At 42.3% G+C, this 72,089-nt stretch overlaps 1 protein-coding gene across 1 annotated transcript; it reads left to right on the top strand.

Annotated features, from left to right (window-relative positions):
• Positions 1–16,225: 16,225 nt before the first annotated feature.
• UCHL3 (ubiquitin C-terminal hydrolase L3) lies at positions 16,226–61,498 on the top strand. Its single transcript, XM_063425932.1, has 7 exons — positions 16,226–16,382; positions 30,493–30,649; positions 31,594–31,679; positions 32,698–32,745; positions 58,936–59,011; positions 59,727–59,785; positions 61,301–61,498. Exons 1-7 carry the CDS (start codon positions 16,308–16,310, stop codon positions 61,382–61,384), a joined length of 585 nt encoding a protein of 194 aa, XP_063282002.1. The 5' UTR covers positions 16,226–16,307; the 3' UTR covers positions 61,385–61,498.
• Positions 61,499–72,089: the final 10,591 nt, after the last annotated feature.

Genomic DNA, 72,089 nt, shown 5'->3' with positions numbered 1-72,089 from the left:
CGCTGTCACCATAACGCAGCACAACTGACGTGATGTTTGTGGTTCGGTGTTCAATAAACTGAAGCTAATGTGAGGCAGAAATCGTGTTTCTGTTGTTGAAGAATGGATCCAGCCAAGCACATCACTCCCTGTCTGCGGAATGGGTCGGTCCATGGGTCAAGTTTAGTAGACGGAAGGCTGAGCGCTGCTGTCAGAGCTGGGGTAGCCAGGGCTCTCATTAGCAGCAGATCTACAGTGAGCCTTGCCAGTTTTCGTTCACCATGCAATCCATGAGATGGCTGCCACTAGAGGCCAATCCAGATGTAAGGGCTGCATGTCACTGTAACTGTCTGTAATGGCTTACTGTACTGGAAATAACTCTTTTTTTTCTTTCTTTTTTTTTCTTCAGGTTATGAATCAGGTGAGTGATTTTTCTCATACATCCTGATGGTTGTCATATAATGTAAAATACAGAAATTGCTGTAAGAACCTTGCGTAATATGTAAGTATTTGGCATGCTTAGTGTGACACTTCTCTAAATACAATTACTGTTGGGTGGGTACCATTGGTGTGCTAATTATTTGTCTATTAGCTGCATTTTCGTTAGTAATGTTCTACATGGTTACAAAGATATTACAAGCGTAAGAGACTCTATTCTCTGTGACTTTGTCACTATCGATGATAACTGGCGTGGACTTAAAACAGTGTCCAAACATAAACATGGACGTTGCGCATACTCATCATACTCTAGCAGCCTAGTCAACCCAAGTTGTATCAGGGACATTCACAGGCCTAGAGAGTTTTTAGAGAACACAGTGGCAGCCAAAACACAAACTATACTTTGCTGGAGTAGTAAAGGCCTGTTACCTCCCTCCTGCAGTAACCTGCCCACTGACTTCCCAGCACACTTCCCGTAGCTGTTAATTAGCACAAGATTGGTACAGTGACGTCGCAATCCACAACTGCTTTTTAATATAGTGGCTCAAGGGAGCAATTGCATCGCTAGTCAGCCCTCCACGGTATTCCATGGTCTTTAGAGATTCTGGGATGATTGCAGAATATAGCATTTGTTTGTAAAGTGGATCTGTCACAATATCTGCATTTCAAAAAGGTACTTTTGAGAAATCAAGTTGACAATGAGCGGAGATAAGGCAGGGTTCATGGTTTATTTGTAAGTTAAATTAACCCACAATCCATCAGTAAAATCAGTCACTTAGGGCAAAAAGAGAGCGAGTATATTCAAGATACATGATAAATGACCCCCTTCAGTCTGGATTCCGCGCTGGTCACTCTGTCGAAACTGCTGTGACCAAAGTATCCAACGACTTAATTGCTGCTAAATCTCTCGGCCATTACTCTATCCTAATCCTCCTTGATATTTCTGCCGCATTTGACACTGTTGATCATCAACAGCTTCTTCACATTCTTCGTAACTTTGGTCTACGGGATACTGCTCTCTCCTGGTGCTCCTCCTACCTCTCCCAGCGCTCTTTCAGTGTTTATTTCTCTGGTTCTGCCTCTTCTCACCAACCCCTCTCTGTCGGCGTCCCCCAAGGATCTGTCCTCGGCCCCCTATTGTTCTCCATCTATACTGCCTCCCTTGGTAAACTCATCAGCTCCTTTGGTTTCCAATATCATTTATATGCAGATGACACGCAAATCTACCTGTCCTCCCCTGATCTCTCTCCACCCACCTTGACTCGTGTTTCTGACTGCCTCTCTGCTATTTCCAACTGGATGGCTGCTCACTTCCTTAACCCCTTAAGGACCAAACTTCTGGAATAAAAGGGAATCATGACATGTCACACACGTCATGTGTCCTTAAGGGGTTAAACTCAACCTGTCCAAAACAGAACTTCTAGTTTTTCCTCCCTCAAGTGCTGCTACTCCTGTTGTCTCCATCCAAGTCAACGGCGCTACTATCACCTCTACCTCGCAGGCTCGCTGCCTAGGGGTTCTTTTCGATTCTGACCTCTCTTTTACTCCCCATGTCCAATCGATAGTCAAATCCTGTCGCTTCCAACTCAAGAACATAGCGCGCATCCGCCCATATCTAACACCAGACGCGGCTAAGATATTGGTTCATGCTGTTGTTCTCTCTCGCCTCGACTACTGCAATCCCCTTCTGACCGGTCTTACATGTTCCCAGCTTGCACCGCTGCAATCTGTAATGAATGCGGCTGCGAGGCTTATTTTCCTGTCCGGTCAGCCCTCCCACGCCTCCACGCTCTGTCAGTCCCTGCATTGGCTTCCAGTTAGATATAGGGCCCAATTCAAAATTCTGGCACTTGCTTACAAATCCCTACATAATGCTGCTCCAACATGCCTATCCTCCCTCATACACAAGTATGTCCCATCGAGACCCCTGCGCTCATCCCAAGACCTACGCCTATCCTCTGCCCGGATCCCCACCTCTGACGCTCGCCTTCAAGACTTCTCTAGGGCTGCACCTATTCTGTGGAACTCCCTTCCCTCCTCAATCAGACTTTCACCCAGCCTCCACTCCTTCAAAAAATCTTTGAAAACTCACTTCTTCGTTAAAGCGTATCAATTAAACTGTCAGCAGGCTTCTCATCCCCCACCCCATGACTCCTTTCCTGCAACTGTCAAAAATGACCTACTAAGCACTCAATAAACCCTTCTCTAACAAACTATTTAATTCCCCTACTTTAACCCGTTTGTGTCACTATACCCCACTCCCTCTAGCATGTAAGCTCATTGAGCAGGGCCCTCAACCCCCTCTGTTCCTGTACGCCCAGTGGTCTGATTATGTGTCTGTTAGTCCACCCATTGTACAGCGCTACGGAATTTGTTGGCGCTATATAAATAATAAAATAATAATAATAATAAATGTTAAAAGGTTACTCCATGCAAAAAAATAGTCTTATAAACACAGTCCCCCCACGTCCCCCATTTGCACAGAATTGACATTAGCCGGTCCCCTGCATTGCTTTCTGCAGGTTGGTGGTTTGTGGTCCATTGGGGGTAAAAGTACCTGGTGGTGTAGTGGGGAGCATTTGATCTGCCTTTCCATTGGGTGCAGACCACAGTAATTGCTTCCTTGTAGTACTTGTGCTCAGTAAATCAGAGTGCATGCTGGGTATCCCAGCTGCTGTGCTCTGACTCAGAGCACTGGACCACGAAGGAGCAATTAACAGTGGTCACACCCACCACAGGTACAGATCACATGCCCCTTCCTCAAACCCATCCTGCCCAGGAGCAATGCTAAAAACTAAAAAATTCCTGCCCTGTGCTAATAACTCTATGCTGCATCCTCTGTGTTTTCCTCCATCTGCCAACAAGTGTTCTGAGAGGCATCCCTCCCTCATTGTCAGGTTTAAGACTATACATTGGGCCATGGTTCTGCAAACTGCAGACCACCAGCTATTGTTGAACTACCACTTCCATGATTCTCTAAATGAAATGGCCAGAGAATCATGGAAGTTGTAGTTCAGCAACACCTGGAAGGCCACAGTTTGATGCTCAAGTCTAAGCATTATGGAACTTGAAGCTCTTAAACATCTAAGGATGTACCTAGGAACCCTTGCTCTAGGTATTAAATAAGGTTGCCTTCAGCATATGATGGTATGGAGGATAGCAAGCCAGTTAATTTCAGTATCCCATATAGTTGCCACTGGTAGTAGTATTGGTGATAGTGTATGAGGGCCATGTCAAGTGTGAAGGAGTTTGTATCTTCACTTCTCCTGGCACTGATGTATTGAACATTTTTTAATCTGCCAAACTTATTTATAAAAAAACAAACAAAACACAACCCAAAACACTAATACGCACATATGTTTCACTTTGTAATTATTCCATGGTAATGTTTACAAGCATAAAATGCTAAAGTACTTTATCATGGTCCATTTTGTATTCGGATAGTAGTGTAGGTTTGGTACATATTTCAGGCAATTTTAAAGGTTATTTGTGATTATGATTGAACACACAGCCGGTTTGTTTTAACAGAATGGACAACATGATCTAATTACTAAATGACAGGGAATTGAACAGTTAGTCTGCCAAGCCCTGGTATAGATCATGGCTCTGCAAATTTGCTTAGAAACTAGAAGCCAGCTATAATAGTTAGCAGCCATTTTTTTTTGTTTTTGTTTTTTTTATATATAAAAGAAAAAAGGCAGGGTTTACATTGCTGTCTAGTAACACCTCTAGTGACAGTCACTCAGTTGGCCACTAGAGGTGCTTCCTAATGCATCAAGATTGATTCTCTCAGCTATCAAGATGGGGCTGGCTGTGGTAAGACCAGCAAGACGTGGGAAAAGAGGTGAGTAAGAAAAACTAGAAAACCACCTTTCCCTTACTATAGGAGGGAGGCTGGTCACCTAAACAGGCACACTCACTGAAACAGACACACACCCACTGATTTGACACATGCAGATTAACAGAAAAAATTAATACACACACATTATTATTTTTTTTTTTTTTTTTTCCTCATGTCCACCCAACCTTGCTACCTTTGAGAGAACTGAAGTGGATTCTTTCCCTGAGGACATTGGAGAGACTTTCCATGGGGTTTAGTGTGGCAGCTGTAATCTTCAAGCTCTTTTCCCTTGCATGCCATTTAGTGATTACATGGTCTAAATTATGTAATTTCAGCTCACAGCATCACGGCAGGGCACACATGGGAGCAGAACTATAAGACTACAGCTCCCTCGCCACCCAACTCCATTCTGCAACCGCTGAGCAGGCTGATAAATACCCAGACGCCAGGACAAAATTGGCACCTTGGATTTGTTGAGCCATAATCTCTACACCAAAACCACTTCATTTGGCGCTTATAGCTTTCCTTTAATTCTGTTTAGAGTGTGAGGAAAGATATCTCTCTCTCTCTATCTCTATATATCTCTATCTATAAATTGCATGGTTCACCTTTCAACATTTTGCTGCAGAACCCCAGTATTTGCAGCTTCTGTTGTGAGTTTTCACCAAACCAAGAAGTGACTTGGCCACAAACCATGCTTTTAAACGGGAAGTTGTGTCACAATAACCAATACATGCCATTATACTTCTGCAGTAGCAATATACATGTCATCCTTATTTTGATATATTGATAGGCAGTGTGTGGCAGAATAATCTCTCAGCCTATCACTTCTGTCCAAATATAAATGCTTTTGATATACTAAACTACATTTGCATTAGCAATCTGCAATTGCTTTGCTGATTTTGGTCAAATCACCTACACAGTTTGACCCAGAACTGGGAAATGGGTCACCACAGCCTGTTGGGCATAGTGACTATTTAAGTCAGAACTATGAAGCGCTATAACCACTACAACAGCATGTGTTTATAGAGATAGATAGATATATATATAAATGCCGCTTTCATCTGATGCACAGCCCAGTGATGCTTAAAGGAACACCTTAGTGTTGGGAATACAAAAGCGGTTCCTCTGCCCCCCTTTTTACTCTCTCCTTATTCCAGAAGTCTCTCTCTGCACTAGCTCTGTCTCCATCCCCTCCAACATTGATTCATTGTTTTCCTATGGGGGATTTGAAGACACTGGATGTCCTCATGCACAGCCTAGAGGACAATTGTTGTGAATCCGAATAATGAACTTTGTTATATTCAGAGGAAGCCCAAATTGTTGTTACAAGTGCACTTGGAGAAGCAAGAATTAGACACCAGACACCTGTTGGTATTCAAAATAAGCCTCTGACGTTTTATTCATCAGCTGGGTTTTATACATTAAAAAGTAAGCGCTTACATGCAAATACTCTTAGAACATTAATAGGAATGTAAGTACAGATAAGACATAGGGATGAACGTCATGTACACATGACAAATAAGTTCCAAGGTAAGAAAGAACAGAATGATTTGAGAAGAGACAGCTCAGGTGGGGGCTGCTCCTGGAACTAGACATATATGGTCTTAAGTGTCGTGTTAAGCATCAAGCATTTCCTGAGTCCAAGTTAGCCAATTTTAATATAGGATATCATTATATGACATCTATAAGCTTGAGCCTTGGAATCAAGATAAATTCTATCACACATCCAGCAGTGTTTTATGGAGTCAAACTCTGTGAAACAGCAGGAAGTGCCATTAGTGACTGTCTGGTGAACAACCACTTGAGGCAGGCTTAACCCTCCATTATAAATGTTTATCTGAAACTGCATGTTTTAGGTTGCAGGGTTAAAGGGACACTCCAGGCACCCAGACCACTTCTGCCCATTGGAGTGCTCTGGGTACCAACTCCCACTACTCTTAACCCTGCAAGTGTAATTGTTGCAGTTTTTTATAAACTGCAATAATTACCTTGCAGGGTTAACTCCTCCTCTAGTGGCTGTCTACTAGAAACCTGTGCTAGAGCGTCGCTGGATGTCCTCACGCTGTGTGAGGACCTCCAGCGTTGCTCAATTCCCCATAGGAAAGCATTGAAAAGCATTTTATATGTTTTCCTATGGGGAGCTCTAATGCGCATGCGCGGCATTGCCGTGCATGCGCATTAGGTCTTACCGGCCGGTGGGCTGTATCAGTCTCGCCCACCGGCTGACTTAATACAGAGGAGGAGCGGCGGCGGAGGAAGAAGCAGCGAAGTGGGACATCATTGAAAAGCATTTTCAATACTTTCCTATGGGGAGCTCTAACGCGCTGCGCATGCGCATTAGGTCTCCCCGGCCGGTGGACAGGATCAGTCTCGCCCACTGGCCGATGTAATACAGAGGAGGAGGAGCGGCGGCGGAGGAAGAAGCAGCGACGTGTGACATCGTCGCTGCCTCTGGTAAGTTACTGAAGGGGTTTTCACCCCTTCAGCAACTGGGGATTGCTGGTTTTCCTGGCACTGGAGTTTCCTTTTAAAGGGGGCAGTGCTCCCAGGCCACTTCAATGAGATGAAGTGGTATGGGTGCCTATAGTGTCTTTTTAATGCTTATTGTTAATTTGCCCAGGTATCCTGGCCTTGCCAGAACAGTGTAGCATTTGATTAGATATTTTTGGAAAAACAGATGACTTTTGGCATATGCAGTTATCACAGAAATGGCATTACCTCTTATGAATAATATGTAATCTGCTATACTTGACAATCAAGTGGCTCCACAATCGGAGTAACTCATTTGTAATTATGTATGCTATACTAGTCCGGATTTCTCAATGCAGAACTTCAATCCCATTTTTTTTGTTTACTGGGCTAAAAAAAATAATGCATTTAAAGGACCACTATAGTGCCAGGTAAACATACTTGTTTTGCTGGCACTATAGGGTCTCTAGGTGTCCCCCCCGGGCTCTAGGGTGAGGAAGGGGTTAAACACTCTCGTTTTCTCCACTGCCGGGCTCCCTCTGCGGTGGGGACTCTCCGCCTCCTTTCCCCGTCATCGGCTGCATGCGCGGCAAGAGCCGCGCGCGCATTCAGCCAGTCCATAGGAAAGCATTCTCAATGCAAATGTTTGCTTTGCGGTAGACACATCCCTGTACACACACAGTTCAGGCAGACTGTTACCGCTTTCCATTAAGGTGGGGGGGAGGAGTTCTATGCCCTGCGGCGTTAAAGCCCGGCTTCTGCAGCACGGCATAGAACGCCCTGTGTCCTTAAGGGTTAAGCTGTAGTTGTTTTGGTGACTATAGTATCACTTTAATAAATCCTATATACAAACACTACAACTATTGACACACACTGTTCATGGATGAAGTGGTATGACCAGGGAGGGGTGTTGTGATCTCCCTGGTGCTGAAACATTTTATATTTAAATTCTACTTGTATATTTGTGGAATATTATTACATAATTATGTGATTAATAATGCAGAGTGTGGAGACTCTGATGGCAGTCAATGTGCAGCACTGCACCAGGAAGCACCTCTAATGGCAGTCTGAGGCGTGGCCATTAGAGGTGTTTCTAGGTTGTAATGTAAACACTGCTTTTTCTCTGTAAAAAACAATGTTTACAGCGAAAAGCCTGCAGGGATGGACTATATTCATCAGAACAACTACATTAAGCTGTAGTTGTTCTGGTGAGTATAGTGTCCCTTTAAGATTGAATTCTTGACAGTTTTCACTTCAGTGAGTAGTGCTATGTATTTTATTTTTTTACATGTATCTAGTCAAAGTAATTTGTTTTGTGTTTGGTTCTATAATCCTATACTGTGAGTGCTTTTTTTTAAATTTATTTTTTTAGTAATTTTATAGTTCACTTTTGCAAACCATTAAGTAAAAGATTACAGAAAAAGGATATGCTTAATATATAATACACTGGAAGAACACACCCCTGAAAAAGTTTACCTCACACACACTATACAAAGTAAACACAAAGACGTGTATATATAAACCCAAAGGTGATATATACAAAATAGAGGGTGGTTAGGAACAATACAACCTGAATATGGCTGGTAATAAACGTGGAATCTACAAAATAGTAAAATACAAAATATGGTGAAGTAAATAGGGCAAACATAAATGTTGCACGTGGTAGAGAACTTACAAGAGAGACATGGTCATCGCGCCTGTCACCCTGTCAGGGGTACTTTCCACACCGAAGATCGGGTATATATGATGAGGACTGGCAATGTCACTTTTTTTTTCTTCAGCTCAGGAATAAAATATCCCTTTTTTCAAGAAATCAGAAGTAAAACAGCATATCTCCATAATGAAGTAGTGGCCAGGTCTCCAGATGAAGGTGGAAAGAGATCCCAGAATGGAGATACACAAAATAATAAAGATAAAAATAAATGGACTATAATGATAACGTACTAATAATTAGCATAAAATGTCCAAGGTAGTATCCAACGCGTTTCGTCACTATGGTGACTTCCTCAGGTATATAGATGTGTTGTAATCTTCATGGTTTATATACCATGCCAAATTTTCAAATTCGCGGGGAAATCTGCAATCACGTGTTACTTCCGGCATTCGGCTTCCTGCGTTCCACCTTGGAACACATAACATCACTTCCGGTTTCTGGTCTACACAGGAATTAAAGAGACATCTGGTTAGACAGTTTCACTCCAGAGATCAATATTCCTCCCATTCATCCCCTAGACCAGATAAGGAACCCTTTTCCTCTTCTTCGGCTTTTTTAGACAAGGGGCTAGACCAAAGGAAAAGATATCCAAACCAATATCCCAATACTTGCAACAGGTTCCAACTTCTAGAATCTCCCAGAAAAAGAGACTATACACAGAACTAGAGGAAGAGGACAATACACCACCCCAAAAGGCGACATACAAATCCCACTAGATCCACATTCAGAGGGTATCTTCAATATTTCGGGGATAACTCTTTCAAAAAAAGAACTATCTTTGCTCCATAAAGGTTTAAAATTTGCCCCAACTATGGGAATAAAACCATTTGATTTATTCCTTGACAATCAGAAATTTTTAAAGAAACTCCGTTAAACGTTTCTTTGAAAAACGAACTCAAGATAGTTCTAATACGATCCATGACCCTAATTCAATAAATAATCTAGACAGAATAAATGAAAACGAAAATGAAAATAATGATTCTGAAGGTATTATACATTCCATATTAAAAAATAAATCCAACTTTTACTACTCCTTTGCAAGAGGAAAGTTTTTAGAGGTTTTTAATGACCTCGTACAAACTGATCTAGATAAAATTAAAACACAAATCACAAACATAATTTGACTATCAAAGAAAGAGAAGTTTTAAAAAATCTAAAGAAAAATCACAATTTAGTGATCAAGGAGGCAGATAAAGGAGGTGGCACCGTAATTATGAGTAAGGAATATTATATGCAAGAGGCGTATCATATTCTAGGAGATAAAGTCACTTATAAAATATTAGAACAAGATCCTAGTAAGATCTTTTTACAAGAACTTAGAATACTATTACAACATGGTTTAGACAATAATATAATTTCAGTAGATGAATTTAAGTTTATGTTTAACCCTTTCTGCAAAACAGCCATCTTTTATTTTCTACCTAAAATCCACAAGTGCCTTACCTCCCCCCCAGGTCAACCCATCATCATTGGGATAAACTCCCTCACTTGTAATCTTTCGGAGTATGCAGACGCCTTCTTAACCATTTGTACCCCTTTGTCCCTCTTATATAAGAGATACAAAGCATCTCTTACAAGATCTACAGACTTTTGAATGGAAGTCTTCCTATTTGTTGGCTACAATTGTCACCTCCCTATATTCAAACATACCCCACTCCAAGGGATTAGAAGTTATCAAAGATACCTTGACCCAACAGAATGGTCTATGTATACAACAAATAGACTTTTTGGTTATGTGTATTCAGTTTGTATTGTCAAAAAACTTTTTTTTTGGTTTGATTCGGTTTTCTTTTTACAGCTATGGGGACGAGGTTCGCCCCAAGTTTTGCTAACCTCACAGATTTTATTAAGGACATCAATCAAAATGATTATAATTTAAAATTTACTTCTTCAATACATCACGAATCAATAGATTTTCTGGATCTAGCTATATATATATCGAGGAAAACACACTAAGAACTAAGACATTTTTTAAAAAGACCGATTGCAACACTGCAATTAAAAACAATAGTTTACATCATCCATTATGGTTGGATAATATTCCCAAGGGACAAATAATCCGCATGAGAAGAAATTGCTCTAATATACATTCTTTTGAAGAGCAATCTCGAATCATACAAAATGGATATGTAGAGAAGGGATATAATAAGAAGCAAATTGATCTGGAGATACAAAATATTAAAACAAAGAATCGATCTGAATTCCTAATAGACAAAGGGGGAATCACAACCAAGGAAAGTTTGAATTTGCATTCACAACAAAATATAACACACATGCAAGAAAGATTGAAAATATTTGTAAAAAACATTGGGCCATCCTTAACCCCTTAACGACGCTAGACGGTTCAGGACCGTCATCGGCATTTTTCCCTTGCCGACCGACGACGGTCCTGAACCGTCCTAAATTTAAGAGGTACTTACCCGATCGCCGTCGTTCCCCCGGCGGCGATCGGCGGTGCTCCCGGTGTGGGGAGACTGCCTGCAGCCCAGACATGGCGGATTAGGACCCCTGTGGCCATGTGATCGCCCAACAGGGCGACCACATGGTCACAATAGGTGTCCATGTGTCTGCCTGCAGGGGGACTGCCTGTGCTGACAGGCAGTCTCCCTGCAAGTGTAAAATAAAAAAAAATTAAAGTTATAGTTAATAAAAAAAAATGATTATTATATATGTGTGTGTGTATATATATATATATATATATATATATATATATATATATATATATATATATATATATATATATATATATATATATATGATATATAGACATATATTATACCTATATAATATATGTCTATATATCATATATATAATGTCATACTAAGTGTATTTTTATATTAATATGTACATATATTAATATAAAAATACACTTATAATTAAATTACACACGTATATATATAATATATATATAATAACTATATATTATATATATATATATATATATATATATATAAATATATTATAAAATACAAATAAAAAGTAATTTAAATTAAATTAAACATGTAAAAATAATAATACAAATTTAAAAAAAATTATATATCTATACGAAATTTTATTCTAACTGTATTTTGATATTAATATATATATTTATATCAAAATACACTTAGAATGAAATTGTATATATATCTATGTATATATAAATAAATAAAAAGAATACGAACTATTCATATGTCCATATACAAAATTACATAAATAATTATATAAATATACACGTAGACTTCAAATATATAAATATGCATATATATTTAAATTCTACGTGCGTATTTATGTAATATTTTTACATAATTAAGTTATTTTATTGATTGCAATTTAAGGGACCTGCCTGCCAACCCAAGCCGAAAGTCCAGAGAATTTAATTTGCTGTCACTGTATTTTACCCTGTAACGTTCTACGACACCCTAAAACCTGTACATGGGGGGTACTGTTTTACTCGGGAGACTTTGCTGAACACAAATATTGGTGATTCAAAACAGTAAAACATATCATAGCGATGATATTGTCAGTGAAAGTGACTTTTTTTGCATTTTTCACACACAAACAGCACTTTTACTGATGATATAATTGTTGTGATACATTTTCCAGTTTTGAAACACTAATATTTGTGTTCAGCAAAGTCTCCTGAGTATAAAAGTACCCCCCATGTACAGGTTTTATAGCGTTTTTGAAAGTTACAGAGTCAAATATATGGGTCAAATATTTTTACATTGAAAATGGCCAGGTTGGTTACGTTGCCTTTGAGAGCGTATGGTAGCCCAGGAATGAGAATTACCCCCATGATGGCATACCATTTGCAAAAGAAGACAACCCAAGGTATTGCAAATGGGGTATGTCCAGTCTTTTTTAGTAGCCACTTAGTCACAAACACTGGCCAAAATTAGCGTTCAATTTAGTTTTTTACTTTTTTCACACACAAACAAATATGAACGTTAACTTTGGCCAGTGTTTGCGACTAAGTGGCTACTAAAAAAGTCTGGACATACCCCATATTGAATACCCTGGGTTGTCTACTTTAAAAAAAATATGTACATGTGGGGTGTTATTCAGCGATTTATGACAGATAATAGTGTTACAATGTCACTATTGATACATTTTAAAAATGTATGTTTTGAAACCGCAATATCCTACTTGTACTTATAGCCCTATAACATGCAAAAAAGTAGCAAAAAGCATGTAAACACTGGGTATTTTTAAACTCAGGACAAAATTTTGAATCTATTTTGCAGTTTTTTTCATTCGCTTTTGTAGATGAGTAAAAGATTTTTCACATAAAAGTCAAAAAAAGTGTATTTTTTTCAATTTTTCATCATATTTTTTCATTTTTTCAAAATTAAATTACATGAGATTATATAAATAATGGTATGTAAAGAAAGTCCCTTTTGTCCTGAAAAAAACAATATATAATTTGTATGGGAACAGTAAATGAGAGAGCGGAAAATTACAGCTAAACACAAACACCACAAAAGTGTAAAAAGATGCCTGGTCGCAAATGTACAACATCGCAAAAACAGTCCGGTCCTTAAGGGGCTAAACAGGACGAAGTGTTAGGCCAGATCTTACCAAACAAACCCCTGGTCATATATAAGAAAGCCGATAACTTAAAATCCCAACTGGCTCCCAGTCTTTTATATACAAACAAACCAAATAAATTTTTTTTGGAATCCTCAAAAACTCCCGGTTTCCATAAATGTGGAAAGTGTTCCACATGTGTGAATTTAGACAAAAGGATTGTCGATTTCAAAGGCACATACACCCAAAAACATATAAAATTAAAAAAATGTTACACTGTACTACCACACATGCCATATATTTGCTTCAATGTGGATGTGGGGCACAATATGTAGGCAGGACTACCCGTAAACTACATATTAGGTTCAGAGAACATTTTCTTAATATAAGAAACAAAAGAACTGATCACAGTGTACCTAGACACTGCAATACATGTAGTTCTTTTGAATGGTCAACTTTTCGTGCCTTTGGAATCGATAGGATAGATGTACACTGGAGGGGAGGTAACAGAATGCAATAGTTAATTAAAAAAGAAGCAGAATGGATATATAATCTAAAAACACTCAAAACCGGTTTAAATCAAGATATTGATCTAACCGGTTTAATATAATGATATACAAATTAATTTAATAATTATTTACCTTCCAAATTTCTTTGATTGCTTTTCCTCTTTTCTATATTCTGCTCTTAGTGATAACCGCTTGGAATGTATCTATATTCACCTATATAAGCTCCATATCTGGATATATTGTATTATATGGATATTAATCCTTATCTCTATCTTATAGATGGATGCTGAACCTATTCCACTTTACATTTGTATATTGTTTAATTGTATTTATTTATTTTATTTGGGAATGTTATATTAATTTTTTTATATATATTTTATAATTGAAATATATATTATCTTTGATGCATGTTTAGTTATTATTATTAAATATTTGTCTATGCTGTTCCCATTATACATTAATTGGGCTAAAATTGCATTGTATATATTTTTATTTTATCATTTTTCAATTTGTATCCTTTTGGTGCTTCATACATACAATAATTATGTATTCTGACATAACAGAATATATACTGTACTATAATTCTCCCTTTCCATTATGTTTACATGTCATGTTTTATACCTGACATACATTAGTCTGGATTATACTATATTCACCCAGTTCATTTTATAGTCCTCCCCTTTTTCATTCTGATAGGTTTTTCACACTCCATTATTCCCATAATATTACAGGGTCATTCAATTACCTTTTTTGTCCCATATTTGTACAATGGGAACCTATTGTAGCTCCAGAGGGGAAGCCTTTTCTGCTGCACCTCTATTAGTGCTAACAGAGGAGGGCTCCCCTCGATCGGATTAGATCTGAAACCGGAAGTGACATCATGAGTTCCAAGGTGGAACGCAAGAAGCCCTCTCAATTGGATTAGACCAGAAACCGGAAGTGACATTATGCGTTCCAAGGTGGAACGCAGGAAGCCGAATGGCCGAAAACCAGAAGTAACACATGATCGCAGATTTCCCCGCAAATTTGAAAATTTGGCATGGTATATAAACCATGGAGATTACAACACATCTATATCCCTGAGGAAGTCACCATAGTGACGAAACGCGTTGGATACTACCTTGGACATTTTATGCTAATTATTAGTACGTTATCATTATAGTCCATTTATTTTTATCTTTATTATTTTGTGTATCTCCATTCTGGGATCTCTTTCCACCTTCATCTGGAGACCTGGCCACTACTTCATTATGGAGATATGCTGTTTTACTTCTGATTTCTTGAAAAAAGGGATATTTTATTCCTGAGCTGAAGAAAGTGACATTGCCAGTCCTCATCATATATACCCGATCTTCGGTGTGGAAAGTACCCCTGACAGGGTGACAGGCGCGATGACTATGTCTCTCTTGTAAGTTCTCTACCACGTGCAACATTTATCTTTGCCCTATTTACTTCATCATATTTTGTATTTTACTATTTTGTAGATTCCATGTTTATTACCAGCCATATTCAGGTTGTATTGTTCCTAACCACCCTCTATTGTGTATATATCACCTTTGGGTTTATATATACGTCTTTGTGTTTTCATTAAGTAAAAGATGTGTATATACTCGAGTATAAGTTGACCCGAATATAAGTCGAGACTCCTAATTTTACCCCAAAAAACAGGGAAAACTTATTGACTCGCGTATAAGACTAGGGTGGGAAATGCAGCAGCTACTGGTAAATTTCTAAATAAAATTAGATCCCCAAAAAATTACATTAATTGAATATTTATTTTGTGTATATAATGAGTGCAGTGTGTATGAATGGAGTGTGTGTGTGTGTGTGTGTGTGTGTGTGATGCAGAGTGTGTAACCTTGGTGGGGGGTGGGCATTTTTATTATTATTATTTTTTTTAATTATTATAATTAATCTAATATTAAATTTTGTTTTAAATATTTTTTTATCTTATAAAATATTTAATAATATTAAAATTGTATTATTTCAATTTTTATATTTTTTTTTTGTCCTCCCCCCCCCCCCCTGCTTGTTAGCTGGCCAGGGGGGGGGGGCTCTCATTCCCTGGTGGTCCAGTGGCATGGGCTGTGTAGGAGGGGGGCTGGCAGAGAGCTGTAACTTACCTTTCCTGCAGCTCCTGTCAGCTCCCTTCTCCTCCACTGCAAGTCTCGCGGTCTGAGTGCCGCGCGGAGCGTTGCCACGGTAACCTGTGGCAACGCTCTGACCCTGCGGCTCTCGCGAGACTTACAGTGGAGGAGAAGGGAGCTGACAGGAGCTGCAGGAAAGGTAAGTTACAGCTCTCTGCCAGCCCCCAACAGGACCGCCGGGCTTGTAATGAGCCCGGCGGTCCTTGTCTGTAATATGGCAATGTAAGTTGCCATAATACAAACATTGACGGGTGGGGGTTTTTCAGCACAAAAAAAGTACTGAAAAACTCGTCTTATACTCGAGTATATACGTTATATAAAACAGAGTGTGTGGTTTAAATTTGCTTTTCTATCCTATTGCGTTGATTCGATTTAATGCCATAGATGCTGTGCTTTTGTTTCAGGCTCACTTCCCCATTAGGAAAAGTAAAATTGTCACAATCTTTACAGACTGCTATAATACATTTTAGACTTTCTACATAGATACCAAATATTCCACCTCATAGGTTACTAGGTGTTAGGGAATGTGTCAATCTTTGCTCTTTATACATTTGGATAAGTTGTCAATGTATCTTTCATAATAGCACATTGCTGTGTATTTTTCCCTCTTTTCATAATATGCTTATTTATGCATTTGTTTATTACAGTTTCTTAAGCAGCTAGGTGTTGGTGCCAGCTGGCAATTTGGTGATGTCTATGGTATGGACCCTGACCTCCTCAGCATAGTCCCCCACCCAGTGTGTGCTGTTTTACTTCTCTTTCCAGTAACAGAAAAGGTAAGCTACAAACTATGAATTACTTGGCATATACTTGCTAAATATTTTTTTTTGTTTTTTTTACACACTCTGACAAAGTACTGAGGTTGTAAATGGTCTGTATTATGGACCCAGAATCCTGCACAGTCACTACCCTGATTTTAAAAAAATAATAAATTCTATTCAGTCACAAGGAGAATTTGGGTTTAACAGCTTCAGATTCAAAGTATCGGTTTATTTAAACAAAATGCAACATACAGGCTCGGTGAACCTCATACAGAATAATAGATTAAGTAGTGAGTGTGCAAAAATAATCCAAAAAGTTTGCAAAAATTCGAGGAAAAAAAAAGGAGGGGGCCAGAGACGTGAAATGTTATGTGGGTTTTACCTACCTTCATGTAGGTATTTGTTGTTGTTTATTTTTTATTTTTTTTTCTTTGCACACTCCTTTCCTGATCTATTATTCTGTATGGGTTACATTGAATGATTTGCATCACTGTAGTTGTCTGTTTATTAAAAGTGGCCATTCTTAATTATGGTACACTAGAACCAGCAACAGGAAGTAAGTGCTTTCCTTTTTATTTATATATATATATATAAAAAAAGTTTGGACCTGTGACATAGTGGTATTATTGTTTCAGAATTGGGTTTAAGCATAGTTTCTTTGTTTACATTTTTGATCTGATGCTGGAGCAGTCTGCACAATAGATATTTATTGTTATATTTTTGAAGATGGCAGCAATTTATGCAGGCAGATACAATCTTGCACATGCACACATGTTATGGCTAGAGTTGAGCGAACCCGGACTGTAAAGTTTGGGTTCGTACCGAACATTAAGTTTTTTTTGGACCCCGAACACTGACATATCACTGTATGTTCGGGTTGGAGTTCGGTGTTTGGCGATTTAATGGCACGTTTTGAAAGGCTGCAGGGCAGCCAATCAACTAGTTTGACTTGTGTGCCCTTAGAAGCCATCACAGCCATGCCTACTAATGGCATGGCTGTGATTGGCCAGTGCAGCATGTGACCTAGCCTCTATATATAAGCTGGAGTCGCGTAGCGCCGCACGCACATGAGGTCTTATTAGTGTAGGGAGAGGATGCTGCATCTGTGAGGGACAGCTTAGGAAAGAATTCTGCAAACTAGTACATTAGCGGGGTGCACTTCATATCTGAGAGTCAAATAGAAGCGTCAAATACTGCTGTCACATTGCAGTTTTAAAACGTAAACATTTTTGGGTGCTAAACTGCTAAATAGTATTTTAGTGGGGTGCACTTCATATCTGAGAGTCAAATAGAAGCATCAAATACTGCGGTTACAGCGCAATTGTAAACATTCTAATTGTTTTGGTGCTAAACTGCTAAATAGTACATTTTGGGCCTGCTCTTCATATCTGAGAGTCAAATAGAAGCGTCAAATGGTGCTCTTACAGCGCAGTTGTAAACATTCTAATTGTTTTGGTGCTAAACTGCTAAATAGTACATTTGCGGCCTGCGGTGCATTTCTTGCAGTTCAATAAACAAACTGTTACAAATCGCTATTTGTAACTGGCCCTTTAAATGAGAAATTGCCCTGCTTCCCTGGATTGTGGAGAAGCATGTTTGCCAGCCTCCTGCCTCATGACTATGGCCCCTGGAAGATTGTGCCCCTGAAAACGTATTAACATTTATTGGGTGTGTATGGCCCTTTAAGAACCGTCTGGGGACATATTGTGACTTTGCTGAACAATGTCCCTTTAAGACTATGTCCCCAGACCTGTAAAATAACTTGCCCCTGGCTTTCTCCCACTTGGTTCAGTAAATAGGGCTTACTGAACCAAGTACCACACAGGCGGACCACCCAGAAGCTAAAGTGTGCAGGCAATTTACCTCCCAGGCTGTGAGGTTACTGCAGGTTAATTGCCAAGCGCTGGGTGGCCGCCATTCGGCAGCCGAACACGTGGCGGCGGCCATTTTAGTCATTCGAATGCGGTCAGCGGTGTATGCTAAAGATTCTGTGGAACTAAAATCGGCTACACATTTTGCCGAACACCGCTGACCCTTACCTTCTCCCATACTGAACTTGCAGCTCCAGAGACTAAGTCCCGTTCGAAATGGGACTTAGTCGTTTTTCCGCATGAAATTGACCGACCGCACAGCCCAAATCTATGGAACTGTTTTGGGCAGGAAATTGTGCTTGCGGTCGGTCATAAAGGGACCTCTTCTGACCCTCAATACGTAGCCTTGTCTCGTTATTGGAGGGAACTGCTATATCACACTGGGGATTGCTATGCTCTGCATATTCCCCTGAGCTTTCAATCATTTAGCTCTTTTAAGAGCTTGTTCCGGATACGCTCTCCTGGAGGAGAGGTCTTCCCCACACGGTCCTGGAGGACAGAAGCCGATCCAGGGTGGAAGGAAGACGGCGCGGCTCCAGTTAAGCTACGGCGGTTGTGGAGCCTGCGGTGGTTGTGGTGTCGTCTGCAGTGCTTGGAGTCCTCTGAGAGCGCTAGGAGCATCCATCAACGGAGGGTACTCGGTCGGAGTACACGGAGCTCCGTTACATTGGTGGCAGCGGTGGGATGGCGTCCTAGTGCGAGGAGAAGCAGCTCAGAGACACTGGTAACGTTTGGAGTTACAAATTGAGGGCAACGCTAGCCATTGGGCAGCGTCCCTACCTACAGCAGCATGGAGCAGGCATGGATAGAGCCCTGCGAAGCGCACCTCAAAATGGTACGTTGCTACGAGGGTGACGATTACATTGAGGCGGTTGGTCTGCTATGGCCCAGACCTTACATACGAGGTGGTCTCCAAAGTAATGCGCCAGTTGAGTGCTGAGAACCGTGCGGCAATGGCATTTGAGCGACTACTGTGGGAGTTGAGGATACCGACACCCAGGCTCAAGCAGTATGTGTTACAGCAAGCTAAAGGTGTTGTCCCTTCCCCCCAGCGGCAGTGTGAACCACAGGGGGCCGAAGGTGTCGTCCTTCCACCCCAGCGGCAGTGTGTACCCCAGGGAGCTGAAGGTGTCATCCTTCCTCCCCAGCGGCAGTATGTACCCCAGGGAGCTGAAGGTGTCGTCCTCCCTCCCCAGCGGCAGTGTGAACCCCAGGGCGCTGAAGGTGTCGTCGTTCCGCCCCAGCAGCAGTGTGAGTTACAGGGGGCCGAAGGTGTCGTCCTTCCCCCCCAGCAGCAGTATGTCCTACAGAGAGCAGAGACAGTTGGTCACTCTCTACAGCAACAGGACAATGGTACGGGAGTGGACACAGGCGGTCTCCCTCTCCAGCGGCAGCCTGTGTTTCAGGGAGAGGAGCACAGCACCCCCTCTCCCCAGCGGCAGCTGATCCTAACAAGGGGAGACACCAATCTCCCAGATGGCGCAGATGGGACCGTGGTCTCTGTGCCTGACCTACAGGGATGCTGGACAGCCTTTCCAGATCCCCAACTACCCTCACCGGGACAACCAGGGGAGGGGGTAAGTACAAATTCCCCTCCCCAGGTAACTCCTAGCGTGGCACCAGGGTTAACAGAGGCGATGTTAACCCCTACTGACGTCCATGTTCCCTTGGCTACTGAGCCGGACTATGTCCCAAGCATCCCAGCAGAAGAGCTGGCAGCTGGGCAGAGTGCAGTCGGCCTCTGCCCTACCTTTGTCCCTGGTCCAGAGCCTGATGTCCCGCAGGCTACCCCAGCAGAAGAGCTGGCAGCTGGGCAGAGGGCAGTCGGCCTCTGCCCTACCTTTGTCCCTGGTCCAGAGCCTGATGTCCTGCAGGCTATCCCAGCAGAAGAGCGGGCAGCAGGGCAGAGTACAGTCGGCCTCTGCCCTCCCGCAAGTCCCCACAGCATGTTACCACATCACCACAGCAAAATACCCAGGTGCGGTAATTGTGTCTTGTGGGTGGGTCACCCTTGTACCTGTTTGTTGTGGGTGGGCTACTCTGGCATTTGGTTATTGTGGGTTGGTGGATCGACTAAGGTCAGGTGCCTGGTTAGTCTTCCCCCCAAAGGGGAGATGTGTTACAAATCGCTATTTGTAACTGGCTCTTTAAATGAGAAATTGCTCTGCTTCCCTGGATTGTGGAGAAGCATGTTTTCCAGCCTCCTGCCTCATGACTATGGCCCCTGGAAGATTGTGCCCCTGAAAACTTATTAACATTTATTGGGTGTGTATGGCCCTTTAAGAACCGTCTGGGGACATATTGTGACTTTGCTGAACAATGTCCCTTTAAGACTATGTCCCCAGACCTGTAAAATAACTTGCCCCTGGCTTTCTCCCACTTGGTTCAGTAAATAGGGCTTACTGAACCAAGTACCACACAGGCGGACCACCCAGAAGCTAAAGTGTGCAGGCAATTTACCTCCCAGGCTGTGAGGTTACTGCAGGTTAATTGCCAAGCGCTGGGTGGCCGCCATTCGGCAGCCGAACACGTGGCGGCGGCCATTTTAGTCATTCGAATGCGGTCAGCGGTGTATGCTAAAGATTCTGTGGAACTAAAATCGGCTACACATTTTGCCGAACACCGCTGACCCTTACCTTCTCCCATACTGAACTTGCAGCTCCAGAGACTAAGTCCCGTTCGAAATGGGACTTAGTCGTTTTTCGGCATGAAATTGACCGGCCGCACAGCCCAAATCTATGGAACTGTTTTGGGCAGGAAATTGTGCTTGCGGTCGGTCATAAAGGGACCTCTTCTGACCCTCAATACGTAGCCTTGTCTCGTTATTGGAGGGAACTGCTATATCACACTGGGGATTGCTATGCTCTGCATATTCCCCTGAGCTTTCAATCACTTAGCTCTTTTAAGAGCTTGTTCCGGATACGCTCTCCTGGAGGAGAGGTCTTCCCCACACGGTCCTGGAGGACAGAAGCCGATCCAGGGTGGAAGGAAGACGGCGCGGCTCCAGTTAAGCTACGGCGGTTGTGGAGCCTGCGGTGGTTGTGGTGTCGTCTGCAGTGCTTGGAGTCCTCTGAGAGCGCTAGGAGCATCCATCAACGGAGGGTACTCGGTCGGAGTACACGGAGCTCCGTTACACAAACAAACAAAAAAATTTTTACATTGTTACATTGTCACCTGACATAAACCATCTGTTTGGTCGGTGAACGCAAAGAATGAGGAGAGCATCAAATAAGGGACTTGGCCCTGGTCGTGGTGCTGCTGGTTTTGGTGGAGCTCCTGTTGCAAGGAGAGGACGTGGTCGATCTGTGCCAGCTACAAGAAGTGGAAGAGATTGAGTGCACTGATGCACAACCACTTATGTGTCAGGATGTGGACATGCAAGGACCACGCAGCACGTTTCTGATGACGAAACACAGGTGCCAACTACTGTGGCTTTCTGCAGTGTGCAGACCGGCAAGGAGGGCAGGGTTGAGAAATGGGTGGAGGATTATGAGGTCCTAGACCCCACATGGAATGAAGGTCATGAGAGTGACATGTGCAGTTTGGAGGAAGAGGCGGTGGTCACACAGAGGCACCAGCACAACATCAGAGGGAGCAGGGTGCAAAAGCGGAGACAGTACGCCTGTTACTGCCCACCGCACCCAGGGACCGAGCACACCAAAGCCAGCTCCAAGGAGTTCCCTGGCATGGCAGTTCTTCAGACAATGTGCTGACGACAAGACGAGTGGTTTGCACGCTGTGCAATCAGAGCCTGAAGCAAGGCATAAACGTGCTAAACCTGAGCACAACCTGCATGACCAGGCATCTACATGCAAAGCACGAACTGCAGTGGAGTAAGCACATCAAAAACCAAGAAAGGTCTCAGTCGTCTTCTTCTGCTGCTGCTGCTGTCTCTGCCTCTTCCTCCACCTCTGGAGTGACAGTGGTGATAAGGGAATCTTTTAAGCAAACCAATAAGTTTGAATGACTATCTGTTCCTGACCAAATTAGAGATGTTTAAATTGCGTATACGCAGAAGTAAATTCACACTGACACACAAGGTTCAGGTTAAATGAAAGAACTTCAGAAAATGTATTGGCATCTGTTAAAAAGCGGGTTTGCAGACCCTTTTAAAGGCAAAATTACATCATTGAAAGTAATCAAGATATCAGCAAATAAACATTGTCAATTGGCTTAGGTGTAAAGTGGTTAGTTAAATGCCCTCCCTGTTGGGTGTTACATCTTTATGTCATAGCTGACGTCATGACGAGCTCCTACAGGTTTCGGCACCATCTTGCTGGCACGAGGGAGCTCTCTCGATGGGAGGGGGCTTTTGGCAGCTGTCCATAATGAGCAACTGGCACATTAGTCGTTCAAGGTTAGTTTCCTCAAGGCCTTTTTTAGCAATTATACATTCTTTCCTGCTGACATGCCATTTCTATGAACAAAGCAATCTTGTAAGATTTAAACTATGAGGCCTGAGAAATGAATATAAGAGTATAGTATTAAAGGGGCCCAGTAAGGGTATATTTTATAAGGGGCATAATAATTCTACAACAGTGGCACCTGCCACCCATTAAACAGAGGATGTGGCAGCAACGCCACCACGTCCGCCACTGTCCCCAAACATCTCCACACTGTCCCATGGAAGCGTTCAGCTGTCCATCTTCCAAACACTGGAGAGAAAGACGAAGTATGCCCCTACCCACCCGTGATCCATGGCCCTGAATGCCAGCATTTCAAAATTCGTGGCCTTTGAAATGCTGTCATACCGTCTGGTGGAGACGGACAGTTTTTTAAAAACCTGATGGTGGTGGCTGTCCCACAGTACGTGGTTCCCAGCCTCCACTACTTTTCCATGCGAGCCATCCCTTCCCTGCACAACCAATTGGCGGACAAAATCAGGTGTGCGCAACTCCATCTGTGACAAGGTCCACATAACCACAGATACGTGGACCAATAAGCACGGGCAGGGACGCTATATCTCCATAACTGCACACTGGGCAAATGTAGTGGCGGCTGGGCCTAAGGCGGATAGCAGTTTGGCGCATGTCCTTCCGCCACCGAGGATTGCAGGGCATTTCTCTTTGCCTCCTGTTGCCTCCTACTCTGCTTCCTCCTCCTCTACCACCACCACATCCAGGCAGCGTAACACCTTCACCACCAACTTCAGCACAGCCAGGGGGAAACGACAGCAGGCTGTTTTAAATCTCCTATGTTTGGGGGGGGGGGAAAACCCCACACCGCGCAGGAGCTGTGGACGGGCATGGAACAACAGACCGATGAGTGGTTGTTGCCACTGAGCCTCAAGCCCGGCCTGGTAGTGTGCGATAATGGGCGAAATTTTGTAGCAGCTCTGGGCCTAGCCGGTTCGACGCACATCCCTTGCCGCATGTGCTGAATTTGGTGGTGCAGAAATTCCTGAAAAACTACCCAGATATATCAGAGCTGCTGCAGAAAGTGCGGGCCGTCTGTGCGCGCTTTCGGCGTTCTCACCCTGCTGCTGCTCGCCTGTCTGTGCTGCAGCGTAACTTCGGCCTTCCCGCTCACCGCCTCATATGCGACGTGCCTACAAGGTGGAACTCCACCTTGCACATGCTGGAGAGACACTGCGAGCAGCAGCAGGTGATAGTGGAGTTTCAGATGCAGCACGCACGAGTCAGTTGCTCTGCGGAACATCAGCACTTCACCAACGAGTGGGCCTCCATGCGAGACCAGTGTGCCGTTTTGCACTGTTTCGAGTACTCCACCAACATGGCCAGTGCCGATGACGCCGTTCTCAGCCTTCCTATCCCACTTCTATGTCTCCTTGAAAAAACGCTGCGGGCGATGATGGAAGAGGATGTGGCACAAGAGGAGGAGGAGGAGGAGGAGGAGGAAGAGATACAGAGGACAGACCATACACCTCCCACAGAGGACAGCTTGTCCTTGCCTCTGGGCAGCCTGGCACACATGAGCGACTACATGCTGGAGTGCCTGCACAACGAATGCCGAGTTGCCCACATTCTAACTCGTGCTGATTACTGGGTGGCCACCTTGCTGGATACCCTTTACAAGGCCAACGTGCTGTGCTTAATTGCCTCACTGGAGCGTGATCGGAAGATGCACGACTACAAGCGCATGCTGGTAGATGCGCTGCTGAGGGCATTCCCAACTGACACCAGGGGCTCAGTGGAAGTACAAGGCGAAGGCAGAGGAGAAGAGAGCGGTCGCCAACGCAGCTGGGGCACCGCCAGCACCTCAGAAGGTTTGTCTACTTTGATGTAAGATTTTTATATTTTTCTACAAATAAATGCTTATTCTTGATTTCTAATTTGTGTGCCTGTTCTACACCATTTACTTTGAGGAACAAGCTTCACACAGAGGAATACCCTTGGGATTACCATCTATAAACACCATCACCCAATACAGATTTTCAGAAATGGGATGTACTGCTGAATTTTACAATATTTGACTTCTGGCTACCATCTGATCCTGTATATATTTGGGGTATATTTGTGTGTTTTTTGATTGGGTATGTACACAACCACAGTGCATGTATTATATTTTACTTTGTGGTATTACTAATTAGCTCTGCACACTATTCCTGTTTGTATTCAAGTTTTTCAGGTAGTTGAACAAACAGCAGGTGCTTCATTCCAAAATTGTGATATTATTTAATACTTCAAAAAAGTCTCATTAATAATGCCAACAAATACAGCATAAGACATATTACATGATAGTTGTAAACAGAAAACTGAATGAAAACCCAACCACCTCTAGCAATCCGGTATTTTGTGAAATATTCAAAGTTGGACTTTAGAAACCTCTCTTATCCAGTACGAGTATTTATAAGCCCATAAAGTAACTTCATAGTGAAAGCAAACCTATTTCAACAGTCTCTCGATCTAGCAATCATTGAGGCAAGGGGTCAGTTTTCACTCACCTTCTTGCAAATAGCAAATCAAAGTTGAACTGGGATAACAGGACTTTTACCCACTGATACTACTGCATATGCAACCTTACTGTTGGAGGGACCCCATTAGGGACTCTGGAAGCTCCAGGACTAGACCCGCTGCCTACAGTAATAAGAGCTGCACATAGCCTCAAACCAGAAACTGGATAGTGAGTAGTGGAAGGGGACAGTAACATTTTATTTGAAAGAGGCAATACCATGTCCGTTGAAACTGGTAGGTTCCAGTTTTGATTAGGCCCTTGAGATTAACAGGGGTCAGTATTCTGAGATCTTTCTACTTGTTTCTGCTTAGGCATCCCAACTAGTGCACTAAAAAGCTATACCAGAGACTTAGACTTTGTATGTAAAGAGTAATTCAGGACATGTGGTACATGTTACACAACAAGCACCAGCACTTTGTAGTGATTTTGGGGTATTACAGGGTAAGGAGTCAAACCATTTGCAAATGGGTGTCATGCAGCATATGACTGGTACGTGGTGGACCCCTGGTAAGTTGTTAAACAGCCAATGGTTTGACTGCTTAAATTGTGCCACTAGATTATTGAAATAATTAAATGAAACAGTCTCTGCATGAAATCAAATGAAAACTGTGAAATTCACATTTAAGCGAGTAGTGTAACTTAATTTTGATATATTAAAAAAAAATAAAAAAAAAATTCTCCATTAAAGGGACGATTCAGTGCCAGGAAAGCAATCTGTTTTCCTGGCACTGCAGGTCCCCTCTCCCTCCCACCCTCCATCCCCAGTCAAACAACAGGTGCTTCATTCCAAAATTCACTTACCTGAGACCCCCGCCGATGTCCCTCGGCGGTGGTTTCTGCTCGCTGCCACTCCTCCTCTTCCTAATGTCAGCCGGTGGGCGAGACTGATCCCGCCCGCCGGCTGAGGAGACCTAATGTGCATGAGCGGCAATGCCGCGCACGCACATTAGAGCTCTCCATAGCAAAGCATTGAAAATGCTTACAATGCTTTCCTATGGGGAATTGAGCGACGCTGGAGGTCCTCACACAGTGTGAGGACATCCAGCGACGCTCTAGCACAGAAAACCTGTGCTATGGAGCAGGAAGTGCCCTCTAGTGGCAGTCTAGTAGACAGCCACTAGAGGTGGAGTTAACCCTGCAAGGTAATTATTGCAGTTTATAAAAAAACTGCAGTAATTACACTTGCAGGGTTAAGGGTAGTGGGAGTTGGCACCCAGACCACTCCAATGGGCAGAAGTGGTCTGGGTGCCTAAGGTGTCCCTTTTAATATGGAGGCAAGTTGTGCTCAAAAGTGTAATCCCCCCCCCCCCCCCCCCTAATCGTGGGCAGCCTGGAATATCTATTTGCTAGTCTACCCGTGATCAAAGGGACACTATAGTCACCACTACAGCTTAATGTAGTGGTTCTGGTGTCTAGAGCATTTCCTTGCAGGCTTAGCACTCTAAACAATGCCTTTTTAGGAAAACATAGTGTCTTGCATTGCTGCATAGTAACACATCTAGTGGCAGTCACTCTAGACCAGTGATGGCGAACCTTTTTGAGCCCGAGTGCCCAAACCGCAATACATGCCAACTTTTTTTTCCTTAAAGTGCCAACACGGCAATTGCGTGTGTGTGTGGGGGGGGGGGTGCGTGCGTGTGTGTGTGGGGTGCGTGTGTGTGTGGGGTGCGTGTGTGTGGGGGGGGTGTGTGTGTGGGGGGGGTGTGTGTGTGGGGGGGGTGTGTGTGGGGGGGGTGTGTGTGTGGGGGGGGTGTGTGTGTGGGGGGGGTGTGTGTGTGGGGGGGGTGTGTGTGTGGGGGGGGTGTGTGTGTGGGGGGGGTGTGTGTGTGTGGGGGGGGTGTGTGTGTGGGGGGGGTGTGTGTGTGGGGGGGGTGTGTGTGTGGGGGGGGTGTGTGTGTGGGGGTGTGTGTGTGTGTGGGTGTGTGTGTGGGGGGGGGGGTGTGTGTGGGGGGGGTGTGTGTGTGGGGGGGGGGTGTGTGTGTGTGGGGGGGGGGTGTGTGTGTGGGGGGGGGGTGTGTGTGTGGGGGGGGTGTGTGTGTGGGGGGGGGTGTGTGTGTGTGGGGGGGGGCTGTGTGTGGGGGGGGGGGTGTGTGTGTGGGGGGGGGGTGTGTGTGTGGGGGGGGGGGGTGTGTGTGTGGGGGGGGGGGTGTGTGGGGGGGTGTGTGTGTGTGGGGGGGGTGTGTGTGTGTGTGTGGGGGGGTGTGTGTGGGGGGGTGTGTGTGTGTGTGGGGGGGTGTGTGTGTGGGGGGGTCTGTGTGTGTGGGGGGGTGTGTGTGTGTGGGGGTGTGTGTGGGGGGGTGTGTGTGTGTGGGGGGGTGTGTGTGTGTGGGGGTGTGTGTGTGGGGGTGTGTGTGTGGGGGGGGGTGTGTGTGTGGGGGGGGGTGTGTGTGTGGGGGTGTGTGTGGGGGTGTGTGTGTGGGGGTGTGTGTGTGTGGGGGGGGTGTAGGTGGGGTGTGTGTGGGGGGGGGGGGTGTGTGTGTGTGGGGGGGTGCATGGGTGTGTGTGGGGGGGGGGTGTGGGTGTGTGTGTGGGGGGGTGCGTGGGTGTGTGGGTGTGGGGGGGTGCATGGGTGTGTGGGTGTGGGGGGGGTGCGTGTGTGGGTTTTGGGGGGGGGGGTGCGTGTGTGGGGGTGTGTGCGTGGGGGTGTGTGTGGGGGGGTGCGTGTGTGGGTGTGGGTGTGGGGGGGGGGTGCGTGTGTGGGTGTGGGGGGGGGGTGTGGGGGGGGGTGCGTGTGGGTGTGTGTGTGGGGGGGTGCGTGTGTGTGGGGGGGGTGCGTGTGTGTGTGTGGGGGGGTGCGTGTGTGTGTGTGGAGGGGGGTGCGTGTGTGTGTGTGGAGGGGGGTGTGGGGGGGTGCGTGTGTGTGGGTGTTGTATGTGTATGAGGGGTGCTGTGTGTGTGTGTGTGTGGGGGGGTGCGTGTGTGTGTGTGGAGGGGGGTGTGGGGGGGTGCGTGTGTGGGTGTTGTATGTGTATGAGGGGTGCTGTGTGTGTGTGTATGAGGGGTGCTGTGTGTGTGTGTGTGTATGAGGGGTGCTGTGTGTGTGTGTGTGTGTGTGTGTGTGGGGGGTGCTGTGTGTGTGTGTGTGTGTGTGTGTGTGTGGGGGGGGTGCTGTGTGTGTGTGTGTGGGGGGTGCTGTGTGTGTGTGTGTGTGGGGGGGGTGCTGTGTGTGTGTGTGGGGGGGGTGCTGTGTGTGTGTGTGGGGGGGGTGCTGTGTGTGTGTGTGTGGGGGGTGCTGTGTGTGTGTGTGTGTGTGTGTGTGTGGGGGGGGTGCTGTGTGTGTGTGAGGGGGTGCTGTGTGTGTGAGACGGGTGCTGCTGGGGGTTAGGGGTACTGCTGCGGGTGGTAGGGGTACTGCTGCGGGTGGTAGGGGTACTGCTGGGGGTGGTAGAGGTACTGTTGTGGGGGAGTAGGAGTACTGCTGGGGTGGTAGGGGTACTGCTGATGGTGGTAGGGGTACTGCTGGGGGTGGTAGGGGTACTGCTGGGGGTGGTAGGGGTACTGCTGAGGGTGGTAGGGGTACTGCTGAGGGTGGTAGGGGTACTGCTGCGGTTGGTAGGGGTACTGCTGGGGGTGGTAGAGGTACTGTTGTGGGGGAGTAGGAGTACTGCTGGGGTGGTAGGGGTACTGCTGAGGGTGGTAGGGGTACTGCTGGGGGGTAGGGGTACTGCTGGGGGTGGTAGAGGTACTGTTGTGGGGGAGTAGGGGTACTTCTGGGGGGGTAGGGTGCTGCTGGGGGGGTGGGGTGGTGCTGTGGGGGGTGGGGTGGTGCTGTGGGGGGTGGGGTGGTGCTGTGGGGGGTGGGGTGGTGCTGTGGGGGGTGGGGTGCTGCTGTGGGGGGTAGGGTGCTGCTGTGGGGGGTAGGGGGCTGCTGTGGGGGGTTGGGTGGTGCTGTGGGGGGTTGGGTGGTGCTGTGGGGGGTTGGGTGGTGCTGTGGGGGGTTGGGTGGTGCTGTGGGGGGTAGGGTGCTGCTGTGGGGGGTGGGGTGCTGCTGGGGAGATAGGGATGGTACTGGGGGGGGTAAGGGTTCTGCTGGGGTGGTGGGGTGGTGCTGGGGGGGAGTAGGGGTGCTGGGGGGGTGGGGTGGTGCTGTGGGGGTAGGGGTGGTGCTGGGGGTTAAGGGTACTTCTGGGGGGGGGGGGTAGGGGGGGCTAGGGGTGCTGTGTGTCAGTATCCCCCCCCTCCTTCTTACCTTTAATGAAGTGTGGTGGTGGTACCGTCATCCCTGGTGGTCCGGTGGTGGTACCGTCATCCCTGGTGGTCCGGTGGTGGTACCGTCATCCCTGGTGGTCCGGCGGTGGCAGGCAGTGTTTCCGTGTCGGGAGGCAGGGGGAGGGATCTGTGAGGCTGATCCCCTGTCCTCCCGCGCGATGCTGTGTGGAGCGTTGCCATGGTAACGCTCGGCAACGCTCCACACAGCATCGCGCGGGAGGACAGGGGATCAGCATCACAGATCCCTCCCCTGCCTCCCGACACGGAAGCAGAGTAGGCGCCTGCCGTTTCGGGCAGGCAGGTGCCTACTCTGCAGTGATGGCGGACCTGTGGCCGCGTGCCCACAGAGAGGGCACGGCGTGCCACAGGTTCGCCATCACTGCTCTAGACAGTCACTAGAGGTGCTTCCTTGCACAGTGTGCAGCACTGGTGTTCAGCATCTCCGTGGAGATGCTAAACATTCCCCTCCCCATAGTGGTGCGTCGATTCAATGCATCTCTATAAGGAGATGCTGCGCATGCAAAATAGCCTTCCAATGCTTTCCAGTGAGAAAACAGTGGATTGACTGAGATCTACAAGATTGACTAGGCAGGGCCATCAGTGGTAAGACCGGCACGTTGTGGGAGAAAAGATGAGTAAATCTCTAAAGTTCTGTATGGATAGCTGACATGCTGATCGCAATTACCGGTTCTGTATGGATAGCTGACACGCTGATAGCAATTACCGGTTCTGTATGGATAGCTGACACGCTGATAGCAATTACCGGTTCTGTATGGATAGCCAACACGCTTATGGCAATTACCCGTTCTGTATGGATAGCTGACACGCTGATGGCAATTACAGGTTCTGTATGGATAGCTGACACGCTGATGGCATTTACCACTTTAATGCATTTATAAACCTCTTATAGTAGTTTATTTGAAGTGCAATCTGACTCAAGATTCTGTGTGTGTGTATTCAGATAATGGCTAAGCCAAACCATAAATGATCATTAAAGTGTTTTAAGAACATTGTGAATCCAATAGCTAAACACCCATTCCTTAGAGAGCCATAGGGTTTTACATTTCTAAGTACCCACAAGTGTTGTGAATCTTATAATGTATATAATCTTTTAATTTTTTTTGTTTTAGTATGAATCATTCAGGACTGAGGAAGAAAAAAAAATTAAAAGTCAAGGTCAAGATGTGAATAATTCGGTTTACTTCATGAAACAAACAATAAGCAATGCATGTGGAACAATTGGCCTTCTTCACGCAGTGGGAAACAACCGGGAAAAGCTGTGTTTTGGTAAAATTACACAATGTGCAGTATCACACGTGGCCTGTAGATGATGCTGTAGTACTGCAATAATTTTTGCTTCCTAGCAAAAAATAGATCCTGCAATTGAAATAAGTAATCTAGTTAATACATTTTATTTGTAACAAAATCTGCTTTTTTTTTTTATTTTATTTTTTTAAATGTATGTATTTTCTGATTTGAAAAAAAGTCAAATTAAAATGATAAACTTCTTGACAGTTTGAAGTAATAAGAAGCAAATGTGATCATAAACAGAAAAGGTACGTCAAATTATTCAGCTCAAAAAGGCTGCTGTTGAGGTGTCATGCTAAGCACCATAACTACCTATGAAAAGAAAATGTTACTTGCGCTTTCTCCTTAATCCCTATGTATACTTAGACAAATGGAGGTCATTTAGTTGCTCCAATGGCCATTGGAGGGAATGCCCGCCTGCCAACGTCAAGGCAGACCCCCCTAAGCGGGTCCTAACACTGACCCTTCACCCTGCTTCCTTGAGCTTCTGGCAAAGATATCTCTAATGAGACAGATAGGGGTATTTTTTATATACACCCCTATACTTATTAACCTTTAATAGGGAACACATGGGATGGGCAGCAGCATTGTAACCAGGCTGTGTGATACAAAGTAAACACAAATTCAAAAAGAGAAGTCCTGCGCTTAGTCCCATTACTACTGGGCCAGCAGCAACGACTACAATACACATCAGCCCCAATATATAGTAAAAACCAAAGAAAAGAAAATGTTACTTACCATAACTACCTATGCTCATGGCTTAGAGTGCAGAGAGTACCATGTTTGAGACTGATAAACAAGAAACTAATGACCAAAATGAGGCCTTAGTTTGCTTTATTTTCCGATGCCTTCTGTAATTAGTTTAAACAATTGCATTAAAGAAGTGGAGTAATGGCAGCTTTTTTTTTTATGTTTTGTTGTAGAAAGCGACTCTGCCTTGAAAAAGTTTCTTGAAGCTTCCCTTTCTCTTAGTCCAGAAGAAAGAGCCAGATTCTTAGAAAGGGACGAGGTCAGTATATATTTTTATAGCGTTCTCGATTTGTGTAAGTACAGTTTAGATATTTAGTAGAAGGACACAATGTAACATTTTAGGGCCACTCCAGGGTCAAATGTGAATATATACTATACTCTCTAGAGAACACAATGTGAATTTGTGAAAAGAAAACCTATAAAACAATCTGTATGTGTCAAAAAGGTTTTATGTAGTTTTCCCCCAGTGTTTTATCTGCCGCTCTGCATTTTGTGTATATATAAATTACAAAGGATGGCTGCACTCACAGGTCTTGATGAATGTGGTTTTAAAGGTTCTCTGTGTTACATTTACAGAAGGATCGACATTTTGACCTATTCAGGTCTTTTTCTTCTTGGGGGAAAAAAAACCTGAATAGGTCAAAACGTTGATCCTTCTGTATGTATGTTTGTGCAAACTCTGACTAAATTAGATAGACTTGCAACAGTAGGTCCTGCGTGGGTCTTACTGTGTCTTTGTCACACAAATGGGTCAAAGTTTCAGTCCTACCATGGGAACTTTTCTCAAGACTTCTCTTGTGGTAGGACCTATTTCATTTGCTGCTTTGTCTGGAGTAAAATAAATTTAGTAATTCTCAAACAAAGGATCCCGCACTCCCATTTAGGAACCCAGGTGCTTATCAGGGCTAGGGTTGGCAAAACCCAGTTTAATAGAAAAAAAAAATTACGTCCAGGCACTCAGGGATTACTGCAGGAAGGCAGGTTTATTGGAACAAAAAGTGCAACGTTTCGGCCTACACAGAGGCCTTTATTAAGCTTGATAAAGGCCTCTGTGTAGGCTGAAACATTACAGGTTTTGTTCCAATAAACCTGCCTTCCTGCAGCAATCCTTCAGTGCCTGGACATAATTTATTTATTTATTTTTTATTTATTTTTTTTGTAGTAAAATAAAGACTTGTATAAGACCTACGAGTAACCTTCTTTTGCTCGAGCATGTATGTAGGTGACTAACTGACTTTTTTTTTCATTTTTTTTTTTTCATTCTTCTCCAATTCCAGAGTATTCGAGTTACCCATGAGACCAGTGCTCAGGAAGGACAGTCCGAGGTATTAAACTTTCCTATTTATTTTCTATAAGCTGCGTAATTTTCACTAAAACCACATTTCACCGAAAGTGTTGATATGTAAACGTGCATTTTCACAGAATGATTGCCAGCTACCTAGAATAACCTTTAGATTTAACATCCAGTACATATTTTGAATGGTTAATGCAGACAAAGATGGTATTTGGCAGTGGATTTTTGTGTAGTTGCCAAACACTCTGTGTGTATTAACCATTCAGGGAATGTGTTGGAAGCTTGTTCTAAGAAGCAGCCCTAACTAGATTTCTGTTAAACATCCAGAAAAAGCATGCTGTAAATGAAAATGTTAGCTCAAGAAGTCTGACTTTTAAAGTTGGAGAGCGCAAAATGAAGAGTATTATTCATGTCACAGTGAATTGTGGTGAATCGAAAATGGAATGGCAGACTATGCCGAAAAGGCTGAATTAGAGAAAAAGTACAGATGGAGAATTGTTGGCTTGCTCATTTGACCTACATTTTGATATGCAGTTTCCAAGCAGAATAACCTTCAGTTGGAAATTGTGGGAGAAAATATTGTAAATATATTTCTTTATTGCAAACAATATATATATTCACTGTGACAGCCAGATTGCCAGTAGATGAGATTTCTTTCTTTTTTTTTTTTTTTTGTATCACTGCGTTGCCAACACACACATGTATACACTTATACTGTACCAATATCATTCTTGAGAAATGCTCCCAGAATGCATTGGCTTGTGTGCTTCTCACATTTTATAATTTGAGTACATATTAACTTTCAATCCACAATACGAAACCGCTTTCTATATTCTTTTATATATTGAGCATGGGCTCATTTCGTTATCCTGTTGAGTGACAATTCTTTGTGGTAAGCATATGGGAATGTTAACAAAAGGTGCTGATGAGGTAGTTTCTCACAGAAACGAGTTGGTATTTTAGTAATGCACAGGGAATCTGAAGGTCATGTAATGCATGTAAAGCCACCATGCTGCGCATTGCCTACTCTTTGGTAGCAGTTCACATGCTTGACCTCTGGAATGCAGGATGCCTGATGGCCACAAATTCACAGTGCAGTAGGGAGTCGTATCTTTTTTTGAGTAATAGAATTCCAGAAAGAAACGTTTAATAAAATGATTGTGCCCCGTTGGTTGTTACACTGCTTGACTGAAAAGGGGCAAATAGCCTTGTATATTGTTTTAGTTCCAGATTGTTTGTTTGCATTTAGATATTATAATGCAGCGAGTGTAGAAACACGCCATTTAAATCTCACCTGACTGAGGTGCTTTTTTTAAAATACATGGGTCTAGTAGGCAAAAGAAAATCTATGGGCATGAATTCCCTTCTGCCCACTCAAAGTGTGACTTCTCTAAAATCTGTGCTGCAGTTAAATGAGACTGGGTTGCATTTTTTAAATTTTTAATATGAGAGAGTGGATGTGCAGGTTATAGGAGGGCACATATTGCATAACCACCTGCGATTTATCTTTCAGTTATTTCAGTTTTTTAATTGTTTTTTACATTTGAATTGCTTTTAAATTAACTTAATACATTTCCCCGGCCTTACTATGCAGGCTTCCAGGTATTTCGATTTAGTGACTACTCCTTTTGGATCAGTAGACTATCGAATTCAGATAAACCTCATATATTCCAGGGATTTTTTTGAGCCAGAATTTGCATTCCAGAAGCCAATTGTTTTGGAAAGTTTCTGGCATTCATAAATGCAAAGTCTTTTGTGTTCTGATTGTACAGATACATCTGGAAAATCCAGTTTTAGATTTGAATCATCACTTTGTGTATAAAGCATTTGCTATTCTTTGCATGAAGCCTTTGATAGCCTTATTATCCTGAAAAGGATTCTTTATTGTGTCCGCACAATAGACAATGTCAGAGAGGAGAAGAGACTGATATTTGCCAAGCCTTGCCATTGATATTTTTGCAGTACCTCATTTATAAAGTATAACTGTGTCCCTGTAGCTTCACACAATGGGGACCATTTCTGCTTGTAACACATGAATGGATACTAAGTTTTACACACCAAAAGACTTTTTCTTCAATCCTAACGATTTACTGCAATTGCTGTATTTTTTTATAATTTTCTCTTCTAGTGCTTTGTATGTAATCTACAGTGTTTGATCTGTTTGAAAAACTGTTTCTTCCATTATCTTCACCTACCCAAGGCTACCTTTACCTACCTCTACACTTTTTTTTTTTTTTTTAACTGCTTTGAAAAGACCTAGGCTATTCATTTTTGACAGCTAGGGAGCAGCAGGTCACCTACTCTGGGAGGGTATTAAGGCAGGTAGTTAGACCCTTCCTGTAATGCTTATGTTTGCTATCCTGAGAATCCTAAGAGAAAAAAAAAGCTCAGAGGATACTGTATTTTAAAAATCTCCAGCAGTGTCTACATTGCAGCCATCAGATCAAATATAGATGAGAAAGATGACAAGTCTTGCCTTTTGATTGAGAATCTGTCATCTAACCAACACTACAAAAGCTTTCATTTTTTATTATTATTATAATTTTATTTTATGACCTAACCAGATGTACTCAACAAAAAAGGGATGGGGGGGAAGCAACACTGAGAATATGCATTTATTATTGTTTCTGCTTGCTTTCCCTGTGAGCATGTTTATCTCCCATGTTATGATTACAGTAGGGCCCACCAATTGTGCAGTACTTGAAAGCAGTGGTGGGCTTAAACATGGTTTGGCCACATGATGGGACTAAATCTTCATTTATTTGCAATGATAGGTGAATTTAAGTAGCCCTGAAAAATGTAAAGCTGTAATATTTTGTATGTGCAGTTCCCTGTCTATTGTATATATTGGTCTTTACAGCAGCACCTTTAAAGGGACACTATTGTCACCCAGACCACGTCGACTCAATGAAGTGGTCTGGGTGCCAGGTCCCTCAGGTTTTAACCCTTCAGATGTAAACATAGCAGTTTCAGAGAAACATTGCAGGGTTAATCCAACCTCTAGTGTCTGTCTTCTTGACAGCCGCTAGAGGCGCATCTGCAGCGCTAGATGCGAAAATTGCATCCAGCGTGCAGAACGTCCATAGGAAAGCCTTGAGAAATGCTTTCCAATGGACTGTTTAAATGCATACGCGCGCGGCACTTGCCGTGCATGCGCATTCCGCTCCACTCGGGAGCTGTCGGCGGGGGAGGAGAGGTCACCAGCGCCTGGAGATCCCGGCGTTGGATTAAGGTAAGTGGCTGAAGGGGTTTTAATGCCTTCAGCGCCAAGGGAGGGGGACCCTGAGGGTGTGGGCACCCTTAGGGCACTATAGTGTCAGGAAAATTAGTTTGTTTTCCTGAGACTATAGTGATCCTTTTAATAAAATTGCTCTGTCACTGTCTGGAGTGTTTGTAGAGAAGGCGAAGACCAACAACGGTAACTTTGGGCGAATTATACTTGCTATATTAAGACCTGTTCCTTGAGGCCACCGTCATGTTCTTACTGCTGATCCTCTTCAGCTCCTGGTGCTTTAGATAACTGAAGTCCATGCCAATGGTGTACTCTCGTGCATGCCCAAGAGTACAAGACTGAGATCTCAAGGGATCCCTTGAGACCACATAATGCTACATAGACAGAGCCCTTTTCCTTTTAGGTGCCACTAGTGACGGCTGATGTCTGGGTGTTTTGACAAAAAGATTTGGTTTTTTTGTTAATTGCGCTATGTTTCAAAATGGAATACCTGCATTATTATTATTATTATTATATTTATTTTCCCCAAAAGTGACGAAAAGGTGAGTGCTAATCAAATTAGATTTTTCCCTTCCTGAAGGAGAGTTCTAGTACAGCGGAGTGTAGTTGTTATGGTGCCTATAGCGCTTTATACTTGCAATTGTAATTTTACTTTGCTTCAAGTGTCTTTATGTTCTGTTTAAAAGAGAACTGTCACTTTTATGGAATAAAACATTGAAAATCACATATGTCTATAGCTCTGTCTATATCTCTATATGTCTCTAATGCTCTATAGCTCTCGCACTATAGCTCGTTCGCTCTCTATGGCCCTTGTGCGTTCTCTCGCTCAATATAGCTCTCGATCTCTTTTGCCAGGGTAAACATTGCAAATGTAAAGACAAGTAAAATATTAAGGGATATTTATCAAATGATAAATTATGGTATTCATTAGTGATCTAAAATGTGAAGGGTTTTTGTTTTATAGTAAATTCCCCTAGTTTCCACTAAGGTTTGCTTTTCAGAACATGTATCGTCCTAGTTTGTCTGTCAAAAAAAGTGTTTGACATATTAAGAAGATTAGGATGAAAAAACAGCAGATTAACAAATATTGACAGTTTGAATAAACTGAGCCAACAATTATGTGAAAATTATAAAGAAATGTTGTTGATACTTTGATAAATTTCAGTCCTGTTTTCTTTATGCTGACTGCCAGGTGCACAGTCTGGTGCTTATAACAATGATTGAGAGAGTGCAAACATGGAGATACCCAGTTGCAGGATTAACTTAATTTTTCACACCTCACAAATTCACATTTGTTAGATATAAGCATAGGTTAACGTAATATTAAAACCCTGACAAGTTACAGTTCTCCATTAAATATCAAGTATTGTAATGTAAAAGAATGGCAAGCCAGAAAGGTCATTTTTTTTTTTTTTTTTTTTTTTAATGTTTTATTAATTCTTTATTTTTGTCGTGCATGGTATAACAACAAGCTTGTTCAGCCACAATAGCGGTCACAAGCAGAAATGTAACGAACAGTTAAAACATAACGTGGCCTATGAGTATACAGCACAATTTTAGTTTTGTAGGAGAAAGAAAAAAAAAAAAAAAACAGACATTTCTTTACATTTGTTTCAAGCTTAGCTAAAACAATAATCAAAGAAGAGATAAGCACATCCCGCTGTCTAGAGTTCTCAAAAGATAAATTAACTAGCTGGGTAAATGCAGCGGGTAGTACATAGTGCATGAGGGCATGTTATGCTTCGTTAACGCGCTAATATGCACTGCAGAGTAACTTGAAATAAAATAAAAATGATAACACAATAAATGATTAAGTACTGTCAAAAACTGACATGCCCCCTCTCGCTGCTAACAGTAAGACGTGGTCATATGGGCAGACTGGCTAGACTGGTAATGCTAATGCAAATAGGGCCTAACATGCAATGCTAGTATATCTGTTTTAATCCGTTCTATCTAGTGGAGGGTGTGCGGGTGATCTGTTCTAGTAGTTCTGAGTTACCAGGCCCAGTGGTAGGATAACAGCAGTATACTCTTGTGGCTGGTACAATACTGGGCATTGGAGTCAGTATGGTGCTAATGGGAGTCACCCTTAATTAACATGCCGGTCTATCATCGCTAGACTAGGATGCGTTGCCGGCGGTTAAATTAACTGCAGATAGCTAATAATTAGCAAAACATAAATAAGAAAAACAAATCAAAGCAGTAACTATATCATCTTTTAAACAGCTTGGTACCAGGAGGCTGGGTTATGCCTATAAGTCCTTGCTCGAGGGTATGTGGCACTGTCAGCCAATACCTCGACTTGGTAAGACCCTTTCGTCCCTAGGATCACTCGTGGGCACTTGGGTGGATCGTTGTGGCAATGCGAGGTGTGGTTTGTGCCCGGCGTCCTGCTTGTCCTTGGCCTCACTGGGGGGTAGTATCGCTGGTACCCGGTTTTCTGGTGTCTGTAATGGGCGTGGGTCTTTCCTCAGGCAGGTCGATTTTTTGGTCGCGTTTGGGGTTCCGTTCCCCTTCTCCAGCTGCGGGTATGACCTCACTTGCCGTCCCCTATGTGGCTTCCGCTGTGCCGCTTTGTGTTTGGGTGCGTAGCGGTACTTGACCCGCCGCCATGTTGGGAGTTTACCCGCTGGTAGAGTTGCCGGCTTAGTAGGGGATCTTCGCGGTGTGTGCCGAGAAGCCGCCGGTGGAGGGTCAGGACACTTCATCAGCCTTTCCAACCGCCGCCAAAAATTTGTGAAGTGCCGGTCTAGTCTGGTGAGGATGTCCTCTTGGTGAGCGCTGGGATGTGGCGTCCGCCATGTTAGGTGCTGTGTCGCTTTCCCCTGTCGCTTGGCGAGCTGCTGTGTGAGCAGAGTAGCCCTCCTGGGGCGGACCGGGATCACCCCCCCGGTCCATAAGGGGGGAGTAACGGGGCACTGATATGTGGCTGGTATCTTTCTGGCTTCTCCGGTCCAGGGGTTCGGCCGCGTCCCCCGCCCGCGTGCGCCAGGCCGCATCCGCCATTGTAGAGCTGTGGGTTTCGCCGACTGTGTCTTGCCCGATTCTCCACTCAGTCTGTGAGTTGGAGGCACAGGGTTTCGCTTTCTGTGCCCGGTCTTGAGCTAAATTAGGCTTAAACATGCTTTTAGCTGCTAGGCCGTGGAGGAGCTGCTCCAAAGCACGTCTGCTCTCCATGGCAGTCAGGCCCCGCCCCCCCAGAAAGGTCATTTTAAATACCATAAAAGGAAACACAAGACAATCTTTACAAGACATCAGCCCAAGCATGTCGAACAGGATTCAATGTCATAACCATTGACAGGATACACTAGTTTCCTTATCTCAACTCTGTTGCCATGGGAATAATGTTGGGATTGTGTTCATTGACATGCATTAACCAAGTTTAGTGTTGTCACTAGGTTCATAGATTGTAACAGGAATCTAGAAGATGAGAATTTTGGCAGTGTTTTTCAAAGAAATGCTCAAAAAAGATCCTTGGCAGTGAACAAACCACAATTTGATTCACCAATCCCAGGAAATATAAACAGCTAACTCCTGCTTTAAATGGTGCACGAGGCAAACAAATGTATAAACACTATTGTATTGTATTGTATTGTATTGTAGTGAGTTATCTATTCAAAACATCTTATGGACCAGAGGCCTATGTTGTATTTCCCACAATGCATAGCTTGCTAGGTAAAATGTATTTATGGTTTGCAAAATCGTGAGCTATTCTTTCTGGAATGGCACAGAGTTATGATGATGCACAGTTTTATGGACAGAATAGACTACAATTGGCAAAGCTTATTGCATGCTCCTGATGGCGTCAATTTAAAAATAAACTAAAGTATTTTTTGGTGTCGATAAGGAACAGTTGAGGTATATTTTGATATGATTTTAAAAAAATATATATTTTTTTCTGTATTTCTTTGTGCACTTCACATGTTTGTATTCCTTTCCTTTGTTGGCCTTTACTATTTTTTACTGAAAGATTACCCGCAGGAATTGGACACAATCTCGTGCAGCTAGTACTCATGGCTTTGAGGTTTTCACATCATTATGCCCCATCAGCTCATGCATCCTCTTTTCGTTCCAATTCATTCCCTGACTCCACTGGTGGTGCCCACTTCCAAATTAAGATTCCCACACAGAGGGTTGCGATATGTACAACGTATTCCTGGACACAGGAAAAGTACTGGAGGATTCTTAATCGAATCATCAACCTGATTTACTAACTGCAGAATTTACTTTCTACTTACTACACTGTTGCACTTTCTATATTTTTCAATCAATCTGTGTTCTGTACCAACACAGGAACTGCATGCTCCTGCATGACAAAACTTTGAACATCTCAATGCTACTGCATATTCTATTTCCATCAGATTCATTACAACTGTGTTAGTCCTTTTTATTAAAGGGACACTATAGAGTCAGGAGTACAAATGTGTATTCCTGACCCTATATTATTTACAAGCCATGCTTGGGGGTTGACCCCCTCGTCCTCCTTTTGTGCGGGTCTGCTGGCACTGGCTCCACCATCAATCCATCTTCTTTGCTGAGATCATCAGAATTGACTATCTCATCCAAGGAGGTGGTGCGATGACTAAGCCAAACGCCCCGCTGGACGATTATTATCTCCTAGAGCTGCATTAAATCACTGGATGCCTGAGGAAAGTTCAGCGTCTCGATGCACATTGTGCAGCACTGGCCCACTAGTAGCCATCTGAGTGACTGCCACTGGAGGTGTCCCTAGGGAGCAATGTAAACACTATTGTGACGTACCGCCTTGCACCCGAACCAGGTGCCTCCATCAGTCGATGCTCCTAGTACTCACCGAGGGCTCCAAGCACTCCACCCGACACATCAGCACTGTAGTCCCCACATCCAGCGTTACAGCTTGGCTGGGAACTCGCAGTCCTTCACCCACCCTGGACCCAAGACTTGGATCCAGCTTCCAGTGGGTGAACCTCCCCTACTCCAGAGAGAGAGTGTAGCAGGAACAGCTCTTAAAAGAGCTAGTGATTATAATCCCAGGGGAGTATAGTGATATAGCAATCTCCTGGGTAGATTAGGCCGTTTCCCCCACACATGAGATGAGGCTCTATGTTGAGGGTAAGCGGGAAGACCATTTTAATGGTGCAACACTGGCGTTTTATGACAAACCCCATGCAAGGGGTACGCCCTCATGGTCTTTGTTGGGGACAGTAACACAAACTTGTAAACAAATAACAATAGAGTTACAATCTAAGGCACTCCCACACATGGCATACAATCCCTTCCCTCTGCTTGGGAGATAATGGAGTTAATTACTGTATCAACTCAATTATATCCAAGTGAAAAAGAACATATATATATTTTACAAAACCTCAAAAGTACCCCAAAACACATAATATCCCCTCAAATCCTACATCCCCTGATAGCACTGATCTGGGTGACCAACATATCCAAAAATCACCCAGATCAGTTCAGGGGTTCAGAAATTTTATGGAAGTCATATTTGTTACTCACCCCAGGCATGGTCCCATAGCCGAAAATAGTTCCGTAAAATCGCAGATAAGTGCCACTGGAGGACCGACCGGGAACCACAAGGTTTTCATGCTTAAAATAGTTCCAGGGCATTCGCAGCTTAGTTCCCCTGAAGAAGTCTATTCGCGGTTTTGGTCCTTAGTTGAATGGCTTTTGAAAGTTTGAATTGTTCCTGTTACAAGTCCCAACAGGCACAAATAGTGTTTTTTAAACCAAGTCTAGTACAGGGGCCATAGTCACAGGGTAGGAGGCTCGCAAACAGGCCCCTCCAAGAACCAGTGGTGAGGTTACGTTCGCCACAACTATATTTTCTATGAAAATGCCTGCAGAGACTGCCTATGCTCACCAGAATAATTGAAGTGCAGTTGTTCTGATGACTGTAGTGTCCCTTTAAAGGAACCACTGTAGTGTTTGTAATACAAATGTGTATTCCTAATGATATAGTACTCTGGTCGCTGTTTAGATTCTGACCCCACCATTTAGGGAGTAAAATAGGTCTTTCCTTACCTTTTCTGCATTGCACTACCATTGTGATTTGATTTTGTTTTTGTTTTTGACTCTACATTTTTTTTTTTTTTAAATAGTTATACTGGTGTATTTTAATTCATATAATCTCTACTTTCTGGTCACTTCTGTGGTAAGTGTAGTGATCTGCCTTGTGCCTTACTATCATGTCTACGAAGGGAGTTTAAAACTGTAATAGCACCACTTATGAAGGTTTGCTCACATGACCGGTCCCTGTGTATTGCTTGAAATTGCCTTTACCTAAGCCTAACCTATGGATCACTTTCCCTACATTTGTCAAGTTGTGATATCTCTAGGCTGTACATTTTCAAACTGACTACCATTACTACAATGATTTCATTCCCATTTTTCATTGTTTGTTCTTGACATTCTAATTGAAATCTGTGCCAGAATCAGGATGTCCTGCTCTGTAATATATTACATAGAGTTCTTTTTGCATGTTCCTTTACAGAGGCATAGAATCTTCACTGTATCTGAGATATCTAGAGTTTCTTTTGTAGGCTTCTTCAGGTCCTGTCATTGTGAGATTTATATTTGACCATGGTGTTATAGCAAAATATTCCAAAGGTCAAAAGAGGCTTCACTCATTCTTCTTACACTCTTGCAGTGTAACTTCTGAGGATCTCCAGCGTCAGATTTTTTTAATTTTTTTTTCTCCATAGGAAAGCATTGAATCAATGCTTTCCTATGGGGAGATCTAATGCGCATGCAGCATTTGCCAAGCATGCGCATTAGAGCCCGCTTGTCGCGGGACAGAGGTGGAGGAGCTTCAACCCAGCGTCAAGGGATATTGGCACTGGGATTAGGTAAGTAAAGGTTTTTTTTTTTCCAACCCTTTTTTTACTGGGAGAGGAGGAGACAGGGGGAGCGATAGTGCCAGGAATACAGCTTTGTATTCCTGGCACTATAGTATCCATTTAAAGAACCTTTGTGTGCTTGTTAATTGTGAAGAAAATAAATTTTAACAATGATTTAAAAAAAAAAAAAAGCAATCAAGATTTGTTAGCTTGTGTTTTGTGCATCAAAATGTAGATGATTGACTCTAATATATGTAATTACAAAATGCATAGAGCTGCATTACATTCTGGTGCTTGATAATATAATTGTGTTGCTTGTGTGCAATGTTGTAAATTGTTACCTTTTTGTTTCGAACTGTAGTAATGTTAGACTACTCCAGACCCCTAAAGCACTTTAGTTTGCTTCAAAGCTTTGTGTGAAGAATGTGTCCTCCTTTTTGTAAAATAATAAAAATTTAAATAAATTAACTTGGTTACACACCCCTGAACTTCATAATGTCTGGGCGCGGTTAGAAGTGGAAAGGTGGCAAATACTTCATGCATGAGATCTGCAGCTTTTACAAGCAAATCTACTGAAATCTCTGTGGATACGTAAACTTTCCGGTGTCTGTGAACCTCTTATACTTCTACGCTTTTCTGAAAATGTAAGATTTAACGAAAATTTAGGCATTTATACTAGTTCAATAACTGGTCACATCTTTTTATATTACCCAGCCCTGCCAAGTATTATGGTTTAAATGAACCCTTTCGCATTAAAAAGAAATACTGTTTGTATATTTAGTATTACTTTTTTGCTATTTGAAGCATTGATCTATATTTAATGCTGGGAATGAAACTCTTTCATATTTGAAGCTCTTTATGTGGAAGTACACACAATAAGTGGAGCTAATATATATCTAATATTTATTATTATTATTGCCATACCTCAATGATGGGTGATGGATATTGATAACCATGAATAACCGCAATCTGTAATATAATAAAAATCAAGACAATTGTGCAGATGGTATAAGAAATCCTAGTAAGGGATTTACACTCACAAGGAGAGAGCCAATAGGTCACCTGGCTCTAGTGTTATAGCACCTTTGGATCCTTAGGGAGATCCACAACCCTCTTTCATGTATTTAAGTAGGTTAAGTTAGGACCCAGGCAATCTTCCTTCGTAAAAGCAGGAAGCTTAAGGATGTTAAAATCTGGCAAATTTATTAGTAGAGAATATAAAAAAAAAAATCTATAAAAGCAAGGAGTATAAAGTTCCTATAAGCCCAAAACACGTTTCACCATATACCGGCTTCTCCAGTTAGTAAATAGTCAGTTGTTTGTAGTTCAATCTTTTATATCTGCAATTTATTAATTGGTTACTGGCATCTGGGGGCTTTCAGAACAATGCTTTACGTCTCCTGGAACGCACGCTATATTTAATTTGTCCGTCCATATAATTTTGCTATTACTCACCGTGGAATGCATCCTGTGTTCAAACCGCTCGCGTCATTTCCTTTTTCCCTTGTGGAAAGCAAGGTATGTTCCATCGGTGTGTGATGTATTACGTATGTTTAATCATATACCATAACCACCCATTTAAAAGAAAAATTGTTATTTCTATATTTTTGTATCCTAGTCAAGAGTTTATAAAAACAACACGTTTTGTGAGCTTTGAAGTTGTTGTTGTTGTTAAGTGCATGCTCTGGATTTTGGTGTGTGTGATGAAATCCATCTTGTCATTCCAAAGTTCTTTTAGTCCAATAAAAAGATATATTACAAGATAAATATTTTGTCTATTTCACATAAATATTCATACACCTACACCAACACCTACACCCACGCTTGTGTCTCCAGTAACTCTCGATGTCTTACCACTTACCACTACATTCTTGAGCTTTCTCTCTAGTCTCCTGAATCCCTAGGAACGTATGTCTGTCAATTTCTTACTGAACCATACAATTCTTTAAATTCTCTAAATCTAACCTTAATGTCAGTCGGGTATCGGCCTCTCGATCTAATTACTTGCTTAATCCCATAATGTCTTCTGCTTATTGGGTGAAAAGCAAGAAATCTAAATTAAAAATAACAAAATTAATCTTGTGACATTTTTGTACTTGACCCAAGTCCTCTTGGTTCTTATCATGAAAAACTTTAAGTGTTTTGTTTGTGTCTTAACCAAGGACATATTTTCCAAAAGATAAATATATATGCAGTTATTCCTGTATCATTGTGGCTTAAACAAGTCTGATCTGCAGACAAAAATGCTCAAAATCACTTTTTGTTGGCTGTATAAAGTATTCCTTTATTCATCAGTTCAAAAGTAGCAAGCCTTAAGAATCAAAACGGTGATCACAGATAATCATACATTAAAACGAAAAGCTGTGATTATATTTGCATTGTAAAGATGATTTAATGATGCATTTTGTTCTAAAAACAAAATGTTGGGATTCATGCTTGGACAGCCCTATGGGGTTTGAGATTGCCAAATGATTGTAGTAGACCTTTGGTTTCATCCAAATGTTGTTCTGGTGTTATGCTGACTTTTTCATAGCCCATCAAGAGATCAGGAAAGCAGCAAGAAACAAAATCAAAACAGATCTGTGTGTGTGTGTGTGTGTGTACCCAGAGTCTCAAAAGCTTGAGCCAAGCTGATAAACACACTTTAATAGCCTTGCCAGGAATTTCAATTGCTTGTGCTTTTATGATGCGCACAGCTGGTATGTGTTATGAGAGGTCTGAGGACAGTCTATTAACAGCTGCTGTGAAAAGTGCACTTCCTGTCACCATTCTCTGTGCTGAGGCTCTCTGATTTTATTGGATGAGGGAAGGACACGGTACAGCCTGCATCTGTCTCCCTGTCTGTGTGGATTTATAGTGTGATCCTTTTATATGGGTTGACTGATTCCGTTCAGCTGACTCAGTACTTTTAAACAGCACTCAGATAGTGACTTAAACAAAGAGTAATGTTGCCATCTCACTAATAAAAGGCGATGGAGCTGTAAAAAGGGTAATAATCATTGGAAAACAAAATCTGTGTATCTGCATAAACCTGTGCACTTCCATGTTTACTGAAGTTTTAAAAATGGGGTCACTTTTAGCACTGCAGCATTAATGCAATAGGATCATGTTCTACGCTGTCAGTACGGGAAACTAAGGTTACATTGGGCACAAACTTTACCGTAGAACACTTGGTGAAAACATTGTTGCACGGTGGTCATTGGCTTAGAGCCATCTGGCTTCTCTTACTGGAGAAGACCAGATGTACTGCTGGCGGCCAGAGGGAGCCAGGTAAGCTGTCAAACCCTGCTAAAACATTTTTGACATCTGACTGCTGTAGTGGTTACGGAGCCAGGGGTGCTTTGGTGCAGTCCAAGAGTCTGTAGAGGTTATGGTGCTTGGAATGTTCCATTAAAATGTTATACATGCTAAGGTTTTTTTTTACTAAGTTGGTCTATTTTACACACTGTACAGAATGGTATCAGTAGGCAATTACTGGCCCGCTGGATTTAATGCCTGTATAGTGTGCTTGGGTATCTTGAAATGTGCACATTGGAAACATTGCAATGAACAAAAGTGATAGCATTGGCCAGGCCTGCTGGCAGCAGTAGTTATTGGTGATATGTATTCACATAGAAGGGCTATGGAAAGGAATATTTATGCATTCATATGAAACTTCTCTGCAGGTACTATAGCTTGCATTTGCAAGCCTTGGAGCACCACAAGGTGATAGTGGCTCCTTTAATATGGAAGTGCATACGAAGAGCAGGGTATTTGTTTACTTCTGTTCCACCTCTGCATGCATTTCGATAGTGTTTACTGGGGTGAGAGATCAGAGGTCTGTCCCTCTCCAAGTGACATTTCTGCTTTAAACTGTTTACAGGATTTTTATGGATTTACTTTGGTCTTAGCCAAATCCTTGAGTATTATGGACTTCATGACAATATCACACAGTGAGTTCGAAGGAGAGCATTGCACAGAAGCGAGCTAGGAGAAAGGCCAGAATGATGGTCTATAGCAGTGATGGCGAACCTATGGCACGCGTGGCACACCAGGCCCTCTCTGTGGGCACGCGGCCATAGGTTTGCCATCACTGCAGAGTAGGCACCTGCCTGCCTGAAACGGCAGGCGCCTACTCTGCTTCCGGGTCGGGAGGCAAGGGGAGAGATCTTTGAAGCAGCTCCCCTGTCCTTCCGCGAGCAAGCTGTGTGGAGCCTTGCCGCGCGTTACCATGGCAACGCTCCACACAGCCTCGCGCGGGAGGACAGGTGAGCTGCTTTGTAGATCCCTCCCCCTGCCTCCCGACCCGGAAGCAGTACTTACCACCACCAGGGATGGCTGTGCCCCCCCTCCCCCCTTCATTAAAGGTAAGAATGGGGGGGGGAGAATTTTTTTTTTTTTTTAAACGTTTACAACGTGTGTGTGTGTGTGTATTCAGCAGTCTGTGTGTGTGTATGTATTGCATTTGTAGGAGATACTAATAAATGTAAGCTTAATTTTATCTATTTATATCATTATTTAAAATTTGTATCATTGAACTCTCTGTTGTTGTGTTCTTTTAAAACAAAAGTTGTTAATTAGTTCGGACAACAGTACGAGTTGTTCTTTCCAAACTTAAACCTCAATATTCAGGTTTAATTGCCGTGTTGGCCCTTTAAGGAAAAAAAATTGGCATGTATTGCGGTTTGGGCACTCTGGCTCAAAAAGGTTCGCCATCACTGGTCTATAGTGTCAACATAACTCAGGTTGAATAGGGTGTTCCTCAGATTTTTAGAGCAGCACATCTTTGTCTAATTATAGTGAGCCTAACACCCAAAAGCAATAGATTTCTCAGGAGCTCTGTACTTGTAGAACTTGCTAGGTTGGGTGCCAGGCCCTGCGCCATATTATTATTATTATTATTTTTAATTACTTGTATATTGGGTGAGGTATGAGTTGCATTTCCACTGATTTTAGATTTTCTCATTAAAAATTTATGTATTCTACAGTTTACTTAATGTACGTGCCCCAACTAAGAGTAGCTCCATGATTGATCATATTACCCTTCACCTAATCCATTGTCATATCCTCATGCCAGGTATATTTTATTTCTAACCCTTCCAACTCTGAAATCCTCTTTCCAGATTTCCATTTCTTCCCCATACAACTTCAATATGTCTTGAGGAAACTTTGGTCCATTTCTGGTAACCCTTGGCAGTGAATCCACAGCATTTAAGCAAACATGCCATTTTAGGCCTAACCATTTTGCTGACTCTTACCACCACAGGAGCGGCAGCTTGATAACCATCTCTTTGGAAAGCAACGAGCCAACATTCTTTTGGTTTTATGAATAAATCCCAACTGACCTTATCCTGTGTGCTGAATATTTTTTAGATGTTGACTAATTTTTAGCATGCATTTAAAAAAGGAAAAAAAAAGCTAATGTTTATTCCATGTAATGTGACTTAGTGTTTTAGCCAAGTTATTATGTTGTGAATGTTCTGGAGGCACAAAAGCCATTTCCTTAAGCAATAAAATAAAGGAGTAAGGAGTACCAACCATCGAGAAGGTGTGCCTCAATATATACTCCTTAAAATGTGTATTTTATTAAAGCTGTAATCAAAGCAAGCTTGATACCTGTATATACTACATCCCTTTTAATTTTTATCCAGTTTACAATTTATCAGGATAAGGCAACATTAGGTACTGTTCATGTTGCGGAATAGCCAGTGTTGTGGCTCTAAGAGAATTATGGGAGATGTAGTTTACATTATCTGGAGTGCTGAAGGTTGCCTACCCATGTGAATATATTGTCATTTTTATTTGGATTTGTTCATGGATTTTATTTTATTTTTTTACAGTATACAAAGTAAAATTGGATGAATTTTGTTATTTTAACTGTAAGATAAATGCCTGATACTCCAAACTCTGTGGTATTCTTAATTGTGTATATTTGAGCAACTCATTTTAATTTAGGTTTACTCAGCACATCCTTGCTTGTTTTTAAGTTTAATCTTCGTGTGGATACAGACCCGCCTAATCACATCCCATACATATTTAGACTTGATTTCTTGGCACTATTGTGTTGGGAATTTTGCAACCAGTCATTTTCATTTATTTCTGCCCGAAAATTACACGTTTCAGAGGTTTATGCAAGATTTGCAAAACACTCACATATTGGTTCTATATTTTAAAGCTGATTTGATTGGTGTCCCTATTTTCAGTTTGTTTATAATATTCTGTCTTGCTCAAAAATTCACATAGCATAATCTGTGTGTAATCTGCATCAGGCTAACTCTAGTTACTGTTTTGAAAAACTGATCTGTAGTTGGTGGTTTCTAGTGTAATTTATCAAATAATGTTTAAAATGAATAGAATTCTCTTGATTCCTTCATTTTTTTTTTTTTCGCCCCCTCTTCGCTATAAATTTTTTATTTATTTTTTGCAAGCGGTTACCTGACTCACTACTTGACATCTCTTGAGTCACTAAAGCGGTTTGTATTGTTTGCATTTGATTGTAAATGCTGATATATGTTGTCATCCTTTTTATTAACCCCTTAAGGACGGAGGACGGTTCAGGACCGTCATCGGCATTTTTGCGTTGCCGACCGGTGACGGTCCTGAACCGTCCTAACCGTCCAATGTACTTACCCGATCGCCGTCGTTCCCCCGGCGTTGCTCCCGGTGTGGGTAGACTGCCTGCAGCCCAGACAGTCTCCCCATGGCGGTTTAGGACCCCTGTGGCCATGTGATCGCCCAACAGGGCGACCACATGGTCACAATAGGTGTCCAAGTATCTGCCTGCAGGGGGACTGTCTGTGCTGACAGGCAGTCTCCCTGCATGTGTAAAATCCTAAAAAAATTTAAAGTGAAAGTTAATAAAAAAAAATATTATTATATATGTGTATATATATGATATATAGACATATATTGTACCTATATAATATATGTCTATATATCATATATATAATGTCATGCTAAGTGTATTTTTATATTAATATGTACATATATTAATATAAAAATACTTATAATTAAATTACACACGTGTGTGTATATATATAATATATATAATAACTATATATATTGTATTTGTAGTCGGGGACATAAGCCGTAAGTGTACTGATTATACCAGAATATGAAAGTCGGTTGAGGTGTGCCGTAACCGACGTATGAGGTAGGCCTGAAATAAAAGAGGGCCCACCCAGGAATGGTTTATAGAGGGTTGTGGTGGGAGGGATGAACCCGGCTATTCCAGTGCTGAACCAGAGGGGGCCTGAGCTTTTATAGCCGGGTAACCCCTCCCACAACTACAGGCTATGCCTTACTATTTGTAGTCGGGGACATAAGCCGTAAGTGTACTGATTATACCAGAATATGAAAGTCGGTTGAGGTGTGCCGTAACCGACGTATGAGGTAGGCCTGTAATAAAAGAGGGCAAAAAGGTTGGAGTAAACAATTCATTTTATTTATACACAGATTACATAGCAAGACCTTTGAATGCTGATCTTAGTTCTATTTCTGGTTGTGGAATGTAAGTGGTGTAAACCGCTGATTTCCACCGGCCTAATCTTTTAATTATGTGAGATGGTACGCCATGACTAGAGGCTGCTGAAGCGGCTCCGATTCTGAAAGAGTGACCGGAAAATCCTGTGGGATTGAGGCCGAGTCAGATGAACAGAGTTCTGATGTACTGAATGAACTTGGCCGTTGTTAAGGGTAAACCTTGGAGTGCGAGTAGTGGGGTGTTTTGATTGAGACCTGTGAGGGTGGCCAAAAAGGTGTCGAATACTGCGACCGGGCACCACTGATTGCCCGTGGGGTAGTAGCAGATCTTAGTAGGTGGGCCTACTTGGTTAGTTTTTGTGCGACCCAGGCTGAGTACGTAGTGATCTGTGTTTCTCTGAAGATTTGAAATGTAGAGAGGCTGACAAGAAACACTATTGGTAGTGAGTTCGTTTGGACGTAGAAACCCATAGAAAGCTAGGTATGCCGCTGTCTTGATAACCAGGTTGGTATGGGATTCGAAAGGTTTGGAGTCCAAAATATTGGAGAGTGTGCGAAACTTGGGACCGTCTATCGGTAGTCTAGACGAGGTAGTGGGTATGTCTAATCTCAGTATACCTTTTAATATGTTTTTTACGGGATAGGAAGACATGAAGGGTTTAGTACTAGGGTAGGCACTGATGATATGATGTTGTATACCCGAGAGATATAGTTTAATGGTGTTCAATGCTAATTTTAGGTTAAGGTGGCAGAAATAAAGGCGATAATGGAGTCTAAAGAATGGGTGTTGGTTAACTGATGGTCTGTTGTGAATTTGGTGTATAAGGTAAATGCTCGATTATAAGCGCGGGATGTGTTTGTGGATAGGGCTGCTCCGGCTAGGTATCTGCTGTGAGATAGCAGTCTTTCTAGTCCAGGATGAGGTATCGGAATGGAGGGGTGCTGACCGGTCTGGAGTTGGCTGTGGGGTGTGTCTTTAAGAAAACCTGTAAGTTAAATCGAGACAATGCATCAGCGGCTATGTTGGTTTTCCCTGGAATGTGGATGCAAGTGATATGGAACTGTAGTGTCGCTGCTAACCAAGTCAGCCTTCGAATCAGTCTCATGATGGTGAGTGAGGAGGATCTACTCTTGTTTATTATGTCACAGGCTGGCTTGTTGTCGGAAAAGCATTTTACCGCTTTCCCCTGCCATAAGTGTCCCCAAACTCTTGCGGCTGCCACTATTGGGTAGATCTCAAATAGAGCCGATGTACTTGGAAATGAGGGTAAACCTAGGGTTTCTACCGGCCATGAATCTCTGAACCAGTCATTGATATAGATTGCTGCGAACCCTGTGTGAGCTGCTGCATCGGTCCAGATGATGGGTGAGTAGTCTGATAAAGGTGTAATGAACATGGCTACCCCATTCCAATGAGTTAGGAACCGTAACCACATAAGTAGGTCTGCCCTTGCGTGAATATCTAGTGATATCCTGCTGGAGTCCGTATTGAGAAACGGGAGAAGGCTCAGCAATCTTGAGATAAACGCCCGACCTTGGGGAATGATTTTCATGGCGAAGTTTAACGTGCCCAGTAGAGATTGCAGGTCTGACCTGGTACACGTGTCCTTCCCCAGAAAATACTTTACCATCTCAATGATCTGCTGCACCTTCTCACGAGGGAGACTAGCCTGTAACGTAACGGTGTCTAGGTGGATACCTAAGAACGTAAGTTTTGTAGTAGGGCCTATTGTCTTAGCTTGAGACAGTGGTACCCCCAATGCTGTAAATAAGGCCAAAGTTTTCTGGAGACTAACTTGTGCGGACTGAGGTGGTTCTATCGTAAGAAAGTCATCCAGATAGTGCAGAACAGCGGGACAGTGAGTGACATTGAGGAGTAGCCAGCATAAAGTGTCGGCAAAAATGTTGAATAATTTCGGGCTACTTTTTGCTCCGAAGGTAAGGCGGGTGGCAAAGTAATATTTGTTTTCCCATTTGATGCCGTGCACGTGCCACAGGGACGGGTGAATGGGTAGGAGCTTGAAGGCGTTGGAAATATCGGTTTTCCCTAACCAGGCTCCCCCCCTGCCCTCAGAATGGATTGAATGGCATCATCTACTGTGGTATACTGCAGGGAAAACTCTTCCGAAGGTATTAACGAATTGATGCTGGGAGTTGGTAAAGAATGAGGAGCGGACAAGTCGTAGATAAGTCTTTTTTTATTGTTGGACTTGCCAGTGGCAATACCTATAGGGTTGGTGCGCCAGCTGGCGAATGGAGGGTGAACAAAGGGGCCTATGATAAAGCCGTTAGTCAGTTCGGTCTTGAGTAGTGACTGTGTAGTGATTGGGTCAAGGATAGCTGACTGTAAGTTGGGACATTCTAGAATACCTGTGGGGAGTGTGACTAGACCCGTGTGGAAACCCTCAGTGAAGCCCTGAATGAGGAAGTCGACTAAGTGAAGGGAAGGGTGTGCCTGGAGGTAAAACGCCAGGTTGTCGATGCTAACTAAGGTTAGTCATTGTTTGGGGTACAGACGATTGGGGCACATAGTTTTTGCATGTGCCTGGAAGCAGATTGAGCAGACGTGCAGCAGTCTGCAAGAACTGAACCCACAACTTCCTGAATTGAAGTTGTTGCAGATCTGCACTTTGCCAAGGTATATAATGGGTCTGCCCAACTTGTCCTTCAATCCTCTGTGTTCTGCAGTGGAGGAACCGAAGGTAGCCCGACTAGTGGTAGGAAGGTTAGGATCGACTGGGCACAGGTTGGTGGAGTGTGAGATAGAGGCGCATAGGGCACAGGATGGAGGCTTTTGGCCCGCGAAATGGCGGCAGAAGAGTTCAGTATCCATGTTACTCCAGTTGGTATGAGTGTTGAATTGAGTTATGGATGCTGCCGCCTTGGCCGAAAAAGATTTGTGGTAATCATAGAAGGAAAAACCCCCATACTTGTGTCCTAAGTCCACCAACTTGTGCATGTACAAGTCCAATTCCTCCCTACGGTGAGGGGAAGTGGAACAGATTACGTCACGGTAGAGGCCGAAGGCAAGGACGAATTCTGGTATGGTGAGTTTCCGGTTGAGCCTGGGATCTCTGGCTTTTAGCACAACCGAAAGATCACCGTAGCAATAAGCCTTGTTCTCCACCACATCTTGTGATGCGATTAGCAGAGAAACCAGGTTTATGTCCTTGCCTTCCAGAATGTCTTTGCGTATTGTCAGGGGTACGAAATGTGCAGGCGTGATGATGTGGGAGGATGTGCTTGGTATTGGGTTTATGGTAGTGTCATTACCGTGAGGGAGGAGGACCAGAGTGAGGATTGGTGTGGGCGAGGTGACCGTCGCCGTCTGAGGAGTTTCCAGTTTATCCAGCCTGGTGCTGATCGTGGTAATTGAGGCCAAGAGGGAAGACATCAGACCCTTGATCTCATTATAGTTTTCTGAATGCAGAACTACTCCAGGTTGGGGAGTACAAGCATTAGAAATGTAAAGTTTGTATAGTTCTGCTTTGCGGGCTGTAGCTGGATACGGGACACCCATGCGACGTAGTTCAGCCGCGAGCTTGGGGATGGTCCATGACCGGAGAGCGTATGGGCTGGCTGGTTCTAGGTTCTCGGTGGGTGTGCTTGGGCCGGCCGGAGTGGCGGGTCTGGTTGGGGTTTCAGGTATGGCCAGCTCTTCTTCTTGGTCATGGGATTGAGACATACTAGAAATGAAAAATAGGGTAAGAGACGGGTTTTGATTATGAGCGAAGTTGCCTGAGTGAACTGGTGCTAGCTATGCCAATCCGGCGAAACATTATCTATCTTGTGAGGAAGGTGAGGCCCTACTAGTGCCAAGTGGCGAGAGAGGCTCTATCTATGTGGAGGGCCGGTTGGACGAGGGACACCTAAATGACGTGGCGGTAACGTTGGCCTCTCTGTGACTGTAACAAGACAAAGTAGGTTGGCTGTGACTGGTGAGACCCTAGCTGGCCACCAAGGGTGGTTATTGTGAGGCTCTGTCTATGCGTTGGGCCGAGGGGCGTATACCTCCGACGAGGATGGGTGTATGCCTCCCAGGAACATTTTAATTTACAATAACTTAGCTACAGGCTGTGCGCCAGTTGTCACCAGTTGACTGCCCTATATATGTTGTCACCAGTTGACTGCCCTATATACTGGGTCGGGGTGGAGTGATCGTCGTGCGACCGTACCTATTTGTTTGTTGTACGAGTTTCCAACGTTGGGTTTTAGAGGGATTTATAATTTATTATAATTTTTTCCCTTTCTGTCTGTGAAATAAAACATATGGTTAGGGACGGCTGATTGGTTTGGCCTTGAAAATTTATTTTATTTTATTTTTTTTAAATTAGTAAAATGGTTTTTACCTGTTAACGCTTTAAATAACGATGTTGATTGGATGATAGCTTGGACGTCAGGTGGGGTAATAATCTGGGGGTAGAGTTAGAAGTTATCCTTTGTATCCTCTCTGATAAATATAGGTTAAGGATAGAGTGCGGTGAAACTTAAATATTTACCAGTAGTAGGCTAGGAATGGGAGTCCGATGATGGCTCCGAGTATCAGGGGAGGTGTTGAACCAGGATTCGAATTGGGCCAGGAGTGAATCCTGAGGAGATGGACGTATTTGGTTTAAGTCATGACTTTTATGTGGAGGACATGATAAAGGACGGGACAACCCCTGACATGGGGTAAGCTATTCCTTACCGAGTGCGCAAAGACAAAGTTTAGATTTAAATATCTAATTGTATTATTTATTTATTTATTTATTTATTTTTTTTTTTTATATAAAACACCTGTGTAGGTGATGGGTAACATCACCCGGCTTTTGGAAATCTGTGACAAGTTCAAGCAAACATTGAACAAAACATATTACACATGAAAAAAGACATTGTGATATAATAGCCAGGAGCTGAAGTATAACTTAATAGTGAAATATGGGGAAAAAGAAGAAAAAAAAAAAACATATATTCTGCGATTTTAACATTGTGTCATAATATGTATGGCCACCAGGGGTCGTCTGTTTTTAGGGAAAGTAAACAGATATATATATATTTCCTCCACCAGGGGGCGTTGTGAGCTGACATGCGTTTTGTCAGTAAGAAATTTTGCATACATTAATTTAGCCGGGTGGCCGGTTACCGAACCGCGTTGGAGTGTAAGAGTTTGAGGTCTGCGTGACCTGTGAAACCGGATGGTAAGGAACTGCGGTACCGAGCGGTAGGGTAAGTATAAGGAAGTAATTTGGAACAGGTGTGCCAAGTGTGCGTGGATGCCAGGCGTCTGGCTGAGGGTGGTGTGGATGAGACTCACGGTTTCTGGGCCCTGGAGTAGATAAGTGTCCGGATTCAGCAACCGCCGTGGGTCTGGCTGGGGAGGATGGGAGTTCGTCGGGACCCCGGTAGAACGCCGGGCTGGAGCGCTTGACGCCGAGCACGGAGGGATAGTACCGCGCAGAGGGTAAGCACTTCGGACTGGAGTGGATCACGTGGGGACAAGCTCGAACCGGAAGTTCAAAGGTTCCGAATGAACCCGGCTATTCCAGTGCTGAACCAGAGGGGGCCTGAGCTTTTATAGCCGGGTAACCCCTCCCACAACTACAGGCTATGCCTTACTATATATATATATTATTATAAAATACGAATAATAAGTAATTTAAATTAAAATTAAAAATAATAAAAATTTTAAAAAAATTATCTATACGAAATTTTATTCTAACTGTATTTTGATATTAATATATATATATATTTATATCAAAATACACTTAGAATGAAATTGTGTATATATATCTATGTATATATAAATAAATAAAAAGAATGCGAACTATTCATATGTCCATATACAAAATTACATAAATAATTATATAAATATACACGTAGACTTCAAATATATAAATATGCATATATATTTAAATTCTACGTGCGTATTTATGTAATATTTTTACATAATTAAGTTATTTTATTGATTGCAATTTAAGGGACCTGCCTGCCAACCCAGGCCAAAAGTCCAGAGAATTTAATTTGCTATCACTTTATTTTACCCTGTAACGTTCTACGACACCCTAAAACCTGTACATGGGGGGTACTGTTTTACTCGGGAGACTTCGGTGAACACAAATATTAGTGATTCAAAACAGTAAAACATATCACAGCGATGATATTGTCAGTGAAAGTGACTTTTTTTGCATTTTTCACACACAAACAGCACTTTTACTGATGATATAATTGTTGTGATACATTTTCCAGTTTTGAAACACTAATATTTGTGTTCAGCAAAGTCTCCTGAGTAGAACAGGACCCCCCCATGTACAGGTTTTATAGCGTTTTTGAAAGTTACAGGGTCAAATATATGGGTCAAATATTTTTACATTGTAAATGGCCAGGTTGGTTACGTTGCCTTTGAGAGCGTATGGTAGCCCAGGAATGAGAATTACCCCATGATGGCATACCATTTGCAAAAGAAGACAACCCAAGGTATTGCAAATGGGGTATGTCCAGTCTTTTTTAGTAGCCACTTAGTCACAAACACTGGCCAAAATTAGCGTTCAATTTAGTTTTTTACTTTTTTCACACACAAACAAATATGAACGCTAACTTTTGCCAGTGTTTGCGACTAAGTGGCTACTAAAAAAGTCTGGACATATCCCATATTGAATACCCTGGGTTGTCTACTTTTAAAAAAATATGTACATGTGGGGTGTTATTTAGCGATTTATGACAGATAATAGTGTTACAATGTCACTATTGATACATTTTAAAAATGTATGTTTTGAAACCGCAATATCCTACTTGTACTTATAGCCCTATAACATGCAAAAAAATAGCAAAAAGCATGTAAACACTGGGTATTTTTGAACTCAGGACAACATTTTGAATCTATTTAGCAGTTTTTTTCATTCGCTTTTGTAGATGAGTAAAAGATTTTTCACATAAAAGTCAAAAAACGTGTATTTTTTTCAATTTTTCATCATATTTTTTCATTTTTTTTTAAATTAAATTACATGAGATTATATAAATAATGGTATGTAAAGAAAGCCCCTTTTGTCCTGAAAAAAACAATATATGATTTGTATGGGAACAGTAAATGAGAGAGCGGAAAATTACAGCTAAACACAAACACCACAAAAGTGTAAAAAGATGCCTGGTCGCAAATGTACAACATCGCAAAAACAGTCCGGTCCTTAAGGGGTTAATCCACATGTTGAGAGGACAAAAGTATAAAACTTTTTTCTATTTTTTTTTTTTTTTTTTTTTATTAAAAGCAGAACACCTTTAATTAGTTATACATTTGGAGTCAAAACAAGGATAAATACAACAAAGTTCGACCAGGTTATTCAATAAAATCTCAGATTCATTTGAGAATGCCCTTCTTGAGCATTTTGTCTCTGTTGTATTCTGTATGTTAATTACTTGTCACATATCCCCGTTTTTATAACTCCAAAGCACTGCTGAATATGTTGGCACTTTATAAATGACGATGTAATAATAAAGTGAGGACTCAAAGTGAATTTTAAAAATAAGGCCAAGCTAGGCAAACTGGAAGCATAACGAAGTTAGATAATTTTTCCATTTTGACTTTTTACCTTACATTTGGTAAAATAATCCTGTAGGTGTAAATACAAACATGTAAAGCAATAATCGATAATAATGGCATGAAGAGCTTTTCACTGTGAGATTTCCTGGCGCACACGGTTGTTTTTTTTTTTTTTTTTTTTTTTCAAAACATTGAATGGAGGGCCGTGAGAACTAGAAATTGAGGGGCGGGGAGAAGAAAGGCAAACTATGACAAGTGGTATTATATACTGTAACTCTCTGTCATACAAGGGATGGGTGGGAACATTATATGTTTAAGTATATAATAGAATGTTGGTAAATTAGATTTATAATACAACATTACTTTTTGTTAATAGAACACCAACATAGTCCACAGCCATTTACAATACTAGAAAGTGGCTATCCAATCTATACATGAAGCTAATAACCCTACTTGGTAGATAAGAATATTGTAGCACTTGAATAACATGACTTTAAATAAATATATTAAAACTAAGTATAATACTAAAATAAACCAAATACAGATGTAATAATAATCTAAATCAGTCCTGTAAGGAGTTCAGTTATATAACTTTGTGGCGGCCAACTATGGCACTGTTTGAAGTCTGGCTTGGAATCCTATAAAATGCATTCTATAAACTTTAGCCAGCCCTAACTGATAACGTGTCTTTGGCAGTGGCTGATGAACGGTTCTTTCTCTGTACATAAAAGTAATTTATCATTCTGGGAAGGGGGGACTAAAAAATGTATTCCAATATTTTACTTGCACCAACTATAATGTTTAGTATATCAGGTGCTCATGGGTGGTATCCTCTCTATTCCTGTTTATCTTATTGTCATAAATTGTTTCTCTTTTATTCCTATTGCTTGTAAGATGTCTGTATTATTTAATTCCTGATGGACTTGAACAGTGACATGTCTCTAATGTTGTCATTTGTCTTTGTTGCTGCTCCATGTTACAAAGCGCATGGATGAAACAATGGTTTGAGATTAGCATTGTATTTCAAATGTAAGAAGGGCAAGACGTGTGACTGAATTTATGAACTGTAATAACAACTCCTTTTCATTCTTGAAACAAAGGAAATTAATGAAGTATTTGTTCAGAATGTACAGAATGCCTTTGTTGTTTTGTTACATTAATTTGACTTTCTTTTTTCTTTCTTTCTAGGCACCAAGCATAGACGATAAAGTAGATTTACATTTTGTTGCTTTTGTACATGTAGAAGGTCATCTATATGAATTGGGTAATTAAGCCATTTTTATTATAAATCTATATGGTATGTTACATATACATAAGGATTTCAATTTTAATGTCCTTTTAGCAATTACTATTTTAAGATACATTTATATACATTTTTTTGATTATAGTTTTGAGTCTAAAAATCCAATAGTCTTAAATCTCAAATTCCATCTGCTCAACTTCATTGACCTCAGTGCTAACGATGCTTAATAATAGAGCTTACACAGTAATGAGAAGAGATATCTTTTACTTTGCAGTACGGTTTAAAAGAAAATGTCCTTTTTCCTGGCAACGTTTTGCCCGTTCTTTCATGTCTCGTCCTATCATTTCCTTAGCTCTTGCCTTTTTTCCCTCCCTCCATTCACACTGTACTTTTGGAGGATGGCTTATGTACCATCAATGGGCCAAGGGATTGTGAAGTCAGTTCTTGTGGGGAAAGATGATGGCTGTATGTTGCAGAGCTTCCGTTTAAAAAATAAATAAATTAAAAAAAACAAAAGTTGACATTTTTTTGAAGCACCATGTGTTCAATTAAGAATTTCTTTTCTTATGCTCTGTTATTTGAACTTTACTCACACCAATGACGCAGCTCTATGAACTAGTGTAGGCAATTAACAGAGCAGGAGATAAAAAAAACCCAAAAAAACTCATAACTTTTGATGAAATTTTAAATGATGAAAGCAATGTGTACATATTTATTTGTACTCTGTTTCTTACAGATGGCTGCAAGCCTTTCCCTATAAACCACGGACAAACTAGTGATGACACATTATTAGAAGTAAGACCAATAATGTTCTGTTCGTATGTAACTTGTTATAAGATTATTTTCCTAACAAGCAACAGAAAAATGTTAGTGAAAGTTACCATGATCTTAATGTAAGCAGTAGTGGGAGGTTGAGTAGTAAGGAAAGATGTGGAAAGAGCATTGGGTAACAGGGTTATTCACTAAAATGTGAATTCAAAGTATATTTAACATTTAAATTGAACCTGTAGAGCCAATTTTTACTTTCTTTAAATCCCCTTAAATACATCATGTATCACAAACATATATGATGTATTCAATCTAAAATTTGGAGATGTCACTCATCTCTGTTCTAGTTCTGTCATTTCCATGTTTGTGGGTGTTACTCTTCATGTACCACGCACTCTATGCCTGCTCCCTTATTTAATTTGCCTTTCTTGGGGACACTTCCGCCAAGCAGGGCAAGTCTGCTTGTGTATATTTTTTTTCTTAATTTTATATCTGAACCTAAATATCTGAGAGTTTTTGTGAAACAAGTGATAAAACATAAAAATTAGGTGAAGCATAGAAATAGAAATAGAAAATAATTATTTATTTATTGGTAATCAGGATTTCATTTTATTTATTTGAAACATATTTTTCATATTAACCACTGTCGCCCACCTCCTGCCCTTTTGATATTGTTTTATTATTATTTTTTAATAACCTAGTAATGCCTCTTTATAATATTAGTGTGTCTCTTATTGAAGTTTCCATGTAAAATGTACTTGCATTTAGAGATTCCATCCACATTCTGCTCTTCTGTCTTTATATTCTCTACAGAAAAATATTTGCCATTAGGTATAAACACTGGCTTAAATTGGGTTTGCAACTCACTCACTCGAATATTTTTCCTTGTTGATTAGGTATTCTATATTTGGTTTGTAAGATATCACTTATTATTGAACGTAGGTTGTGTTTTTTTTTTAAATCTGATTTTGTGAAAACATAAATTGGTTATCTTTGCTCTTGAGAAGACAATAACAGAACAAAATAGCTTTAAAAGCAAGGTCTGTAATGCCTACGTATAATTTAATTTTATATAACAAACCACTTCAACTTTATATACACATACACATCAAGGGGAATTAAATTAAGCCCTACATTTTAGAGAGCACATTTAGTGTGCATCTCGGCGAGAGCCAAATTTGAAAATACTGTTTCTTTCTGGCTATACAGTAATTTCAGTCTTGATCAGTCCTCTTATGATATTCAGTTGTTTGTTTATTTTTCTCCATGTACTGTGCTTTCTCCTGGCCATTGATTATCTTGGCCTCATAAACCTGTTATATTGTGTTGGCTTGTTTTGTTTTGTTTTTCCCAATTGTGTGACTGAAAAGGGCAGAGTTTATAACTCTGACAGGGAGCCAAGGTGTAGGCGATTAGTTTCAGGATAGAGCAGGGTGAATGAGACGGTCTTACTGAACAGAACTCTGTATATTTGTGATTAATCTGATACATTGTTGCTCATAGTGTGATAACATTGCGTTTTTTTTTTTTTTTCTTTCTTAGGATGCTATAGAGGTTTGCAAAAAGTTTATGCAACGTGATCCAGACGAGCTGAGATTTACTGTGGTTGCATTCTCCAAAGCATGATAAAAATCGCTATATCCAAAACTGCCAAGTGGTGAACTATATTACATTTTATATCCTTCACCTTGACAAATCTGAGAGTACTTTACAATAATAAAATATTTACGAAGTCTCCAACACTGTGCCGATTCATAACTGTGAACTGTGAATTACTACTGAATTCTTGTTCAACAATTAACACCCAAATCAAACACGTCAGCCCACTCTTGCTGAAACAGAAGAATGTGCAGAGAGATTAAATGGTGGAAAATTGAATATCAAGTGCTAGCTTTAATTTGAGATTACTTATTCGCTACATCTAATTAAGTAAGGTATTGTCATGCATGAAAAAGGGCATTAATTCTCAGGATGAGAATTTAATTTTGCCTCTTCATAAACCACTGTTAAGATCACATGTTAAACATGGTGTGCAATTTTGGGCACCTATACCAAAGAAGGATGTTATGGCACTAGAAAAAGTGCAGGGGCAGGCTACAAATTTAATAAAAGGAATCTAACATTTTATCTATGAAGAAAGGTTAACAAATTTAAACCTCTTTAGTTTAGAAAAACATTGCATCAGAGGGGATATAATATTATAAAAGTATATCTGGGCCAATACAAACCATTGTGTCACAAACAGGACTATACACTGGACACAAGGTCATGCGCTTACACTGGAAGAAAGAATATCAAGTTGAAGAGAGAGGAAATTTTTTTTTTTTAGAACAATAAGGATGTGGAATTCTCTGCCTGTAGAAGTGGTTTTATCAGAGTCCATACATATGTTCAAACAGCAACTGGATGCATACTTGCAAAAAACAGAATATTCCATTATAATTTTTCAACTCTAGGTTAATGGCTTCTTGATCGAAGGATAAATTTGACTGCCATTCTAGGGTCAAATGGGAATTTTGTTCCTAGTTTGTTGCAAAATTGAAAATGCTTCAAACTGGGTTTTTGTTTTTTCTTCCTTCTTTTAGATCAACAGCAAAAAAAAAAAACACTTTTAGAGGATGGCTGAACTTGATGGACACATGTCTCTTTTCAAGTAATAACAAATAAACCGTGCTTCTAGGCGCTTCGAATATAATGTGGTGAAGAACCTGATTCCGCTAAGCAGCTCACACACGTGTAGGTACCTCCAAACCTTAACACAATAGCATGCAGAAAAGTGGGGTAATGGAAGTGAGACAGAAGGGTCACAACAAACAAAACCCAGTGGAGCGCTGATATAATTGTCTAAACTCACCCTTTAAAAAAGGGGTATGCCAAACGAGAAAATCTAGAGGGAAAAATATAAAATGGGAACAATGGTGCAGTATATCTGGACTGGATGTTCTTTAAACAGAGCTGTATATATAAAACTCACATGGTTCAGAGCCAAGCAAAGATAGGCTCAGGTCATAAGCGCAGGGGTATTTTAAAGCAAATACCAGGCTTCTTCAATAGCTTAATGTTAGTCCTCAGAGAAAAGGAGAGAAAGGGAACAATGGACCAGAGTCCTAGTGTATTAACTTCACCCAATCTGTCAGAAAATCAAATGCAAGTACTTGCTCACCTTTAAGAGAGCCAATGTAAACTGGGCTCTCAGTGTGATGGGTATTGTGCCTTTAAGAGGGCACTGCTCTTCTTTGTTAAGCAGGAAAGTAGATGCAGGACGTAGGCTCATGTAGACAATATAAAATTTATTGTAATAAAACACTTACATAAAGTAAAAAATAAAATGTCCCATAAAATAATGGTGAGTCCTCGTCCGAGACGCGTTTCGCCTTATAGAAAGGCTTTTTCAATCGGTATCCTGCTCGTAAAATCCCGCCGGTTTAGATAGCCCAAAAACCTTTCCCATTGGTGCTTGTCGCCTTTCTGCTCAGCCAATGGAGGGAGAGGTGTGTTCGTCATCTGTTGTGCATGTTCGTAATGACGGAAGTGACGTATCGTACTTGCCGCAACGTCACTTCCGTTTTTCCCGTAGCTGCCATTTTGCTCATTGGCAATTTGCTTATATCACATTTATATGCCCATAGTCCAATTTATAATGTGAACATGAAACCAAAAACAAAAGGGGAAAAGAAAGGAGGAGTCAGACATAGTCCGTTAACTTCATGAACATTAAAAATAAAAGAAAAAAAGCTTCATTGTTTTTTTCCTTTCTATCCTAATTTTTTACTTTACAGACTCTATGAACTGCAAAATAGAAAACCAATGTTTTGCTTTATAAACAGGTTTTGTGTGTGTGTGCAGAAAGGCAGGGTGAAATCTGAAACATGATGACCACTCATGCAGCTTTATATTGAGATTCATATTAATTTTGCTGTGTGTTTATATTTTTTTTTATGTGTATTACTTGATCTTCCTCTAAAAAGCTTAGAATTGCCTCTGTCTTTACCTGTTGGGTTTTCTTCAGGTCTGTCGAACAAATCTTTGGAAAGCTACCTTGAGTTTCCACAGGTGACAATTTCCAGAATTCCGTTTTGCTACTGTAATTCTTCTTTACTTGCATTCAATGCATTTCCTGCAGCTTCCCATAGTGTTAGTGTTCCGCAATCAAGCTTGCATATAATGCTTGAAGTTGCTACTGGCAATACCCATCTGTGCCACATGGCATTCCTGTGTTTCTCTTATTTTATCATCTAACACAGGGTTCTCCAAACTCTGACCCTCCAGATGTTGCTCAACTACAACTCCTATGATTCTTGGAGTGAAATAGCCATAGAATCTTGGGAGTTGTAGTTAAGCAACATCTGGAGAACTCTCATCTAACATGAGTTTGCGTCATACTAGTCTATGCAACGAAGTTTAGCATTATTTTTTTTTTTTTTCACGAACTGCTCAAGACAGCGATGTATGTATCATCTTACTAAACTTTCCATGCATACAAGCATGCTTCATGTATACTTTACTGCATAACTTCTTTCCATCTGAATATTGCATGTGCTTATGAATGGAAAATTTTACAGATTCATATTTAACAAAGAACCCATTAATATCTTCCATAAGCATTAAGTAGACGGTATTCTAAACTTGCCAAAATAATCTTTTGCATACCCTCGCATACATACTCAGATATTTAGAATAGGATGCCAAGGCATGGGTGACTGCACCAATATCCATAAAAATAGATGCACCATTGCAACTCATTTGGTAATTGAAGAGAATTAATAAATACGTTACGTGCAGCACAATTTCATTGTCCTCGTGCTAAAGGAGCTATAGACCCCACAACAGTGTTTTCTTAGTAAGAGAACATCAAAGGTACATGTTACATCTTGCTTAATCATGAAGTGTCTAGAAATGAATCAGTCTTGATTATCGTTATAAGTTTTAAGGCCGTAAGGCCTGTATTTGTGGGAGGAGTTAAGCGTTCCATATAAACGCTACTCCCCCCCCTTCCTACCTGCCGTACGCACGCTGTTCACTCAGTGACAGCCAGACTTCCGGTCCTCGCTCAGGCTCCTCCGGTCCTCGCCTCTTCCGGTCCTCGCCTCTTCCGGTCCGGCTTCCTCTCCGTTCCCCCCGCTCCTCCTTTCGGGCAACTAACATGCGAAGGCAAGGTAATCAGCAAATAGCCGCGCTCGGGCTATTTGCTGTTCGACAAACCTCCAGCCGTACTATCAGCGGTCCGGCTTGCCTGCTAACCGTGAGTCTCATTCCGGTCCCCTCCACATCGCTGTGGTCTCATGGGGGACCGGAACACACATGTCGGGGATATGATTGCTGGGAGCAATTCTCTTGCACTCTTTAGGACAATGTATTTATTATTTCAATTTATATTTTTTATCTGTTGGTGAGCCTGAAGTTCTTTGGTCCTTAATTGGGATTATGGGAGTTGTAGTTTATCCATGTGATCGTTTTGCAGAGTCTCAGTTGATTACCCGTGTAATAGATCCTATTGGTTAATTTGGCGGTACTGCAGTGTATCAAAGACCGGAACACAGTACCACACACGTAGTATTGCCATTAGTTATCTTTGAAATGCAGATTTGGTCAAATGATGTCATGCTATGTATTTATTGCAGCGGAGGTTTCCATGACACCGAGGTGTAACTGTGGACCTGATTTGTGAATAATATCTGCTTTTCATCTCACCTCTACATATTCTGTGTATATTTTAATTCACATAATTCTTAATGCGTTTTGTGAGATCACTGTGGGTATGAGCATTGCCAGAACTTCCCAAGGTCACAGCTAGGTGGTACTGGACTGCATACCGGCGCTTCGTCCTGAGCCAGAGCCTTGAGAGTCAGCTCACACTGCCTGTACTGATATTACTGGGGTACAGCCCAGAATGGCACTCTGCAAGCGAATATAGTGGCACATTAAATCTTCCCAGGGACCACCCGCGCTCCCCTCTCGCCAGCACCTAGGCGGTCACTTTCAATCACCCGTCTGGGGGGTCGGGGTCCTACACCCCCCTCACCCCTTCACGGACTCATTAATTTCCGGTCCAAACGTTAATCTTGCTATGGTTATATATATATTAATCCACTTGGGTTCAGACTCATGTTGTTATAGTGGCTATGCTTTTCTACGGAGGGGGTAAAGGAAGGGACGCCAGTAATTTTATTATATCATGCACGACATATTGGCTACGTAAGTTTTCACTCCTACTTTCCATAATGTTTTTCGTATATCAGCGCAATATTTCTAAATCGGAGGTTTTGGGCATACTTTCCATTATGTTTTAATGTATCAGTGCAAAGTCCTAGTCATTCGGCTGGTATCTCCACCTAGTGGTTTGATGGTATTTGCTGTTTTATTCTGTATAATGTGTAGCTTCTCTGCCGTCCTGTTTTCAGGTTGTTAATGGTGTTTCTTCTATTGGTGCATCCCATGTAATACCACTAAATGCCTGACGCTATGCATGTACTGTTTTATTGGGTCAAGTTAATCTAACTAACTAAACACTGTGTATATGTTGGATTTGTTTTATCTCCCAGATTACGCTTACAATTATGCAACTCCTGTTATACATGCATCGAATTACCTCAGGTTCAGGCGTAACCGCCATTTGACATTCCCCGCTGATCTCTATTAATGTTGCATACTGTCAGTTGTTACCATTAGACAATCACTAGGTCGCTATTATCGCCTATTTCTATCAGGTACAATTTTGTTTCATCCACACTTCAAACAACTGCCTCGACAAGGCCACGTTGTTACACGATGAGGTATCGAACCGACAATCACAGTTACTATTTGTTTCATTTTGTCATCTGCTAGCAGTAGACAATTACTGGTTCACTATTGCCGCCTGTTTCTATCTGGTATAAATGTGTTTTCGTTCACATTTCCTACAATTGTTACACAATTGGCCTTTGTTAAACGATTATCACCTGTTTCTATCAGGTTTGGTTTCATTGTGTTTCCTAACAACTGCCTCTACTAGGCCACGTTGTTACATGTTTGGGGTACGGGGGCTTGATTCCTGCCTTGCCTCGTCAGGCCACGGCTCCACTCCACAACTCTTCATTCGTACTCACTACCCGTAACAATCGTTTTGTTACTCACTACCTTGCTAATTTCACCCTCCTCTCTCCGTCAGCTGCTACGACGTTTTCTCGGCACAACGCCTTCATTTCATCTCCTTTCAGGTTTATATAGTAACCATCACGAGAATCTTCAGCACCCTCAGGGTCTATCGATACTGCACTATCAGCTATATCTCCATAGTACTTCACTATACTGCACATTATTTTCCTTCCCTCGACTTCAGTTCCTTCTTCTTTCTTCCTCCTTTCTCTCCCTTCGTTTCCTCTGTCTCTATCTGGGAATATCCGGGTATCTATCATTTACTACAACTTGGGTTTCCAAGCACGTTACGTTACCCCCTTATCAAGCCCCCGTCTAGGGTCAGAGAACTGGCTATCTAGGGTTAGGAGCTGGCCTTAGCTGTACACCGTAGCTGGTCCCGCGAGGCCGACTCCCCAATCTCAACACAGAGATTTTCGCCCCTCGGCCCAAATCATAGTTAGTGCCTCGCATTCACCCACCTATCGGGTTTATAGTTAGGGCCTCACCTGACACGGCCACACGTTTTTGGATCTTTACTGTCACCGAGAGGCCACCACCCCGCCACCACGCTAGTGGCTCGAGCCCCACGCCCAAATCATAGGTAGAGCCTCTCACCAGCCGCTTGGCTACTAGCAGGGCCTCACTTGTCACGGGGTAGTGAGCTTTTCGCTTCGGCACTAGTTAGCCAGCCAGTTCTATTTTACTTAACCATATTGTTGTTGTTTGAGTTCATTGTTGTTGTCATGTTCTTTTTCAGGATGTCCTACAAACGCAACGTCAGACGAGGGATTGCAGCATTTTCGTGTCTATTAGGGCCGACTATCCATGAGTCGCTCAGTCTCGTACCTCACCCAACTCACATCTCTCAGGCATAATCTGCATTTTGGCATCCCCTTCCGGTCACTCGGCTGTTGGGGCTCGACACAAGTTATCATCTAGTACATTATTCGTTTGCTCTAAGATACATATAACAGAATCGTGACATTCTTCCAAGAATCAGTGGAGCAGGACTTCCACAGGCATACTGATCACCCTGTAGTCTTTTCTACTGTTTGCCACCTTTTATTCAAGCCTTCATACGTACATGATCGCACTATTCCGAACTGACATACACGTTTCCGACAAGCCTTTCAAACCATACCCCATTTTTTACACAAGATATCAAAGATAATTGGTTTATCGCTTCACAGTAACGTACGTACACAGATGGGAATACCGGGCAGTATCAGACTCCCAAAAAACAGCATTCGCGCCACACAACCAGGTCTTAAATCTATGTGCCTGCAACCATACAAGGGTTCGGGAACCCTACAACTCCACGATCACAACTAATCAGACAGGTAAGTCATGTCTCCCCAAGGAAAATTTAAGAAGGTACAAACACTACACCGCGTCACGTCAACATTCGAACCAGACAATCGAGACACTTGACCTACTAATCACTCCCTATCTACTTCTAAATACGATTCTACATTCACATTCCGTCATTAGAGTAAGTAGGACCACTGGCTGCTATTTTCACATCCATTCTATAAGAACGACATCCAGTAGCAGTACGCCGGAACAAACATTAGAGGCACTAGGAATCGGCTATATATTATACAGGAACATTCCCAACGCAGGAGTAGCAAGACATGGATTTTATATAGTGCTATAAGTGTGTTTTTCTGGCATTTCCTTTTGCCCTCTTTTTCAGGCCTACCCTCTACGTCGGTTCCGGCACACCACACCGACTTAATTCCAATCACAAGGTACTTCACTATACGATATTAACCGACCACAAGTTTTAAGGCCGTAAGGCCTGTATTTGTGGGAGGAGTTAAGCGTTCCATATAAACGCTACTCCCCCCCTTCCTACCTGCCGTACGCACGCTGTTCACCCCACCCACCTCTCCCTCTTATACAATTCATTCAGGGGGGGCCTCTTTTTCAGGCCTACCCTCTACGTCGGTTCCGGCACACCACACCGACTTAATTCCAATCACAAGGTACTTCACTATACGATATTAACCGACCACAAGTATTATTAATACACGTAAGCACCAGAAAATGTGAATATGCCTATCTTGTTATTGATGTCTAGTTAAGTGACTTGTGCAAAAAAATTGTCCGACATCTATAAAATCTATTGGATGACTAGTCGAAACTAAAATAACTAGTAGACTAAAAAAAAAAAAAAACTGTGTGAGCCTCGCCTAAAATAATTCCTTCGGAGATAAAGCCCATTTTTATCGAGTTTGTTATTCTAACCCACATACATATAAAATCAAACTCTAAATACAAGTTTGCAGGTCCATTATCAAGAATAGTTCTAGAGTATTGTTTTAGTGTGCTTAAAATTTAACAATATACCGTATTTACTGCAATCTAATGCTCACCTTTTTTGTGAAAATAAAGTTTCCAAAATTTGAATGTGCATTAGATTCGATGGTGCATATTACATTCAGGGACAAATGCTAAATTTTCCAGTGAATTCACACAGGCAAATTAAAACAGGTGGGGCAGGGCCGGGCCGCCGAGCTGAGAGGCAGCAGAACACTTTGCCTCCCGGCCTGAGCCTGGGAAAAAACTGCAAATAACAGCGCTCAGACTGCCCTAAAACAGAAGAGACCAATAAATATTTAATAAGCAGCACCCGGGCTTAATGGAGACCCTATGTCAAGTTTAAACATTTGTTATGAAGGAACACAACTGCAGATTTCTTATAGTTTGAATATTTATTATAAAAAGTAGAAGATATTGTGACGTTAAGTCCAATTTACAGGTACTGTAGCTTTAATTAGTAAACGATAACTGAAGTCCACAATTACAGGCACTGTAGCTTTAAGTAGTAAACGATAACTGAAGTCCACAATTACAGGCACTGTAGCTTTAAGTAGTAAACGATAACTGAAGTCCACAATTACAGGCACTGTAGCTTTAAGTAGTAAACGATAACTGAAGTCCACAATTAGAGGCACTGTAGCTTTAAGTAGTAAACGATAACTGAAGTCCACAATTACAGGCACTGTAGCTTTAAGTAGTAAACGGTAGTAATTAGCAGACACTGAATCAGAAAGAGTCTCTTAGTAGTATTAACGAATTAGGTGATAAGAAGTTACAATAGCTGTTCCATAGCATTTAACTGAAGCAAGACAGATGCAGCTAACTTGTATAGTGAATGAGTTAAAGATAGCTGTAACTGGGTTGTTTTATAGAAGGACTTTGGAGACAGGAAATAACGGCTTTGAGATGTAACGCTTATCACAGAGGTTTTACTTAGCTTCCGGCACATAGAACACTGGTTCCCGAGATCTCCTCAGAGGCGGTTATCATAAGTGAAGAGAGTTCAGCTTTAGTCGTGGATGAGGAGAGGTGAAGGGAACTTGAAGTGTCTTCCAGTCCGGTCCGGTAACAGAAGGCTTTCACAACGAAGTTGTAGTCGGTTCGTGAGTACGGAACGTAGTTCAATAATCCAGCGTCGATCAGCTGGTGCGGTCGGATTAAATAAGGAGACCGTGTCATAAAGGGGTGTGGCTAGGCTCCGTGGAACCAGGAAGTAAGAGGATACCATAGTTAAGGCATGACACCCTAAACAGGACGGGTTCCGAGCTGGAAATACCGTAAATAAAGAAGCAGGCCTACTCGCCATCGAAATGGCGGCTCCCCACGACGCACAGATCGCTGGCAGGCAGCCTAGAGGCAACGATGCACCAGCTGTGATGGTGGCACGGAAGACGGCGCGGTCGCGAGGGGCGGCCCGGCCCCCTGCTCCCCCCCCCACCCTGCTGGTCGGCACTCCCGGCCACATGGCGGCGGCACACGCATGGGGTCTGAGCTGATCGCCTGTACTGGCAAAGGCGACCGAAATGGAGCCCGCCCGAAGACCTACTCCAAACAGAGAAGCACCAGAGGGGGCTGCCATGGGCGGCTCACACGGCCCTGGCGGAGCCGAGCGCCCGACGGATCCCCTGTGCAGCGTCCCCAACCGCTGGAGAGGTGGGTACCCGGGCCTCTGGGTCTCGGAGGGCCCTGCCCCCGACGCCATGGGGCGGGATGGTACCACCCTCCCGACGGACCGGTGGTCGTGGGGGATGGACACCAGCTCCAAATATGTGGCCGGCACTGGGCGAGACACAGGAGTGCACACCTCAAGAGACCCACGTGGAGCTAGGGAGGTGCAGGGAGCAGACGACCAGAGGACTTTTGTGGTGGGGTCCAACGGACAGCTCGTGCTCCTGAGTGCCCATGGTACTGCGGAGGGCGCGACCGGCAAGCGGGGATTGGCATGGGGGAGATAGGAGGCCTGGCGACCCAGGGACAGTGTGGTGGCAGTGCCATGGGAGGCTCCCCCCAGACGGCCATGCGGACTGACAAGGCCACTCTGCCGTTATATAACTCACATATTTCATTTCCACGTTTGCATTTATTTTTTTTCAGCAGATAGCATAAATATAAGCCTCTCTAAATACTTCAGGGAACGTTGGATTGCCCAGTTAAGCATGTACACTGCTTCCTTAATACCGTGAGTTAGAATTATGACAGACTAGACAATAACAAAGCCTGTTAATGAACCCTTTTTGGTTATAAATATGCAAGGTAGATCGATGAGCATTAGACCAGACAGCAAAGGCTAAACGCTACGTTTTTTATTCACTACCAAATGCTTTTCCAGTTGAAATTGTGCAGGGTAGCACAGATCAATTAGCATCTGTCCTAACAGCAAAGACAAAGTGCCAAGTTATTAGTTAATACCAAAAGCTTTTTAAGTTTTAATAATGCCTGCTTAACTGCCTAATTCTGCACTGTATGATACTATGCCTAAGCAATCACACAACTTGACTAACAGAAGGCACTTGCTCAAATCAGCTAGTATAAAGCACCTACACAAACCAGCCAACTCAAAGCAACTACACGGACTAGCTAACTCAAAACACCTGCATAAACCAGCTAACACAAGGTAACTATCCAAACAGTCAACGCAAAGCACTTACACATACCAACTGACACAAAACACTTATACAAACCAACAAACTCAATGCAATTACACAGAACAACCGCACATACCGACTAACACAAAGCAACCACATAAACCAGCCAACACAAGATAACTACACAAACATAATCTCGAACCACACCAGATAGCATAAACACAAAGATAAGAAACTAGCATAGCAAGAGTCACAAAACGCACATGACTAAATTTGAATTTACTTGCTGTAAAACCAATGACTCA

The sequence above is a fragment of the Pelobates fuscus genome, chromosome 1, assembly GCF_036172605.1.
Source record: "Pelobates fuscus isolate aPelFus1 chromosome 1, aPelFus1.pri, whole genome shotgun sequence".
Taxonomy (NCBI): Eukaryota; Metazoa; Chordata; class Amphibia; order Anura; family Pelobatidae; genus Pelobates; species Pelobates fuscus.
This window is presented reverse-complemented; position numbering and strand designations above follow the sequence as displayed.

What these genes read in the sequence shown, in the direction of transcription:
- UCHL3 (XM_063425932.1), top strand. Translation starts at nt 16,308, where the DNA reads ATGGACCCTGACCTCCTCAGCATAGTCCCCCACCCAGTGTGTGCTGTT. An exon ending in CCGGGAAAAGCTGTGTTTTG is followed by an intron (nt 30,650 to 31,593) that starts GTAAAATTACAC and finishes GTTTTGTTGTAG; the next exon opens with AAAGCGACTCTGCCTTGAAA. An exon ending in GTGATGACACATTATTAGAA is followed by an intron (nt 59,786 to 61,300) that starts GTAAGACCAATA and finishes TTTCTTTCTTAG; the next exon opens with GATGCTATAGAGGTTTGCAA.